Raw genomic sequence first — 72,089 nt, forward strand, 5'->3', positions numbered from 1 at the left:
CTAGAGCCACATTCACCCAATTGCACTCAATAACGCTCACACATTCATACACCAATACACAGATCAGTAGGCAACTTGAGGTTAAGTGCCTTGCCCAGGGGCACATCAACCTATGGCAGGAGGAAGCTGAAATCGAACCCACAACCTTCTGATTGCAAGATGACTACTCTTCCTACTGAGCCACAGTCACCTTGTATATTTAGTTGAAAACCATGACATTCTTCTACGTCACAATTTTGTGCTACTTTGTGTTTTGCTATCCCACGTAAAATTAAGACTTAATTTTTCAAGGTTTGTGGTTGTAACATGACAAAATGTCAAATACAAGTATGATTACTTTTGCAGGACTTTGTATTTTCCTCTCATTTTGCTTCTTTTTGTGCCTTATTACTTTGTCTAAGAAATTTTACCCCATACTTCATGTGACATGATTTTATACTTTGAGTGGGTAAGAATGAGCCAAATTCTAGCAGCTCAGTATTTGTACCCACAATACTCTGGAGTGCATATGGGGTTAAAGGCCAGTTGCAGTTTACCCCGCTTGAGATGGAACGAAGTGCATATCAAGAAATGAAAAACAGCCACCTTCCTGACAGAAGCCATTACTCACCAGCAGTATTTTTGAACGTTAACCTGCTGAGAGCCACATCCTAAGAAAAGAGCCAGTGTCCAATAAATCCTGGGTGACCAAGTAAAATAGGAATTTCCGACTTATGCTGTTGGGAAGTGAGAAAAAAGGAGGGAAAGGTGGGAGAAAGGAAGAGGGGAAGTGAAAACCTTTACCAGCCTGACATAATGTGAGCAAAGGAAAATGATTACTCTTCTTGCAGGCTAAAAATGCTGTCAGCATTTAAGTTAAAGCTCAAATCCACTAGTACAAAAAAAACAAAAAACAAAGTAATTTAATACCTAGAATAGACTCTGTTTTAGTTTGCATGTCATAAAAACATAAATGCAAATATTAGAACTGTAGCACAAAGTTTGTACTGTTTTCATGGCTTATGCTCTGACATGCTGGTTTAAGGTCTTTCTTCTTCAAAAACGCACCCAGTCAGAACATATGCAATAAAGTGATTGTATAACAACAACTGTAATTTTAAATGTAAATATACAGATGGAATAAAACCAGCTGCATATGCGACTACTCTTATCCAAAGCTCAACATGGCACCTCACTCCATTTACCCCAGGGCAAGTCAGATTTACTCGCTCCTCACTCCACAGGCTAACAGGGTTGGTGGTTGTAGCAATGAGATGGGATCTGAGACATAGCTGAGGGGAAAAATAGAGGAAACTGGTCAGAAATGGAGTTGGATCAGTGGGGACGGTGTAATGGACAACTAAAATGCCTCAGCCCCTACTGTTCGATCAAGTGCAAGTATTCAATATCATGGAACTGCAGCAGAGAAAAATCTTCAATCTTTCTGAGTTATTATTGACTCTGTGTGTATGCTCAAGAAAAGCTGAGCTAGATTTGTATTTGTTGGAAGGGGATATTTATAAGTGATACATTCAGTGTGAGAAAGAAAATCATTGTATTCAGCCTTGTTAGAAAGTGTTTTTGTTTTTTTTGCAAGGGTTGTTTTAGAGGCAAACATTGATCTCTAAGGTCAAACGAATTGGAGGAGGTAATGGTTCATAATTGGTTAATTCTAGAGCATTTAGACATCACATAAAGGGCTTTGCTACTATGTGTCCTAAAGGGTCTATTCAGCTCTAAAGGCAGTGTGTGAACTCCAGTGAGTCACTATATGGATACACCAAATTACAGATGTGCCACTCTGAATGTAATCTAATAATCATAAATTCAATTCAATTCAGTTTTATTTATATAGCGCCAATTCACAACACATGTCATCTCAAGACACTTCACAAAGGGTTTGGAATGATGCGGGGTAGTTGGCGAGGTTAGAATAAACTACTGAGTGTTAGAGTTTGGCCATTTTAGAATGGGCTATGTGTAGGGGTACAAAGTAAAATAATACAAATGGAGGGTGTGTTTGCACCTCAACCATAACTGAGCGGGTTTAGGCTAAACTGGACTCCCCCTTACTCCACCCAACTGGGAGGGAGGAAGGCAGAGGTAAAAATAATTGGTGAGTGTTGTTTCCTGTTGCATTGTGTGAAAGGTGGATGTAGATCATGGTTCTGTATCATTATTTTAGTGTACTTTGCTACAGGAAGATCTTATTAATAATTATTTCATACAGTACCTTGCAAAAGTATTCACCCCTTGTGGGTTTTTACCTTTGTTCTTACATTCCAACCTGTTATTAAAATGTTTTTGGTGAAGTGAAATGACAAAAATACATAAAAAAATAAATAAAAAAAAGGTTTCTGTTGCAACCAATTACCTTCACACAACACTCAAATTGTTTCAGGGGAAACTTTTAAATGGGTTCGAATGGCTTTGTCAAAGTCCAGACCTCAATCCAATTGTGAATCTTTGGCCAGATTTGAAGATCATTGTTCACAAGTGAAACATGAAAGGAGCTGGAACAGTTATGTCCAGGAGTGAAAGTAGTTTTAAATTATTGCCGGCACTTAGGGGCGGAGCTAGAGGGGGGCTGGGGAAGCATATATGCATGTATGCATATATATATTTATATATATATATATATATATATATTGTTAAAGAACTGCCATGTATGAAACAAAACTAAACCATTTTCTGATGCATAACTTTTAATTTTTAGTTCCGTCTTTTCTTTTGAATAAAGAAGTTATTGTTCTATGCATTGTGGTCAAGTTTTGATTTCATTCAAATTAAAAATTTGACAGTGGCTGTTTTTGCAGTTTTTATTTAAAAGTCTGTAGATGGTAGGTGATTTATTGTTCGTCCTGTCTTAATGCAAGCGGAGGTTTTTTATGTCTGTGCATCACCTGTGTAAAATCTCCCAGTCCATTAAATCGAATGCACCGATCTCCTTGGCAACCGCTCTGTGTTGGAAGTAAGCGTGCATGCGCTCTCGTGTAGTGTGTGTGAAATCTCTGGTCATAAGCGGTGTTTTCGAGCTGTACTGTGTTGTAATTCAGCAAAATAACATGAAACACAACTAGTTACTCTCCATGTGCTTTTAACTGGGGTATTTAGCAGCTAGCAGACAGACATTAAACGTAGTGGTGCTCGTTTTAAAGGCTGGCCGTTCACAACAGCCTTGAACTCCGAGGGGAGAGAAGCAAAGCAAGAGCCTGGAGGATCCAGCATAGCAGAACAGTCCAGAAACAATTTGGAATGAGGAGAAAAAAGCTATATTTATATATTAAGTCATGTTTTAGACTGCCTATTGGTGGCGGATCTGATCTTCTTTTTGTGCTCGTGATTTTTTGCAGCCGTAAATGGTTCTGGATGACGGCTTCATAGCAGACAGCCGGGTTCTTCCCTCTTCCCGGTACTGTGTACCGGCGCAGAATCTTTTAGTGGTACGCAGTACCAGACCAGCTCACTTTCACCCCAGGTTATGTCTTAAGAAATGGGCAAAAATCCCAGTGGCAAAATGGGGCAAACTCATGGAGACTAATCCAAAGCGTCTTGCAGCAGTTATTGCTGCAAGAGGTGGCTGTACAATGTACTTTATAGAGTTCAACAGTTATGCATGCTGGAGTTTTCTGTTATGTCTATTTATTGTTTGCTTCAAAGTTGTAGACATGTTCTATAAATGAAATGGTGCAAACTCTCAATCCATTTTAATTCCAGATTGTGAGGTAACAAACATGGAAATTATCCATACCTCTGGTAGATTTAGGTTCAAACTAATCTTTAATTCCTCTAAATTTTGAAAGGCCCCAGCCAAAGTTCCAACTTGAATCTGATATAGAATCTGTTAATGGAGCTAAAGATTAGGATGATGGCAATAAGGCTCTCCAACGTCAAAGACGTAGAGCTACTAACCATAAATAAATAATCAAATACCAGTGGGAACATGCAAGAAGCTGGTCAGGAGTTATAAAATGGGTTTGTTTGCTGTAATGCCATAAAGTGTTTTCTACTGGTTATTTAGAACGGTATCCATAATTTTGAGGCTATTTTTCATTAAAATGTACATAAAAAGAGATACATTTTCAAAACTGATACTTATTTTGCATTGTTTTATTATCTTTTGAGAGATGCATGCCTTGTTTCCCATTGGAGAAAAACTTAGTAGTTGACTGAAAATAATTTTTTATCTAAATTTGCCAGCGGGAAGAATCATTTTGGGCTTAACTGCTTATGACCTTTGAATCTGACCTTTCCAAAATAAAGGGCTTTTGGTTCTGTTTTCTGGGAAGACATCTCCTTAGTTTTAGAGTTGTGTGATTTGTGATTAGCAAGTGGATCTTAGAGGGATGGGGCCTCAGGGCCCTTACTCCTATAATTACACTCCATCCCTGGAGAGGGACCCAAGAGTGACAGGAGTGTAGTTCCCATTTTTACCAGGTCAGATGCTGCGATTGAGCACACCATGTACTCATGGCCGTATTCTTTTTAAAGAGCAATTCCCAAGGACCTAAGGACACGGGGGAAAGCTCCACATTGCCAGTGGACACCTGTTCTCCTATCTGTTTTAATACTATGGGCCCTGTGCTATAGATTTGCTTGTCTTTGCCATTAAATAAAGATTAAAGGAGTGAACATTTGGAGACATTTCAAATAAAAAAAAAACTCAAGAAAAAAAATAAAGAAGCTTTAAAAGAGGTTAGAATATCAAACACATGAATTAAATAAGTGCCTTTTGTTGCAGTTGAAGTTTGTTCTATCTTAAATGCCCTACCATTATAAAAATTACACATTGGAGTTCGTACACTTTGTAATAACCATTTTCATAATATGTAAATCTTTAGCATCTTTAGCTACACAGAAAAATTACTGCATGGGGCCCCTATGAGAAGGTGAGAAATAAATGCTAGGTTTTTCTAAAGGCCTCTCCCTTTTAGTATGTGGCATTTTTTTCATGTAATTTTCTTTAATCATCAGGACCAAGTTCCTTAATTTCTTTCGCGTAACTACAGAAAGAAATTGCATGACTTTATTAGACTGATGAAGTCAATATTTTTACCTATTTCAAATTTGAAAAAGGCACTGCAGTGCAGTCAACATAGACTGATCTGATCAAGGTGATTGTTAAGACATCTAACGCTACATCCTTGAGTTGCACACATACTGTATCTGTGCAGAGTGAGTTACATTACAAATTAAAAACCATGATCCTTTTTGTCCTGCTTGCTAGATTGTTGCTTAGATTGCATGTGATAGTATAGATTCAGTTTAGTTCAATACAGTTCAATAAAACCTTATTCAATGTTATTCAGGTAATCTTTATTTCTATTTAAAACCAAAAACCTGCATAGTAGTGCAGAGCTAACAATAAAGTTATTTTTCCTACAGGCACTGAGAAAATGTTTTACACAGTCACTTGTCAAAAATCTCCATGTATATAAGTATACAGTACTCTTGAAAGTTTAAGGCAGGTGTGAAAAATGCTGTTAACAAAGAATGCTTTCAGAAAGTCATTAAGAACTATCTTCAGCGTAAAGACGAACAATAATTACTGACAGTGATGGTATAGCCCCCACAGAGCCCAGATCTCAACATCATCAAGTGTGTCTGGGGTTCCATGAAGAGACAGAATGATGTGAGAAAGTCTACATCCACGGAAGATCTGTGGTTATTTCACCAAGATGCTTGGAACAACCTACCAGCCGAGTCCCCTCAAAAACTGTGCAAGTCTACCTAGAAGAATTGATGCTGTTTTCAAGGGCAAAGGGTGGTCACACCAAATATTGATTTGATTTAGATTTCTCTTTTGTTCTTTCACTGCATTTTGTTGATTGATGGAAATAAATGATTAACACTTCCATTTTTGAAAGCATTATTTGTTTACAGCATTCACACCTGTCCAAAACCTTTGCACAGTGCTGTACATAAAAAACATAACAGAGGGCTGCACTGGTCTCTTTGCAAGAAATTTTTCTTCCTTTAACTGAATTTTATTATGAAATCAAACATATATGTATATATATATCTTAATTGTTAAAGAACCAGAGACTTTACGCTCACTGTATTCTGTTAGTCTCAGATTGGACATTTTCTAAATTTAACCGTGTCTGGAATACTAGCAAACAATGTGGGGCTCCCCAGTCACCAAGTCTTTTGTCTCCAGAATGCCCCAGCATGTTGAAAACATAGACTTAACCTCGGGAGCTGATGTCAAGCTGAAGATATTAATTTATCTCCAGGAGCATACGACTTTGTCACTGATAGCAGCAGCTGTCTGACTACTGTTAACATTCAGAGACAAGGGCTGATTTCGTTCAAGCGGTTCTGATCTAATCTAATTTCATAAAATGTCTGTCAAGCTGTTTCTTCAGTATAACCATTAGAAATCTATTAAATACAAACATATATAAAAATAAGTTTCCTAGTATCTGTGCTTTAAATTTCTATTTCTTAAATAAATAATTACCCAAAAACATGTGCAAAGCTTGCTACAACTAAATCAGAATCTTTCTGAATTTACAATGTATAAAAACTGACACTAATATATTTAAAAATATGTTTTTACAGCTTCAGCTCTGTTGTGTTTTCTTGGGTTCTTAGGTTTTGCATTGACCATTCTGCCAACTTTTATTCAACAAGATATGCTTCACTGAGATAAAGATGGAACTGAAGGATTCAAAAGTTCATCTCATGCACTTATTGTGTTAATATATAAGATGCTTAACATATTCAGTGGCAGATGGTTGCATTTTAGCCCTCAAGAAACAGATTGACTCACAAATCTCCCTCCTCCCTTGGCAAATATTTTGAGCGTCTGATGTTTCATGGCTTCACTGTAAAGCAGCTGACTACCACACAAAGCCACGTTTTATCCCTGCTACTCCCTGTCTGTTTTCTACAGTAACGAAGTGATACAGAAAATCCAAAAAGCAACGAGGCCTATTTTTTAAAATATGTTTAGTAAATTGAGTCTATTCCTACGACATACATTTACAATAAACTTTTATTTTGAGACAATTTACATGACACACAGGTCCAATTCATGTCAAATTTAATTAAATACAATTTGATCCAAATTCTATTTCTTCATCATTACATTGTGCTCTAGTCACGAGTGAATGAAAGATTGAAAAACTGTCAAACCTTTTGTACAAGGTTGTGTGAATGAGAATGAGAATATCTTGTAGAGAGTTCAAACATATTAAAATGGATGTGCGACTCAAGAGAACTGATGAGAAACAAGCAGATGTAAATAAAGTGGAAAAGGTTGCAAATGCTTAATATGCTAACTGGCACATGAAGAATTATAAATTATTAAAACTTTATTTCATAAAAATAAATGAGAACTAGTTTACTTTAGGACTGTGCACTTGAGAATGCTTACTTAGTGAAACATGAACATAAATGAATTTGGTTTGAACACTGTGAGCTGGACTCATAGATGGTTCTTAATAAGGATGAAATGGCATAAAACTGATTTTGATACAACAGGCAAATTCGTTGTAATTTATTGTTACAGGAATCTGTCTTTATTCATTCTGAAGACAATATTCCAGCTGCTCCAAAGTCTGTGATACTCCTCATGATGCAACTTTACCTTTTACATAAAAGACAGATTCACTGTGACATGCTGAACAGTCTAATGTTCACACATCTATGTTGTTCTGTTGGTGACAGCACTTTCAAGGTAGATCTGAAGAGCCTTAATGTGCATCACTAGCTTATAGCTTTCCAAAATTTCATCATACGTCTCTGTATCAATGGCAGCTTCACACAAATGCAAGTGTTCCAGGCATTGTAATCCCCAGAACATCAAATATTAGATTTTGCTGAAAAGACCTTGGATAGATTTTCTCATTTTAGAAAACAGAACCTAATGTCTCTTTCCAAAAGTAAGCTGAATTATGGACCACAGAACATGAGCCCGTTGTGCTTCTGTCGAGTTGACATAAACCTTTGATGAACTTAAAGATTAAAACGGTTTCAAGACTAATCGGTCTGCAAAGACACAAATTAGCTATATGTTTTATTTTTCATCGTGCTTGTTCTTCTTTGTATTTATTCCTTAAATAAATGTTCAAACAAATTAACTTATTGCAGCTTTCAATTTTTAGTAATTACAAACTTAGATTCATTTAAAAAATAAGTATCTTGGTGAAAGAAATTGCAGGACGAGACTGCAAGCAGCTGTGCAAGTTTTCCACCAAATCTTTCCGCATAAAACTGCATCAGTCAAATTTAGCTGCTGCTTCATTAGATTGGCAACCTCAGTCACATTTAATTTTTTATTCTTTGCTATGGAATCTGTTTTTTAAGCAGTTACACAATTAACCATTTTGCCACATAATGACTTTAGTTATAGCATGACAGGCTTTTTCAATTAAAATTCTTTTTTATAGAAAGCTTCCTGTGCTGTCTTTGCATTATTTTCAATAAAAAATCAATAAGATCCTTGTTACAGACTACCTTTTGAAACAAAATAGCTGTAAACCGAGATCCATTAGTCAAAGGCGTGCTTCTTTGACCTAGTACTGATACTGATGTGCGTCCCAGGGTGGAACGTACAGTTTCCGCTTTGCAAATGCCATGTTATGCCCCAGATAGTCTACTCTCACTAGAGGATTTAAATATACATAATAAAGCCTTACATTTTTCCTTCACTTAACTTCTTTATACCTTGGTGTTTCATGTGTTCCCGTTGGGAACCAGAAACATCTGTTTCCTCTCCATACCACAATTTCCCAGCAGACTTTCACTGGAGAAGGGTACCAACCACGGAGAACACATCAAAAACTTTTCCAAACATGAAGTCAGTTATATATCTTTTTCCTCATATATACGTTAATAAACTAGAGAAAACTTTGAACATTCAGCAACCACAGCAAAAGCACTCAGACTAAATTCCAGCTTATTCTCCTTCTCTATCTTTACTGTCTCAGCACATCAGCATATCTACCTAAGCAAAGGGAAAAAAGAAGTGAACCTGGGAGTGAAACAGAGCAAAAACACACAGTAGTGGGTCAGAGTTCATTTAAAAGTGATGAATGAGCAAATAAATACGTGTCCAGGATCTGGGCCTCATAGAGCAGCATTCCGTTCCACATTCCACTGCAGAAGATCCTGCTCACCGCAGGGTTCCCTATAGAAGTACTTCACAAACTTGGCAAAGTTATAGCCTCAATCTGGAGCAGTTAAGTAGTATAGGTAGAAACATATGACATGTAATATCATGCTGTGTGTTTCAAACCGACCAAATAGAGGCAACACTGTTTCTGTCCATGAGTGAATGCACTTGTTTCTTATGCAAATCAGAACTCTCTCAGTGCCCCTATATGCTCCTTAGCTCTTATGCATCTCACATGATTCAGATTTGACATCACAGTCTGCATGTCAAGGTACACATACAGTAGCTGCTTCATATTTGTGGCCTGTTTAAGCACAGACGCAGTTTTACAGCAGCTCATCTGTCATTTATCTTTCTGTTCTGCAGAACTTCTCAAATACCACCTGTTGACAGATCAGACCTGCAGTCAACAAAACTTTGTGAGACAGTGCCCTCTGTAGAAAACAGCAACTGACCACACTTTATGTATTCACAGAAATTAAACATTTCCAGAGTATTTGAAATGTTGTGACAACTGTGGAAAAAAAAAAATACTGATTTTAATGCTAATTAAAGCATAGATTTAATTTGAATTTCTAACATGAAACTCTGAAAGTAAGCTTTAACTGTCTTTTCCGATGACAACTGCTTTTGTCCCAGAAGACTTTGACAAAACTTGCAATTTATCAGTATGGAGACCCTGACTCATGAATATTACAAGATGTCACAAGTGGTTCTCATATCCCTTAAATGTAGGTTTAAGAACATGTGAAGGAATTCTGGAGTTTAAGATAAAAATAAGATAACAATCATTGTAATGAACACAAAGGACACCTTGTTATGGAGGAGAAGCTGTATGACCAACTCCCTTGCTAACTAACCAGCCAACTATAGGCCGGTCTTGAAAATGAGACATTATGTTTAAAGGAGGTGAAATACATGCAAAAACAACAACAACAACAACAAAAAAAGAAAACTATTCGTAATTCAAATGTGAGGAGGCACAGAATGTGGTGTACTTGGAAATGGAGACTGGGAAGCAAAGCCAGCCATGGCTTTCTGAAGGAAACTACATCATCACCGGTTTTACTACTAATGTCTGCCCTCTGAATAACAAGATGCAGTTTAAGCTGGCAAGTATACACTTATCATGGTAACTTGCAAGTGAGACACTGCTGTGTTTTGGTTTTGACCAGCTCCATAGCAACATCTTTGAATTCAGCTGGATATGGTTTCTGGCTGACTGTTAGACTACAACACAGTGAATCTGCTGAGAAACCTAAACACACCTGCCATTTTATGATGTGCACTCTGCCAATACCTTATGGACCCTCTTTTGTCTTTAGAACAGCCTCAATTATCATCAACTGACAGTAGTTCAACAAGGTGTCATAAACATTTCTCAGAGATTTTTGTCCATATTGACAAGATAGCATCGCGCAGTTACTGTAGATTTGGTGGTTCTCCGTCCATTCATGATATTAATCTCCAGTTCTACTTGATCACAACATGTTTTTAATGGTTTGAGATTTGGCCACTGTGGAGGCCACTGGAGTACAGTAAACCAATTGTAATGTTCAAGAAATCAGTTTGAAATGGTTTGAGCATTATCCTGCTGGAAGTAGCCATCAGAGGTTTTATACAATGTAGCCATAAATGGATGAACGTTTAAGCAATGCTCAGTTGGTACTAAGGGGAAAAGGTGTGCCAGGTAAATGTCTCCACAACAACACAGGATGCATCCATGCATTATGCTGGTCTATTAAGACATTATAGTGTGTAGAATGATGGAGCTCAAATCAAGACTCCTTCAACCAATGATCCAAAATGTTCCATACTTTTATAGTTTAATCTTTGTAAGCCTGTGTAATTGTGTTCCTAGTTGTGCTTTCATGTTCTGCCTTTATAGTGTTATGATTTGGGGTTGTTTGGTTTCTGGTTTTTTCTTATATGTTCACACAGTTTTTGAACCATGCTTCTGTTTATTATTTTTCTGGTCATGGTTTAGTTTTTGTCTTCTAGTTCATGTTTTGTAAAGTTTACTTTTTGGATCTGGTTATGCTTTAGTTTCATGTTTTTCTAGTTTCTGTTAGTTTGTATTCAAGAGTCTCTGTTTTGCTCCAGCCACGTTTTGTTCTGTCTGTCAATTATTCTTTATGTGGTTAAAGTTTTATGCTCGTCAAATCAAGAGCTTCAGGACGACCAGTCTCCTGTATTCCTCTTCAAAGCTTAGGGAGAGAATCAGACGGATGGAGGAGGATTATGAGACGGCAGTAAGACAGTTTTACTGCCGCCCACCTCCTTCCTCGCCAGGTCTCCAGAGCTCTGCTACTGCAGAGCAGCCAAGCCAGGACTCCAGGGAGCTGCTACAGAGCAGCCCACGTCAGGACTCCAGGGAGCTGCTGCTGCAGAGCAACCCACGCCTGGTCTCCAGAGTGCTCCTGCTGCAGCTGCTGTTGAGCAGTCGACGCCAGGTCTACAGCCTGCTGCAGACTTTCCAGGGGGGTTTGAGGACGCACCGCCTCTAGTATCTGTTCCAGAGGGGTCAGAGGACGGGCCGCCTCTATTTCCTGTTCCAGAGGGGTCCGAGGATGGACCGCCTCTATTTCCTGTTCCAGAGGGGTCCGAGGACGGACTGCCTCTATTTCCTGTTCCAGAGGAGTCCGAGGACAGACCTCTGATTTTGGCTCCTTGCCTGTCTGTGTTCCAGGCCGAACTGACACACCACAGCCTGATGCACCACAGCCTGACGCACCACAGCCTGATGCACCACAGCCGGACACACCACAGCCTGACACAAATGCTGCCTCAACCTCCTCCACACGCCGCAGAGGACGTTGTAAGAGGGGCGCCAAGTCATCGGGGGTCCCGGCTCACGCCACTGAGGGTCTCGGCGACGCCTCAGCCTCTGCCCACACCACTGAGGGTGAGGAAATGGCAGAAAACAGAGTCGAAATCCGGAAATCCAATCCGTCAGACCAGGGGCAGGCAAGAAGGCAAAATCCGTGAGGCAAGGCAAGGTCAGAGAACAAGATCAGTCAGGAAGGACAGCTGGGTAACTACTCACAAATGTTTTCAAAAATCTGGCACCATCTGCCGGTCAGATGGCTGTATATAACTGCAGCTCCACAGGTGTGTGGCATGACGGTGATTGCACAGCAGCAGACAGGTGAAGCAGATGAGTTGATTGCATGAGTGAGAGCAGAGCAGGCAGACGGGCCAGAATCATAACACACATTTTGTTCTGTCTGTCATTTATTCTTTATTTGTTCCACCTGCTCCAATCTAATCTGTCTTCTTGCTTCACCTGGTTCACACTAAATATATACACACCGGTTCTGTTTATTGCTCGCGGAAATCTTTTCAGATCATGCTCATGTCTTGTTGTTCGGATCATGCCATGCCTATCTTGCCTGCCCGTTTATTGGTATGTTCCTGCCTCTTCTTGTGAGAGAGTTTTTGTTAATTAAAGCTTTTTCACCTACTGTTGTGCTGCCTGCTTGTCTGCATTCTGGGGTCCTCCATTTTGTTAGTCCTGATTTTGTTAGCCCATCTGCTTCAAGGTTTGTACATTCAGAGATGTTGATCCACATACCTTGGATGTCATGCAAGGTTTTTAAGCAATTGTTGCCTTCCAATGATCTCAAGCCAGTCTGTCCACTCTTTTTTAATGTCTAAAGGCCTTCACACCCACGATCTGCCAGTGACTTAATTTGTTTTTCAGACCATTCCCTGTAAACCTGAAAGATGGGTGTGCATGAAAATCTGACAATATCAGCAAGTTCTGAGATACTTAGAAAAGTTAATCTGGCACCAACAACCATGTCACAATCAAAATCACTCTGTTGGATCTTTAGTAAGTAATTCTCACCAGAATTAGATCCCTAAAAGTATTCCGTAGCTTCCATGTTCTTGGCTAATTTGGCACTTGTGTTAACAAGCAATTGGACAAGTGTACCTAATAAAGCATCTGATGAGTGTAAATCTTGATACTATGGTGAATATCTGAGTTAAAACTCAAAGCAGTTATGGAAGTACTGGAGACTACCACTATTAAGTGGTTGGGGTAGCAGCTGGTTACCTTGAAAACTGAATACAGGCTAGTGGACTGATATTGCTAACACATCACAGTCACACCAATTTCTTAGATGGTCCCCCTGCTGCTTGGGTGTGAAGAGATATGGCATGAACTGTTGCCTTCCTAGTTGTTGTTTGGTCTTCTGAAGGAAGACCCTATTTGACCAATATCCTATTTACGTCAGCACAACTAGCTTATGTGCCATTTAGTTATCATGAAATCCCTTATTTTTGAACTGAGAGCAATGTGAAAATTTCCTCTTGACATGTAAGCCTCTCTAACCTCACAAATGGCAGCAACAGAAACATACCAAAATCCTCATGAGTGCTAAAATAGGAGAGGAAGGCCCTCAGTAGAACTGGGCAGAAGAATTTACCAAGAAATTTGAGCTTTGCAAATTCATAAAGCAGTGAAGAAATAGGGTGGCATCTGTTAATGTGGAGATAAATGGTAAAAACACATCCTGCGCACCAGGTCTTGCTGTAATTTTCCTTTCTTTAAGCAAAAACTTAAATACCAATATAAAAATATTTCATATTTTTAAAGGAAATCATTTATTCACTTTTGCCAGACGTTATGTGGTATTTACACATAAGAAGAAGTTAGTGGGAGGTCTGGTTAATCCAATGTTAGTAGTTACCACAAGAAGCTACAAAAACACAGTTCTATACTTTGGATAAAAACAGAAATTTAAGCAAACAAGATTTAAAGAAACAGAAAGTCAAATATGTACCTTTTTAAATCTGTATTTGATTTGATTTATTATGTCCACTCTATATATAAAGTTTCTAGTATTTCTGTTACCTTTTTCCAAACATCTAATGTGCCCAGTTGTAAAGTTTTGACTTTGAATGACAGTACACATTAGTTATTTTTGAGGGGCAAATTAACGATGATTGTAAACTATACTGAGAATCATTATTCTGTGTAGACAATTTTTTCTACTCAGTCCATATCTCTTGATCAAAACTCTTTTCAGCAACATTTCGTAGCACCCTGCAAACTTCTGCAATCTCAAATTCAGCTCAAACTGAACATGCAGAATGAGATCCTGTCTAAGATTATTGATGGATATCATTATTTATACATGGGGCATAACAAAAGTGCAGATTCAGACTTCTTCATGTCTGCAGATCACTCTAAAATTGTCAGAGAGGTAAAAAGAAAGTTTTACCATGTTAAAATTGTTTAAGAATCTGGAGTAGGAAAACTGGAAGGACAAGGTGGAACCTTTTGACTTTAAAATGAAGGGGTAATATTGGAAAGTTCGTCATGTGTTATTTAAGTAATTGACAGCCTTATTCTAAATAGCCTCCATACCATCAAGTAACTCTCTGACCTGAAATGAGATTGACTCAAAGCACCCATTTTTCTCCTTACAAATATAATCCTGAATACCTAAATCTGCTATCAATTTGTTGTGGGTTTTTCTGCAGTCTGTTTCTGGCATAGTTGTGTGAGTGGCAGACAGGCAAGTTAGTAAAAAAAAAAAGAGAGAAAACTAAGTATTTTGGTCTTGGAAGGCCTATTTTAGTTAGGAAGCAGCTACATGAAACCGTTTCTCCCTGAAGAAATGAACTGGGCCTTTTTTTTTCTTTTCCTTGGGAGCTTTTGTTGCCAATTTGGTGGTCCCTGTGGGATCAAATCCTTTTTCTTTCTTTTTTTTGTCTTTCCATCTCCAAGAAAAATCACCTGGGATGTAATTAATTAATTAGAATCAGTGTGCCAATCTAGCGGGTTCAGGGCGGTAGGCACATGTGACTCAGTGGTGCACTGTGGTCTATGTTTTACGGGTGATTGGGATTAATAACAGGGGGACCAATTTGGACTGGGAATCAGCATGCTTAATACACATATGAGTAAGTGGAGGAGTTAGGGAGGGTTGGTCTTAGAAGAGCACAGACCCCCCAGTCTCAGAAACAAAAGGATCTTTGTAAGGAAGCTACATTACAGCAAGCTCTTCACTTGAAGACACTGGATGCCAACTGTGGCTGCAGTACTCCCCTAATATAATCTTAGACAGTGGAGTTCACTTGAGTAAATATGCGATTATTGGTTTTCAAATGGTTATCTGAAGAGGCAACTCTATTTGCATTGTGAAACTATGGAATGTTTCCATCAATCTAACTAAATAGGTTTCATTTATATTTTTTACACACATGATCAACTGTCTTGATAACTTCCAAGTGAGATGAAGTGGATCTAACCATCCTTTAATAGGAGAAAACATCTCACAAGAAGTGAGGGAACCCGCACTAATAATTTGATTTAGAAAAAGTCAATCAATTGCTCCAAAATCCTAAAATTGCTTCTTTTGTCTACGCAATCAGTCCTGTGGTCAGGCAGTCGATGGTACGGCGATGTAATAAGCTCTAGCAAGACCTTGTTTTTAACAGTGTTATTTCTTAAAGAAAAAAAAAAGGTACATAGTATGGGATAATAAAGTCCAAGGACAAAAAAAGAAGAAATATCTGGGTTCCTCTGACCGAAGAGTTATTTTATCCTAATAGAGCTCTATTTATATAGTGCAAACATCCTTTGGAAGTTCTTAATTCCTCTTGCTCCACAATATTCTTTGCATGTACTATAAATGCATTAAGCTGCCACTATTGTATTTTACAACATTTGGATAGGCTTCATTAAATTTGTTGCACACTTAGTGAGATCATAATTTGACTGGATTCATTTTGTCATTGGGACATATTTTTATATGTTTTTTTTCTAATAACATCATGGTATCTTAAAACTAGAAAAGCACTCATAGAGCACAGTCCTCTGCCAAGGCAATATGGCCACTGATGCATGCCAGTTTTTTCTATACTGATGAGCTATACTATGGATGACTTCTGGCCAGTGTGTATGTCAGGTGCTGACAGGATGAGAATTCCAAATTGTCCCCTCATGGTCTGGCAATGACAAAGAATCCTTCAAAAACATTCTGGATCCAGATGGTGCTCTACATCACAAAAATCCACATCACCACCAAAATATAATCATCTGTTCCTTGTCTAAACATTTCATCCAAATCCATTCTTAACTGCCTGAGATATTTTGCAAACAGATAGAGGAAAAGAAAATAAATAGACAAACGGACAGACATACCAACACCAACAAAGATATAAACTCCTTGGCAGAGGTAAAAAGAAACTTTATTTTCTTGGGATCACAAAAAACTATTGGTATGAAAATCCAGTTTAGGGGCGTCATACACAGAGACTTGACAGTAGCAAATTATCTATAAAAGCAAATAAAGTCATGCATGCATAGCTGTGTTTGCATCTTTAACTAGCTGTTAGTCTGACTGCCCTTATCTCTGATAGAAAGGTGCTTTTTTGTTTTTTGTAATTTTAAGATTATTTATTGTAATCTAGTCCTCACATGAACAAAAAGTCCAGTCGTGAAATTTCCATCACAACTACTCAATGGTCAGCTGCGGTATTATAACAAAGTGGAAGTGATTGGGAATAACAGTAACTCAGCCACAAAGGGATAGGCCACATAAACTCACATAGCAGGGTCAGCTGACACCATCAGACCCTCCAAACGTCATGTAGCCTTCAGATTAGCTCAACAAGAGTTTATAGAGAACTTAATGGATTGGATTTCCTTGCCTGTGTAGCATCATCCAAGCTTCTGTCAATAAGTGTAATACAAAGCATCAAATATAGAGCTATAAAGAAGGCCACCACTGGACTCCAGAGAAGTGGACACATGCTCTTTGGTGTCACAAATTTCGCCTCTCTGTCTGGGAACCATTGGACAAGTTTGGGTTTGGCAATTACCAGGAGAATGACACTTGCCTGACAGCACTGTGTAAATGTAAAGTTTGTTACGGAGCAGATTATGGTGTGGAGCTGCTTTGCAGGAGTATGGTTTGGCCCTTTAGTTCCAGTGAGAGAAACTCTTAATGCTTCAGAATGGGAAGACATTTTGGACAAATTCGTCCTACCAATTGTGTGGGAACAGTCAGTGGATGGCCCTTTTTTTTTTTTTAAATCACTGTGCACCAGCGCACAAAGCAAGGTCAAAATAAACATTGATGACCGAGTTTGGTTTGCTAGAACTTGACAGGCCTGCACAGAGTCCTGACCTTAACCAAGTGGAACACCATTTGGGATTAATTAGACTGTGAGCCAGCTCTTCCCATTCAACATCATCATCTGCCCTCACAAGTGAGCTTCTGGAAGAGTGATCCAAAATTCCTATCAACACACTCCCAAACCATGTGGAATCACTTCTAGAAGAGTTGAATCCGTTATACCTGCAAATGAAGTACCAAAATCCTGTTAAACACTATAGATTAAGAATGTCACTAAAACACGTGTATGAAAGCAGACAAGCAAATACCTTTGGCAATAACTTGGATTATCATTACAAAGCAAGCTCTGTTACCTCAATTCAGAGGAAATCTTTCTTTTAGTTTTGCAAAATAAGGATTACTGAACTTTTTTACATAAAACACTTTATGACATACTCAAATACATATAAAAGGCACAAATGAATTGCTATAAAGCTATTAAATACTGTAACAGTAAAATCTTAATTTTAATTTTTGTTACAAAACTAGCCATGCTGTTTTTTTTATGCCACAGAAAAAAAACAATGTTTAGCTCAAAAAGACAGGATAGTACATTATTACATGTAATCCATACAATATTAGAGGCTTCTGGCCTGCTTGATGATCATAGCTTTCTTTTGTCACCATGTTAGTTCAGAGCAAAATTAATTCCCATAACAGTTGATTTAACATGTAATGAATCCACTGAATGTGCATGGCTGCCTTTCTGTCCTTCCTCTCACATCCACAGTGCTCCCACACATCAAGCTTGCAGTCATAATATCAGAGTGAATTTGGAGGGCTCTTCATCTTCACTGTGTTGATATATGCATGTATGAGACTCCTGCATGATTCACTTTTGATGGCACTTCCTCCCCCAGCTGACAATACTAAGATTTTAATGTGGTCTGTGTGAGATTGCTCTAAGGTTGTAAAAGGGATCAAAGCCCAGAAGAGGCTATGAACCCAGACTGTTGTGCATTGTTAACAGTTTAGTGTTGAAAGCATATTGACCAGAATATCAGATGCCCTACAGACAATTTTATGATGGATGCATCATAAAAAAAAATTCTGAAACAAACTGCGTTGGTCCTTGACCTTGATAATTAGAAAGACGGCAATATATTTTAGGTAATCATTTAGTTATCAGTTGCTTTCTTCTTAAGTACCACAGAACTCGTTACAATTAAAGACAGCTATCCAAAAAAATCTTTTTCTGTTTTAGTGATAACACAGTGGTAAAATATTTTCTATAAGTGTTTATTAAGTACCATTTTTACATTACTATAATGAAAAGAAGAAATTAATTCAAGCACCTAACAAAACAAAACAAAATCATCTTCTATAGAGAATGGAGAGAAAATTGGAAATTTGAAGTAAATATGTAAGTGCTAGTAGTCGTTTATTTTGCATATACTATATGTTGTAAATATACTGTATGTGCCCCTTTGAATGTATTGAAACACAGTGTGTTTCTAATTTCATGTCTATAATTTCTTTTCCATTTTTCAAAACTACCTTTGCCATTGCTTTGGTGACAAAAGTCTAAGAATCAGTGTGTTGCAATGTCCAAATAAATATAGCAATCTACAATATGTATTGAATTGTGCTATAAAAATAGCATTGATTTTATGTAAAAGAAGGCCTGCTGACTGCTGAAACACAGTTATGAGTTCAGTAAAGTAGACCAGAAAGAGTGTAAAATAATTGTCAAAAAGCATTTTGTAAAAGTTGTAATGCAATATTTAAATTGATGAATAGGGTTGATGGACAACTTTCAACACATTTTTGTAAAATACTATGTCATGAAAATGTTTAAATTTAGGAAAACTAGTTCTTGTAGGTTCTTTGAGTCCAGTACCAATTTGTTTTAACTTGGTCCATATAAGTATGAGAACCAGGACATTTAAATTATTTGATCAAATCTAATATGATTGACATCAAAAATGAAAAAGCTATTGAACACATTCAAATAATCTAATTGCTGCCTATACATTCTAACGTAACTTGCAAAAACACCTTAAAATTACTGCTCAGATTGAAATCATAAAATCTGTTGAAAAGGAGCCCCAGCCCACGTATTATTATTACACTTATTATTATTATTACAATAATGTGATATGCTCCAATGGCAGAAGAAGTAACACAGGAAAAGTTCAAGATGTATAGAAAAGGGTGTAGACAATTGGGTTTTGGAAAGATGTATCCAGATAACTCAAAGGTAAAACCATTAATAAAAGATATTCACAGAACTGGCTTTCATATGGTTAACTTGTAAGGTATTATTTTGGTCTAAAACCAAAATAAATTCTTAAACCAGAATATCTTACTGGTGTGTTATTTGTTACTGCCATTCTGGAAGAAAACACTATTGTAAAGTAAAAAAAAAAAAAAAAGTTGTCTGTTTTTGACTTCAGTGGCCCAACTTTATTTTTGTTCCTTGATTTCCAAAATACTCTCATTGTGGGGTGTTTTTTTGAGACTGTTGTACCATAAAAAAATTGCCTATGTCTGTCTTATGCTGCGCCTCTTCTCTTCGGATTCTTGGGTCTCACGCTGTCATACCTCACCACAAATGAGCAGTCTGCAAGTGTACACAGTCAACAAATCAAGAACCCACATGGGAACCCCTTCACACTGTACCACAGGACAGTTCTAATTAGTCCCAAAACTACTAGCTTCAGCTCAGAAACTGCACGTCTTGCGCTCCCAATCCCCTGTCCAGTGCTGTTTATCTGGATGAGTATAGGTTAATTACATCCAGTTCACTCATTACTGTTCCTCTTGTATCAACCCCTCTGCCAGCCACTCAGCCAGAAGTTTGTTCAGTATTTATTTTTGTTTCTCCTTTTCTATCACCTATAACGTTTACTTGTTAAATATGTCATTTTATTATTTATTGTTATCATTTAAATTTTTACCGGCTACTATTGTATTTACCTAAAACATAACCAAAACTTCAGAAAACCTAATGAGGAATGGTTAATGGTTGGTAAGTATTGATTTTCAATAAGGTCCATGTTAATTTCACAAGTAACTACTCTCTATGTAGACAAAATGTAATTTGTTATTGAACAAAATTTGCTCTGTGGTTTTTTATTAGGTAAAAGTTAACTAACCTTTAGCTAATGATAACTAACACTGGCTACTTAAAAAGATAATTTTAAGGGTTTAATTTTAAGCCATCATAAATAAAAGTTAGTTCATGATTAGCACCTCATAAATTCCTTCACAACTTCACACATTTCAAGGGTCATGCATTCATAAGCTGCATATCGATTATATATTCGGCTAGTTGGATTGGATAGATCTTAATTGTTGTGGAACTGTGAGGAAAGGAAAGAGTCAGGAAAATGTGAGTCAATCATAATTAATACTGTCTTTAAGATTTTCTGATATTGTGCAACACTTTCATTTTCATTTTCAACTCTTTTACTAGAACTGCAAACAGTTATGATCGGGTTCCAAGCCCCTCCCAGCAACTCCGCCCCCTGCCCCGCCCCTTCCAGACTACCACGTCACATGCCCACATTTTCCAAAGGGTCATGTCAGATCTTGGTTGCAGAAGCACTCAGACCTCACAGGCTTAGTGGCACGCAGCGCAAATGCACTAAACCCAGCGGCAAGCACAGCGCAAACCGCGTCTTGTCTGGAAGGCCCTTAAGGGATATTAGCAGCTATGGAGGAAGAAGGCGAGGGGAAAGACACGCCACCAAGAAAGATACTGAACATGAAGCAGTCAAACATTCTAATTAAAATGTTTACAAACACTGGACCAACATAATAATAATATAGTCTTAAGTTCTTTGTAGCCAAATTTCTAAACTCAAACCTATTTACTAACCCTATTGCTAAAATTACAAAGATCACATTTAGTTTTGCAATCTGTAAAAACAATATACAAGATTAAGATTCGTTTGTAATGCTAAAATGTTTGTATTTAATGCAATCTCAAACATCACATATATCCATAAAAAAATCAAGTAATTGAAGGTGAAAATGGATTAATCACTTAATAAAGGTGACTATCATCTCCCAGAACTTGGTGAGCAAACTGGTCCCCCTTGGACTCAACACCCCTCTGCTGCTGGATTTCCTCACAGAAAAGATCCCAGTCTTTAAGAGTTGGCAAAAACAGCTCCAACATCATCTTTCTCAGCACCGACTCCCCTCCAGGTCTATCTGCTAAGTCCACTGCTTTTCACCCTGATGACGCAGGACTGCCATGCCAGTTCAGAACCAACCATTTCATTAAGTATGCGGACGACACGACAGTGGTGGGTCTCATCGGGGACAACAATGAACTGGTCTACAGAGAGGAGGTGAAACACACCTGGCGGACTGGTGTGAAACAAACAATCTAATCCTAAATGTCAACAAAACAAAAGAGATTGTTGTTGATTTCAGGAAAAATCAACCAAGACAAACCCCCACCTCATCAATGATGCTGAAGTGGAGTGGGTCAGCAGCATGAAATTTCTTGACACTTTTACCTGGTTCATCCACACCTCTGCTCTTGTTAAGAGAGCACAGCAGCATCTACACTTCTTGAGACGGATCATCTACACTTCTTGAGACGGATGAGAAGAGCAAACCTCTCCCCTCCCACCTTCAAAGCCTTCTACAGAGGGACAATAGAGAGCATACTGACCGGCTGCATCTCTGTCTGGTGTGGGACCTGCAACGCCTCAGACTGGAAATGTGTAGAAACAGTGGTGAGGATAGCCAAAAAAATAATAATTGGGACAGAGCTTCCTTCCATCTGTGACACTGCTCACAAACGCGGCCGGACCAGGGCTCAGACAATTACAAAAGACTCCTCCGAACCCCACCATGGACTGTTTTCCTTGCTGCCCTATGGCAAAAAAGGTACAGAAGCTTCAAATGTAGAACAACCGGATTCTGCAATTGTTTCATCCCCCACATCATAAGACTGATAAATTCCCAATAATCCCCCTCCCATACATACACTAGTCACTTTATTTGGTCACTGTGAACTCTGTTACAATTCATTCAACTGCTACAGATACTTGCACTATTCATATTGCCCTACATATACTTTTCTCTCTGTACATAATTTTCTAACCTATTCATTATTTGCCACATTCCTTCCCGTTGTTGCATATGTTTATATTTATACTGTCGTGCTTTTACTTGTTTCCTGTGTTTTAATTGGGAGCCTAGCAACGAAATCTTGTTCAAATGTATATTATGAATTTGCAGTTGAATGACAATAAAAGTCTAAATAAGCCTAAAGTCTAATTCCCATTTTGAGAGTGAACAGAGCATTTTATGCGAATTTCATAAAATCACTATGCCTCATAATTTTCAATATATCCTCAATTTACCATGTCTACAACTGCTATGATATGCATTGTGTAACTCACTACTAGGCTGGAGACCTGATTGCGGCCAAGTGTGTAAGGCAACCAGAAGTAGGTTCGGCTATGGAGCTTGTGTGTGCGAATGAGACCAAAAGACAGAAATTGAGTTCAAAATGTTTGTATTAAAGTTATTATCAGGAGTCAAATGATTAAAGCATATATACTAAGCAGATATTGAATAATATTACAGTAATAATGAATTGATTACTGCAAAGGTGTCTTCGCAGGTCTGTCTAAAAAGTCGATCAGACAGCTATAGCTGGTCGACAACGCTGCTGCCCGCGTCCTCACTAAAACTAAGAAAGTGGAGCACATCACCCCAGTTCTAAAGTCCTTACATGGCTACCCGTATCTCAGAGAATAAACTTTAAAATACTAGTCTATAAATCACTTAGTACCGAAATACAATACAGACTTGTTGTCAGTGTATGAACCACCCAGACCTCTCAGGTCTTCTGGCTGGACCAAAGGACTTTCCTGGTGAGAATACACCCACTGTCTACTTTTAAGGGTAGGCTTGGAACTTTCCTTTTATATAAAGCTTGTAGTTAGAGTGGCTTAGGTTATCCTGAGCTATCTCTGTAGTTATTCTGCCATAGGCTTAGGCTGTGGGAGGACATAATGACCACTTTCACTGTCTCTGCTACATTCTCTTATTACTCTTCAATTTTGCATTATTTGCTGTTATTTCAACTTTTAACTTTATGTTCTCTCTCTTTTCACTTCCTAGAAGCTACACCTGGCCTGACTCTGTGTCTACCTGTGACATCTTCTTGTAGGGGGGCATCGGCCAAGCTTCTGCTGCTAACAAATGCTCACCCCCTACTGGTGACCTACTTGGCCTTCTCTTCAGTGTTTGACCCTGTTTTTCTCCTATACATGTCTACTGACTGAGCTTTGGCTGTGACTAACTGTATGTGCTCTTTTTTTGTACTCAACTTAGGAACTGGCTCAGAGTTCATCTGTTTTTCTTTCCTAGATGAAGCTACTGGAGGAGCTGCATCCATTAACATTTTACATTTCCTTCCCAAAGAGAGTACTACCGGATCAGTGCTCCTCTGCATCCAGTCAGTGACTTCCAGCATTCACTCTTCCTCGATGAGCATGTAGAGACAGTGGACAGTCACTGGCGTTGACTTTGCAGCATTCCCTCATACTGAGCATGCATGTAGCGACAGTGGAGAGGAAAAACACCCGTTTAACAGGAAGAAACCTCCAGCAGAACCAGGCTCAGTGTGAGCGGCCATCTGCCACGACCGACTGGGGGTTTGAGAGAACTGAGCAGAGACACAAAAAACAACAGGAGCACCAATCCAGGAGTACTTTCTATGGAAAAGTAAAATGTTAGTGGATGTAGCTCCTTTAGTGGCTTTAACTTGGAAAGAAAGACAGATGAACTCTGAGCCAGTTTTTAAGTTTAGAGAATGAGAGAGAGCACATCCAGTTAGTCACAGTAGAGCTCAGTCATTAGCTATATCTTGGAGAAAGATAGGGTTAAACACTGAAAGACAGGGCCAAGTGGATCATCGGTAGAAGGTGAGTATTTGTTGGCAGCAGAAGATTGCCCTCCCCTTTCAGGAAGGTGTCACAGGTAGACAAAGATTCGGGCCAGGTGTAGCTTCTAAGAGGAGAAAAGAGAGAGAGCATAAAGTTAAAAGCTGAAATGACAGCAAATAATGCAAAATTAGAGAGTAGTATGAGAATGTAGCAGAGAGTGAAAGTGGTCATTATTTCCTCCAGCAGCCTAAGCCTATGGCAGAATAACTACCGAAATAGCTCAAGATAACCTAAGCCACTCTAACTACAAGGTTTATCAAAAAGGAAAGTTTTAAGCCTAGCCTTAAAAGTAGACAGAGTGTCTGCCTCATGGACTAAAGCTGGGAGCTGGTTCCACAGGAGAGGAGCCTAATAACTAAAGGATCAGCCTACCATTCTACTTTTAGAGACTCTAGGAACCACCAATAAACCTGAAGTCTGAGAACAAAGTGCTCTGTTAGGAACATATGGAACAATCAGATCTCTGATGTATGATGAAGCTTGATCATTAAGAGCTTTACATTGAGGAAAATAAGTATTTGAATACCCTGCAACTTTGCAAGTTCTCCCACTTAGAAATCATGGAGGGGTCTGAAATGTTTATCTTTGGTGTATGTCCACTGTAAGAGACATAATCTAAAAAACAAAATCCGAAAATCACAATGTATGATTTTTTAAAATAATTATATTGTGTGTAACTGCTGTAAATAAGTATTTGAACACCTGTAAATCAGCAAAAATTCTGGCCTTCAAAGACCTGTTAGTCCGCCTCTAAAAAGTCCACCTCCACTTCACTTATCATTCTAAATTAGAAGCACCTGTTAGAGGTCGTTAGCTGCACAAAGACATGTCCACCCTACACAATCAGTGAGACTAACTACTAACATGGCTAAAACCAAAGAGCTGTCCAAAGACACCAGAGACAAAATTCTAGAGCTCCACAAGGCTGGAAAGGGCTACGGAGCAATTGCCAAGCAGCTTGGTGAAAAAAGATCAACTGTTGGAACAATTATTAGAAAATAAAAGTCTCACCACGTGGCATATCAATGATCCTAAGAAAGGTGAGGAATCAGCCCAGAATTACACAGGAGGAGCTGGTCAATGAACTGAAGAGAGCTGGAACCACTGTTTCCAAGGTTACTGTGGGTAATACACTAAGACGTCATAGATTAAAGTCATGCATGGCACGGAAGGTTCCCCTGCTTAAATCAGCACATGTCGAGGCCCTAGGTCTTAAGTTTGCCCGTGACCATTTGGATGATCCAGAGGAGTCACGGGAGAAAGTTCTGTGGTCAGAGGGGACCAAAATAGAACTTTTTGATCTTAATTTCACTCACCGTGTTTGAAGGAGGGAGAATGATGAGTACCATCCCAAAAACACCATCCCTACTGTGAAGCATGGGGGTAGGAGCATCATGCTTTGGGGGTGTTTTTCTGCACATGGGACAGGATGACTGCACTGTATTAAGGAGAGGATGACTGGGGCCATGTATTGCCATATTTTGGGGAACAACCTCCTTCCTTCAGTTAGAGCATTGAAGATGGCTCGTGGCTGGGTCTTCCAACATGATAATGACCCGAAGCAAACAGCCAGGATAACCAAGGATTGGCTCAGTAAGAAGCATATCAAGGTTCTGGAAAGGCCTAGCCAGTCTCCAGACCTAAACCCTATAGAAAATCTTTGGAGGGAGCTCAAACTCCGTTTTTCTCAACGACAGCCCAGAAACTTGGCTGATCTTGAGAAGATCTGTGTGAAGGAATGGGCCAACGTCTATAGTTTGTACAAATCTGGTGAAAAACTACAGGAAACGTTGACCTCTGTAATTGCAAACAAAGCCTACTGTACCAAATATTAACATTGATTTTCACAGATGTTCAAATACTTATTTGCAGCAGTAACACACAAATAAATTATTTTAAAAATCATACATTGTGATTTCCGCATTTGTTTTTAGATTATGTCACAGTGAACATGCACCTGAGATGATAATTTCAGACCCCTCCACGATTTCTAAGTGGGAGAACTTGCAAAGTCGCAGGGTGTTCAAATACTTGTTTTCCTCACTGTAACTGCTGGTTTAAAACGTTTGGATGTAACAATGCTTCAGCTATTGTGTAGTTGGTACAAAAAGCAGAGAATGTGAGTCATAATAGCAAACCACGCAGCAGGGGACATCATTTTAAGACACCGTGACTTTAAAACATTTGACTCAAACGTGTTTAAATAAAAGGTAACAAAATAGTCATTTTTTTAAATGAACCTGATAAGTAACATGTTAATATTACGAATATTTTTAGAAGTGTTCTCGTCTGCCATATTTTTGTTCATTTTCTCAACGATATGCAGGTGTTAAGAGCAACAGGGAATTCAATTATTGGCAGGCAAGCAATTTTTGGCATCACACCAGCTAAGCTAACCCATGCAAACCAATGCGAAAAATGCTAACAACCATGATAGAGCAATTGAACTCACCAATTCAGTCGTTTTAACACTAGAACACCCAGGGCCATCAATTTGACGGTTTTGAAAGTTTGACATGCCATAACTGGTTTATTAAAACTCTTATCTTCCTGGCATCCTGACTTTTTCTAAACCTGTGTCTTGTGTGTTCCTATGTCTCTATTTAAAAAAAATAACAAAGTAAATACAAGATCTAAGTATTTCTACCTCTAACTACCACAACCGCTATTTTGATGGCCCTATTAATTATGTTCATGTTTTTTTCCCGCGGCTGAGTATACGCATGAGCGTTGCCTAGCAACCACCACTCTAGAACGCAGTCTGAGAAGGAGATTGTTGGCATCCAACAAATGGCTTCTAGAAGGATATTTTCTGCCCAAGAGGTATTGGAAAGGCTTCGAAAATTAGATGATCGTGATTCTGGGGTCAAGACGGAATCTGACAGCTCTTGGTCAGCATTCAGTTCCAGTGACAGCGGGTCAGAGAGTGAGCCTCCCCCAGCTAAAAAACATGAGTCGTCCCATTAGCAGGAGGTTGTGGCGCATTATTTCAAGGTAGTAAAAGACTAGCCTATGTAAGGATTTTATCATTTTAGGCTATAGTTTACAGATTAGCAAACTAATAATATATAAACTATAACAACAGTGTCACAATCAGCGCAGGTTCAGAGACATGGAGATGAGCCTGGTGCCCAGTGCCCAGCTATAAACCCAGCAATCCAGCTCCTTGGCAGGAGAGAAACTACAAATCAAGGTACTGATAATGGACAAAGAAATAAACAATAAGTTAGGTCATAGATATAGTAACAACAATGTATTCTGCGCATTACAGCGTTTTCATCGCAAGACGAGTGCACACCTGGGAAGGAGGAGGAGATAGGAAAGGATGGCACTGTGTGGACAGTGGTAGGGGAGGAAGAAAGTAGAGGGAGGAGCGTTGATAGAGCGCCAGATCCAAGATTCCCAGACCGCATTCCTCTGCTTGGTGGATGCCGAAATGCTCATCCATGCTCAGGGCATCGCTGTGGCTGAGGCCCATAGAGTTTTAGGAGATGATTCTTCCTGGGACATGAGTGTGGATGAGCTGAAGGCATTTTTAGAACTAGTTTATGTCCGCAGAGTGAAGGGAAGCTTTACATGGAGCTGTCCAGCTATTGGTCAGATTAGTGAAGCTTTTTTTTTTTAATGTTCCCGCTACTCTGTATTATTTTTCAGTACTATTTATAAATAATAATAAAACATAATGGGTTTTGATCAAATATTATTATTAACTCTTGTCAAAACCATAATTTAATAGCGTGCAAGAAAACCTTTAGCATTCTGACCGCTTGTAATGCTATGACGTCATCATCGCCCTCGCATCCAGAGCTCGCCGTCAAATTGACAGGCTTGGGAGTTCTAGTAGTGTTAGAATTCTGGGAGTCCTAGTGTTAAGATAACCTCCCGCTCTGTATGATGTTCATTAGCTGCGGTAGTTGGCTCCTAAAGCGGAATTGATACTTTTAGTTTTATGAATTAACTAAACGAAAGAAAAAAACTTTTTACCGACCTGCATCAAACTCCTTCTATGTGTTTTCTCGCATCTGCTGTTGTTGTTGTTCTTCTTCTTCTGGTGTTTTATTTATTTATTTTTTGTCGGTTGACAATTAACTTTGAGGTGTGCATTACCATTATCCAATTCTAAGACGTGGTATAATTGTCTCTTCTCTCCTGTTAATGTCAACCATTAACCGATTGGCGCTCTTCTTGGCCATATCATCTGCCATTTCATTCCCACTTAATATAACTTTCTACCCATATAAAATTAACTGTAAGCCCCATCATAATGATTCTATAAAGTGTTTGTTGTATTTAAATTAATATATCTGGTCTACTATCTGATTGGCTATGTTGCAAACTGGCCAATGATGAACTAGAGTCTGAGCAAATGATCGATTTGATTAACCTAACCTCTTCCACCCACTGAACCGCTAGAAGTAAAGCAAGCATTTCTCCTGTATAAACCGATTCTCCGTCAGTTACCCTTTTTCCTACTTTAATATTAAATTGTGGTACAATGAAAGCTATTGCTATCCTATTTGCAAATGTATCTATTAAATTAAAATTGTCTTTATTACCTACAAATTCTCTCTTTATAAATTTCCTTTCTTGTTCATTTTTCTGACAGTTTACTTCTTCTTTTTATTTTGGTTTTATGGCAGATTGCAACCATGAGTTTGAGGTGCATACCACCACCTACTATTTCTGAGTATCTAGCATGAACTATGTTTGATGGGATTACTTAATATCATATAATTAAAAAATAAATAAATAACAAATAAATAAATAAACCCTATAATATATTCTTACCTTTTACAGATATTGTATTACAGCTTTCTGTGTATCCTTTACCTCCTCTACTGTTGATACTTGTGTCAGAAAAAAACACAAATAAAACAGAGAGGTTACTACTGTTATTGAACCCCGAACGATTCGCGAACTCTATGAATGCAATACACCTTTTGGCCACTAGCTTAATTTTGGGGGCGCTGTTTCTTCCGCGAGCGCCAGACATCGAGGTTTCTGCAGAATCCATATTTCATCAAAAACTTACCAGGGCTGCTTCATTAAAAATGTCCAAAATATTCTCAGTTAACTCTGTCTATATCTCCAATAATAAGCATTGTTAATAATGTCCCTAGATGTAATGGGTTTTATAAAAAAATGTGTTTGATTAACAGGCAGCATTGCGTCTGATACTTGCGTGAGAAGAAAAACACCAAAAACGAGGGTGGATACACCAAGGGTCAAACTCTGAATCTGAAGGTTGGGAGGCAGACAGCTAACCCACTACACTAAACACAGCTTGCTACTATGGGGGGAAATGTTGACAGATGTACTGAGTTCATAATTCCCTTTGACAGTACTTTGACAGTACAGAATTTCCTTAAAAATATAGTTTGTCATAAAAATTACCAAAATATTCTCATTTAAACCTGTGTATATCTACAATAATATATATATTGTTCATAACATCCCTAAATGTTATAGTTCTTGAACAAAAAAATGAAAAGGCTTTGTTTATATATTAACAACCTATTATGAACCGAATTTAAATATTCATTAAAAATCCATATTTCAAATATTCTTAGATCTCCGTGACTATAGAAGAAACAATATAACTGTTTATTCAAGTGCCTAAATCAATTACCTTTTCAACCAAAAATCGTTAATTATCATATCCATAGTACTTAGCCAAATTAAAAGTTTATATAAAATATATGGTATTTCATAAATATTCTCAGAAAACCGTATCTATAGGTGGAATGATATACATTGTTTGTCATGTCTCAAAATTTTAATGATTGTTTTAAAAGAAATTGTTAACTATCATTTCAATGATATTAGTAATAATGACCAAAATTGAAAAATTCATGTAAAATCCATACTTTTTCAGAAAAATCACAAAATATTCTCCAAGAACCTCATTCATATGTAGAATAGGCCTGATTTTCTTTTCATGTACTTAGGCAGCACAATTCTGCATATGATCTGTAATTTCCCCAACAAAATCTTTCAAATTCACTGAGTTCAAAGGTCAAATGTGAGATAGCATATAAGCCACGCCCACTTTTTAATCATTATGTAGATATAAACGTCTGGTGCCTATACCATCCCCTTTTATTGAATGTGTATTAAACTCAATGTATAGGCACAATAGCTCATTCTCTATCAGGTTCTTCAATCTTGTTTGGAAATCATGAAATATGGCAGAGATATAGTCAATTAACTTTTGTGCTAGTTCGTGGATAAAGTTTGTCCGCATGTAGCTTTGACAACTTTCAAACATTTGACAAAGATTTCATACCATTGTGTCCCCCTAACTGGAAAATAAATGTTGCCTTTGTTGCGACATAGCAAAAAATCTAGTTAGGCGGAAGTGGGCAATGACAAAGTGATGCAGAATCATCCAAGGAACAAGGTGATATAAACCTTTGGAGTGTGGGACTTACGGTTTGGAAGTTATAAGCCCAAACTCATTGTCATACGTAATAGCGCCCCATAGTTGTTAGGGGGGCTGAATTTTAGTATCTGAGTAGCGGTTACGATTCCTTACTAGGTTGCTATGTCAGTTTCTTTCCAGCATTTTCTGGTTCTTGCGCCCAGCGACTTTTATCAGAGAATTATAATAATAATAATAATAATAAAAAAACGAAGCAAAACCTGCTCAGCTGGCTGCGGGCCTGGAACCCTAATGAAAAAACAAAGTAAAAACAATAGGGTTCCCTGCTCGGTTGGGAGCAGGCGAACGGCCATGCCTTGCATGGCTTTCGCCCGCACCCGCCTGCTTGGAACCCTAAAAATGAGAGAAATTACAAAATAATTTTTTTTTGCATAAAACATCTAGTTTTTCACCACTGCTCCATGTTTCAAACTGTGCATATCCTTAAAATCTCTTCATTTGACATTATAGGTAACAATAGACAGTTTAAATTTTTTTTTGGGGGGGGGGTTAACAAAAGAAGGGGAGAGTCCAATACAAAAAATAAACAGTACAGCATTTATCTATCTGGTAAACCGCACTTAATATTATTCTGATCCTTGTTGACTTTGTTCAGAATCTTGCTTATTAAAAATCTTGAATTGGTGATTTAAAAAAAAAAACATGTTCAGTCATATGGGGGAAACAGCTGGTAACATCTTTTGAGTTGAGTCTCCAGGAATGCTATGAGTTTCTCAACTGTTCTGGAGGTGTAGTACAGTATTTTAAAAGAAACACCTCACTGAAGACTGAATGAAAGAAACTGAGAAACTGTGAGAAACTGTGAGAGATCTTCAATAAACCAGTTTGCAATCAGTGTCCTAATGTTCAGACAATTTTAGGTGCAAACAGCATGAAAAGGTGGTTTCTGAAAATTTGAGAATCTACAGCTTTAACAGAATCCACTGCCCGCAGTCTGCAGGCACCAAAACACAAATGCCCTTTATCTTTCTGAAAATGAAATGCAAAACTTCAATTACAAGCCACATTATAGCAAAGCCACCAGTTGGAAGTCAAAATACACCTCATTCTTCAAGATGCCTTAGTGTAAACATTGCAGAGTTCTCCAAGTGAATTATCTATAAAAAAAAAAAAGAAAAAAACTCTAGGCTGACTATTAAATGACCATTGTGTTCTTTATGAACTCACCTTTTCAAAACTCTGCCTTTAGTCCCTATTTGCTCTACCAGGATTTAAAAGAATTTCAGTCTTCAGAAAGTTAGGTGAAACAGATTTTAACAGTGCAATGAGACCAAAGAAGAGCAGAATGTACTCAGAAAATGCACAAAATCACACTTTTAGTGAGGTAGAGCTCATGCCAGCACACATTTTGTGAGAAATAAGCAAGGTCAGCAACCTCAGGGTTCTTTTTTCATTCATCAATTTGTGGGTCTCCACACATTGGAATCAGCAATTGTATTGCCAAACTGAATATTTCACAAGAGATTATCTGAATTACAGACAATGAAATAAAATGAATGGAATTCTTGACTTGCACAGCTATATGAGGTATCCCTTTAATGTTTAGTTTAGATAAGCAGCTGCTCTTTGATGGAGATATAAATGCATAATTGTAAGAATGATCAGTGAGTGGGCAAACACAGGCAGTGTTGACTGTGAGAAAAACCAGATGACCCTGCCTGTTGATGTGTGCATGTTTATTTGTATACTTGTTTAAAGACAAGCATGACAGAGCTGTGGGAAATGTGAAATATTTCTTTCATTTTATCATGGCATCACTTGCCCTGTCTCTCTGTGTGTTTACAGAACACATCAGTTATAAATATCATTAAGCTGTGAAAGGCCAGCTAAATGAATTTATGGAATTTATGGACCACCAGCACAGCTGTTTAATTTTAGAAAGTAGCAGACACACTAAAGCCCCCAACGCTTTATAAAAAAATCTAGTAGGCTTGTTTTATGCATATGTGTATCTACAGTCCTTTGCATAAGCAGTCACAGTTTTCACAGTTATATTACAACTATGAACTTCAATTTGGTGTATTGATTGTATGTGCTAGACCAAGCTAAAGTAGCATATGTGAACTGTGGTAAGTATTTGTATTTAGCCCACTTTACTCTGACACCAGCAATACTACTGCAGCCAATGACCAGATGAGATCAGAAACTGAACTTTTGAACATACAGTACAGACCAAAAGTTTGGACACACCTTCTCATTCAAAGAGTTTTCTTTATTTTCATGACTATGAATATTCTGGCTTCACACTGAAGGCATCAAAACTATGAATTAACACATGTGGAATTATATATTGAACAAAAAAGTGTGAAACAACTGAAAATATGTCTTATATTCTAGGTTCTTCAAAGTAGCCACCTTTTGCTTTGATTACTGCTCCGCACACTCTTGGTATTCTGTTGATGAGCTTCAAGAGGTAGTTACCTGAAATGGTTTTCCAACAGTCTTGAAGGAGTTCCCAGAGATGCTTAGCACTTGTTGGTCCTTTTGCCTTCACTCTGCGGTCCAGCTAAGCCCAAACCATCTCGATTGGGTTCAGGTCCAGTGACTGTGGAGGCCAGCTCATCTGGCGCAGCATCCCATCACTCTCTTTCTTGGTCAAATAGCCCTTACACAGCCTGGAGGTGTGTTTGGGGTCATTGTCCTGTTGAAAAATAAATGATGGTCCAACTAAATGCAAACCGGATGGAATAGCATGCCGCTGTAAGATGCTGTGGTAGCCATGCTGGTTCAGTATGCCTTCAATTTTGAATAAATCCCCAACAGTGTCACCAGCAAAGCACCCCCACACCATCACACCTCCTCCTCCATGCTTCACGGTGGGAACCAGGCATGTAGAGTCCATCCATTCACCTCTTCTGCGCTGCACAACGACACGGTGGTTGGAACCAAAGATCTCAAACTTGGACTCATCAGACCAAAGCACAGATTTCCACTGGTTTACTGTCCATTCCTTGTGTTCTTTAGCCCAAACAAGTCTCTTCTGCTTGTTGCCTGTCCTCAGCAGTGGTTTCCTAGCAGCTATTTTATCATGAAGGCCTGATTCACACAGTCTCCTCTTAACAGTTGTTCTAGAGATGTGTCTGCTGCTAGAACTCTGTGTGGCATTGACCTGTTCTCTAATCTGAGCTGCTGTTAACCTGCAATTTCTGAGACTGGTGACTCGGATGAACTTATCGTCTGCAGCAGAGGTGACTCTTGGTCTTCCTTTCCTGGGGTGGTCCTCATGTGAGCCAGTTTCTTTGTAGCGCTTGATGGTTTTTGCGACTACACTTGCGCACACTTTCAAAGTTTTCCCAATTGTTCGGACTGACTGACCTTCATTTCTTAAAGTAATGATGGCCACTCGTTTTTCTTTACTTAGCTGCTTTTTTCTTGCCATAATACAAATTCTAACAGTCTATTCAGTAGGACTATCAGCTGTGTACTGTATCCACCTCCTGCACAACACAACTGATGGTCCCAACCCTATTTATAAGGCTTGAAATCCCACTTATTAAATCTGACAGGCACACCTGTGAAGTGAAAACCATTTCAGGTGACTACCTCTTGAAGCTCATCAACAGAAAGCCAAGAGTGTGCGTAGCAGTAATCAAAACAAAAGGTGGCTACTTTGAAGAACCTAGAATATAAGACATATTTTCAGTTGTTTCACACTTTTTTGTTCAGTATATAATTCCACATGTGTTAATTCATAGTTTTGATGCCTTCAGTGTGAAGCTACAATATTCATAGTCATGAAAATAGACAACTCTTTGAATGAGAAGGTGTGTCCAAACGTTTGGACTGTACTGTACATGCAAAACTGTATGTGAAAACTACCTATGTTTTCAAAAATGTCAGCATGTTAGAAGTTGCACAATACTTTTTTCAGAGTTTTACCTTCCAGTAGGACAACAACCCTAAATGTAGAGCCAGATCTATAATGGAATTAAAGCATATACATGTATTAGAATGGCCAATTTGAAGTTCAGACCTAAATCTCATTAGAAATACAAACAACATTTCAGATTTGTACTTATAAAAGATTTTAAAAGCCATGTATGCTTTTCCATCCACTTCACAATCATGCAATACTTTGTAGTGGTTTATCATTTGAATCCCAATAAAATAAATTTAGGTTTTTAGTTGTAACCTGACAACATATCAAAAACGTCAAGGGGTGTGGAAACTTTTGCTAGCCCCTATACGTAAGGTAAATTGATAGTTTACCTAAATGCATATGTAAAAAGTCCCAGCACTTCAAGTTGGGTAACGAAGTCAGCAGTGTTGGTGGTAGGGTTGACAAGGGTTAAACCAAGCTTGTTTGAAACAGGATTAACCCGCCGGCTCTCATGTGGACTCCCTGTGTGAGGGCGGCTCATGTTTTGGCCTTTCTCTCACGTTCACTCCACAGGGCTGCCCATGGACTGAAACTTGATGCAATTTTCTTGCTCCTCCAAATGTGCATGTCCAAATCAGGTTTTTCCTTACATTTAGACAAAAGCTGATTTAAGTTGCCAGGGCATGAAGCGTTTTCAGCTCCATATGCCACTGATGCATGAATCTACATAGACAATTGCATAGAAAACTTCTCTGGAAGGTGATGATCTTCTATCAGGGTTGAGCTTATTGCCTTAGGTTTTTCGGTGGCATCAAGCTAACAAAAAGAAGAAAACGTTTTTAGACTGTTTTGGAGGATTTAGGTGCCAAACAAGCTGAGCAGTCTTCTCTCATGCCAGAAAGGTTTCTAAGGCTACAGTGTCCATATTGTGTTCTTTTGGGTTACAGCATCAATGTAAGATATTTCCGTTAATTGCCAGAGATTGCGTTTCATCTAGCAGGTGTTGTTCGGGAGGGTCTGGGAATAATGCATTCTTTGACAGGTTTTGATTTATAGAGAGTGGCAGCAGCCTGTCCTGTAGGAAATGGGATACAGTGCTCTTAAATACAAAGATTAAGCATAGCTGCACTCTGACCTGCTGTCAGCTGGTCAAAGTGCCTGCAAGGGGCAAAGTTTTAGGAAAGGTTTAAACATTGAAATTCAGAATGTAAGAGAACTTTAGGGATACAGTTATAATTGGTAATAAATAAATTACCAAAATAATTCATGAGTTTATTTTAAAAATGGACAAAACATTGGAATAGTGTAATATGCAGAGAAATGTCTAAAGGCTATAAGTTATTCATTTAAAATCTTTCCTTTTAATTATGTGGTCACTTTTGTCATTTGAAGTTGCTGCGGATACAAATTGCAACTGGACCGAGGCGTGACGCATGATGAGATATTGTAATGAAGAACTGAAAAAACTCGAAGATACACAAGATCCAGGGAGACAGCAACAGTAGAATTCAGTGGAGAGAAAACAGAAACCAGGAACTTAAATACAGTGGAGAAGTGATGAGCTACATGAAAACCAGGTGAGTACAGTCAATAGAATGCAGAGCAGCTGAGGGATAACCAAGCAGGGAACTGAGGGAAAGTAGACTATTGGGCACAGAATGAGTCTAAATACATTGAATAAGTCTAAATAAGTGAGAGCAAAAACACAGATAGCTGTGGATCATAACATCTTTGGCTCCTCCTTTGGTCCAAAAATTATTCCTTCAGTTTTGTTTTTATTCAGCTGAAGAAAATTATGGTGCATCCATGCATTGATTTGTTCTATGCATCTACCCAAAGCTTAAATGGGTTTATAGTTACCTGGTGACAGTGTAATATAGAGTCATCTGCATAGTTATGGTAACTTCTCCAATTGTTATAATCTGAGCAAGAGGGAGCATTGAATAGGAGGGGTCCCAAGATGGAACCTTGTGGAACCCTGCATGTGACTTTTGTCAACTTTGATGTAAAGTTACCTATTGACACAAACAAGTTCCTGTCCTTCAAGTAAGACTATAACCAGTCAAGTATTTTACTGCTGCGCAAAGGTTAAGTAATACCAGCACTGTGGTTGTTCCACAGTCTGCATTTATGCAGATGTCATTGAACATCATGGCATGGGCAGTCTCATTGCTGTGGTGAGCACAGAAAGCTGACTGGAAGACATCAAAGCGGCTGGTCATTGTTAAGAAGGTATTGAACTGATAAATGGGAGAATTTAGATGGGACTGTAAAATTGCAGTAGCAACTTGGCCAGATTGTTTTTTTTTTGTTTTTTTTTTTTTAACAGTGGTTTGATAATTGCAGTTTTTAAGGCCTGGGGGAAAACACTTGACAGAAGGGATGGGTTTATTATTTGAATCAAAATAAATATGCTAATCTTTGTTTGGTTGCTTGTCGTTTCTCATTTCCTCTTGGGTTTGAATAAAACTATCATTTTCCATCTGGTTGTGAACAGGGAAACCTCCTTTGCCACATCCAAACAATAGTATATTATTATCTAAAGGGAGCTGCTAACAAATGTTCATGCTTTTAGTGTGTTTTGCTTGTGTCCTTGTTTTTCCGCTATTTTATTTCTGATTGCAGTCTATTTCCCCTCTCTTTTAACCACTCTGTTTTTGTCCTCCAGTTATTTAGCTTGATGTGGTTGAAAAGGATTTTGGAGGGTGAATATATGAGTTTGATGAAGTAGGAAATGCATAAATGAAGCAAAAAAAGGGAAAAATAAGAGGAAAGTGACCACAAAATGAAACTGTGTTTACTCTGTTTTGTGCGTGTGGAGGCCTACGCATGTTTATGTGCGTACCTGGATTGTGTACATGTGCCCAGAATGAAAAATGAAGATAGAAATTTCCTGAAAAGAGTGTTTGTCAGCAAAAATGGGAGACAGACTTCAGTGAGATGGGAACTAAACATTCCTGACATGGCTGCTGTAAATAGACTCAGGGAAACTGGAAAAGAAGCAGGAGAAAATTATCTGCATGCAAAGCACGTGGTCACTTCTGCCTCTGCTTTCTTCTTTTGGTATAAATAAACATTTATTCTCATGCAGTTTGGTAGTAAATTGTGAAAAACACACAAAATTAAAAACATATTACACATGCAGATGCTGTAAGCACATGTATCAGAAAAATCTATTTAAGTAGAAGGGTTGCTTTCACATCTTTACCAAGATATAAGCTGTATTCAGATGGGATAATCACTCCATTAAGTTAGAAAATATATATTTAAAACGTTTGCTGGATAAGATATTTTTTTAATCTAATTTAAAATTGGCAAATATTATTTTCCTATGACTGTCCATAAAACCAACCAAACACTATTTAAAGTGAAGAAAAAAAATAACCAGCAAAATTTAAACAATTTGTGGCAGGACATGTATCAGATTACTGTTGTGACTATGAATCTGAGAATATTATTTAATATTTAATACTAATATTTTATCAAATAATATTTCGGTCTGTTAAGGGTTGTCCTGTGAATACTAGCCCAGTAAGGCGGTGGTATTAGGACAAAATCGAAAAGGTGCAAGACGAGCTCTGATATTATTGAACAGCAAAACTCTGCACACACATGGAATGAATTCACACAATTTCTTAAAATACAAGAATTTATTAACAAAAATAAGTCAACTCAAAGTCAAACATATTTCAATCAACAAACTCTTTACTATGCTAAAACAATCCAACTAAACTACCAAGCAGAATTAAAGAATAACGCAGACTAATGGGCTATGTACAATATAAACAAGTTGATTAAAGATGGTTGAAAACCATGACCGAAAGAGTGATGCAACATTACCATAAAATGTTTATGTTTGAGAACCAAGGATTCTCTTGAAGAATCTGGAAGTGAAGTTAAGTTAGTCTTGGAACTAACTTAGGCAATAATCAGTACATCTTTAGACAACCATTCACAATGCAAGATCAGATAAAATATCATTTTAATAAAATAATGTTTTAAAGAATGATCTGCTGAATAAAAACAACCTTCTGGATGACTAATTCTCAACGGTGTCTCATTAGCTGCCTTTATTTATTAAAATAATATTTAAAGAAATATCATTAAGGAAATGGTCAAATATTTGAGGAAATATTTTGGAAAAGAGCCAAATCTTTCTGGAGAAATGGAGCTTAATTGTGTTACTTAGATATCAAATTTAGTAAAATAATGTTAGGGAAATATTATTTACTGGATTGAAAACTAACCACCTTTCTGGGTAAATATTCTTTAGCAACAAGCACGTGTCCTTACCTGTTAGCAGTTAAAGCTAACAAATAGCTTTTAGCTTAGCATCAGAATCAAACACACACCTTTAAAAATACCGTCGATAAAAGGGTTAAAATGCATAAATGCAGACGGCGCGTTATGATCAATCTTCTGTGTTTAAAATCACCCTTCAAGTAAAGTTTGTCTTAACTTTAAAAACACACAACCACAGAACACAAAACTGATCAGGTGTGCTGCAGATAGCCTGCTAGCACCAAGATAGCTGAGTTTCACACAAACAAAACCAAACTTCATAAAATGAAAAACGTTCAGATCACTTCACCCTAAATCTTTCTCTGCCCAAACCCTAACCTCATGAACCGTGGTGAGGAAACGTTGTCCAGGGGGACGATGTTTGAAGAACATCCACTGTGAACAAACGGTTAGCTTCGGCTAACCTCCGTAGCTGTGGATGAAAGACGGCATGTTCTGTCCGCCAACCAACTGCACAGTTGCTGTAACCACGGTGATGTGGTCTCGGTTGTCCTCCTTTCAGACTGGGAAAACCGCTCCACTCGGCTTCGTAGAGACCGCGTCTCTTTAGGGAATTCTCTGGAACACAGTTTGCTTCTGCAGGCCTCAGAGAAAAAGTAAAGCAATGCTTATACCTTAATTTCCCCTTTTTATGAATGAATACCAGGTACACAAACAGTAATTCATCCATACTTGATGATCGTATGAAACCCTTGGATCCAGTTTGAAGTTTATGTCTGTTTGCCAGCAAAGAGACAATAGTGCGCTGCCTCTCCGGCCAGCCTCACACGAAGTCCGGGTGGAAGAGATCGGACCATTGGAAAGGTGGGGGTTTTATATGGGCAGTGGCATTATGGGAAGTCCGCTGTTACCCCCCTTCCCCTTCTGAAGTTGTGCTGGAAGTCGGTTAAATGCAATTTATTTTGAAAGTTTCAGAAACGTCTGTACCGGAGTTTTCATGTTGCAATCCATGGCTGTGGTCCCAACATTATTGTAGGACTCTATATCTCTTCCTCAGTCAAAGTTTAACAATAATTAGGACTGCAATGATTAGTCGACATAATCGAAAAACTCAACTGTAAAACTTATAATAATAAAATAAAAAGTTTTCATGCGAAAGTTTAACACCAACACGTCAAACACACCCACGTATTGTTTTTTATATAAATCCTGTGACCGCTGGAAACAGAAAAATACAGTTGGAAGAATTGCTGGGGATGTTTAATGGAGTGATGGTCAACCACCAGATTCCAAACATGTTCACAAGTTAATCTTGAATAATTAATTCTCTATGATCTTCGCCCATTGTAAATTTTCCTAAAACACACATGGGAAAGAAGCAGCAAACATATGTAGATCAAGCTCTCTGCAAAAAGCATACATTCCAGTTCCAAACCATAAAACCTCTCAGCATCTGAGTGATCTCTGCCATGTCGTTGTAGCTCCACTTGTCATCATATTGGAGCAACTCTGATTGATATTCCTGTGGAAAATCTGGCAGACAGCTCGGGTGCATTCTACAGAAGCTTACTGCAGTGATGTGCCTAATTCACCGTGCTCATTGTAACCCATCAACTGCAATTCATGATGATTCACCATGAAAACATAGCACAGGCACTCAGTGTACCACAATCTGCATCCTGCAGATTGTCATGTTTTTTTTTTTTTTTTTTTCATGGATTGTATTAAGGTTCTTCACTCCAGGGGAGATGAGACAGAACTGAAAATGTAAAAGACAATCTGTGTGTAAAATGTCTTGAAACGTGATTGGAATACCCTGAGAAATAGTTAAAATCATAGCCATGCAATGCAGTCAAGATGGGAAAACAATTAAATGAAGCCAGATGTGACCAATCCTAGAGGGTTACACTGATCAATGAGCTCCAAGGCCAAAATAAGTCAAATAAAACTTTTACATTCGTTTCACTAAAATGCATTGAAATTGTTTAAATTACACAGAAGAATAAAGAGACAGCAGAAAGGACATTTATTTCACAATTTCTGCTTTATGCTGTCATACAGCTCACAGAAAGACAGATTTTGGTTTATGAGTGATTAAGACCTCACAGTGGGAAATCTGAAGAAGAGAGTTGATGAGCCTAAGGGAGAGAAATACAAGAACATGCTCAACATTATCTGTCAACACGTCACTTCACTGCAGTGTTTCACAGCACGAATGCCAACAACAGACATTTATTCTGCCAGACAGCCTTTATTAGCTAGAAATAAATTAACTGGATTCAATATTTCAAGGTTATAATGTCAACCTAGTTATTAGGCACCATAGTATTTCACCATAAAATTTAGGTATAAACTGCTGGATTTGTTACTTACCAGACAATGGGACCTCCTGACTGAGGTCAAATATAGATGCTGGGAAATGGCAGACCTGTAAAAAGTCCAGAGAAAATGCTTTTTTTAAAATTATTTGTTGTATGTTGAATATAGGAGTTTTAACAAATTCAGGGGGCTTTACCTACTTTAGATGGTTATAGGTGGGCTACACAATTAATCTACGTTATGTTTTTGGGCTGTGGTGGGAATCTGGAGTACCCAGAGAGAACCCACATATGCACAGGAAAAACCTATGCAGGGATTTAATCCCTGGATCTTTGTGTTCTTTGTGGTCAGTGCTTTTCACCTTGGAACTTCTCAATGAATGCCATTTTTGTATAGTCTCTTTCTTATTGTTAAATCATACACAGTGATCCTATTTGAAAAAAAGTGAGCCCTGCAGTGCTTGAAATGTTGTTCTGGGTTCTTTTGTGACCTTCTGAATGAATTGTTGATGCTCTTTGTCTACTTTCGATAAGCCCACCATTCCTTGGAAGTCTTCCTTCATCTTTTCTCCATTTTTGCATAAGGGCTCTTTCTGTGGTTCAGTGGAGTCCCATAGCCTTAGCTATGTTAAGACTGATAGAGGTTATTGACTCTGTTTCTCATAATTCCTTGAATTTTCTCAGTACAGGGATCTTGGAGCCTGCTTCATGTTGTCAGACAGGTACTTACTTAAGGTATTTAAAGGGTTTCTTGATTTTTACCCGTCAGGCATTAATCAAACCTGGGACTGGATTGTGAAATTGAAATCAGCTTTCCAAAAGCTAATTACAGTTTATGCTTGTTTAACAGGTGGGGTAATTACTTTTCATATACTTCCAGGTGAGTCTGCATAGTTATTTCCTTTAATAAATGAAATTATCATTTGAAAACTATATGCTGTGTTTAATCAGGTTATATTTGTATGATATTAAAATTTGTTGGATGATCTGAAACATTCATGTTTGACAAAAACGCAAAATCAGAAGAAATCAGATTTTGTGAAGGAGAAAATACCTTTTTTAGAACACTTTTAGGGACACTGCACCGGCTGTTGTGCCTGTAGTATTTCTAGTGTCTAAACTGCTGGGGCCCAGGAAGCGTTTTTCTAATAAATTATGAAGTCTGTTAGTTTCAGAATGACTGTCATAAGTGTCTGTAAGATGTGGTAAAATGTACAGATATACCGGCAAAAAATATCCAGTCCTCCGTTTCAGCTTGACATGAATTGATTAGACACATATTGTAATGATTAAATTATAGTAATTATCACTTTAATAATTTCAAAAGATAACACATGAACTCGCTCTGAGGCACATGGTCATCACATTACTGTCAAAAATTTACTTAATAAAATGTTTCAAGTGCTATCAGTGTTATAAAGTGTCATTTGTGTATAGGTTTTTACAGTAAAAATGCTGATTAAGGGTGTCTGTGAATAAAACATTAACTAAGACAATGAACAAAAACGGGCTGATTGAAAGCTACGTAACATGAACATCAAATGTTACATTTTATATCCCATTCTTTACCCTCTTTATTTTCTCTAACTTCTGTTCAATACTGGCAAAAATAAAAGCTGCTAGGTTGACGTTTTAAGGGGCTTTTAAAAGTCCAACAGCCCCTTGATTGTGCTACCAGTGATCCAGCTAACATGTGCTGTGCAGTCACTGTGGGAACGTGCCTTCGTGGCAGAAGTCCCTGGATGTGTGTGCATGTGTGTGTGTGTGTGTGTGTGTGTATGTGTGTGTGTGTGTGAGAGAGAGAGAGTCCATGCAGGACTGTGTCCATGGCCCACACACGCTGCTGAATTTGTAAACGCCTGTTTCGGGATCAAACGCCTGCCTATCCACAGACATACTTGATTAGTGAAGGGCAGCTCACAATAGCTGCTAAACCAAAGACTGCTGGACAGATGGACCTCTTTCTTTGTGCTATAAATACTGTGGGGTCTCATTTTGTTTTACTTGGCATCCTGTGTACAGAAATGTAAAACAAGCTGAGGAAAGGGAATTTTCTTTATTATCAATAAAGTAGTACATTTATTAAAGTTCCATTTTTAGAATTTTAGCTCAAAGTTTGTATAAATCACTTTGCACTCAAAGGCACTTATTAATAACAAGTTCTTATTTTTGTTTCATAACGCCTTATTTCAAACCCAATTAGGTTTCCTCTAGATTCAATTACCAAAGTGAAAGGCAAGCGCTATCTTGTCAGTGCAATATTGAGATCATAAATGTATTCACACACAGCCCCACTCTCACCCTTAGCTCACCATTTGCAATATATGCTGTTTAAAATTGCATTTTATGCCCCGATTTGCCTCTGCTATGTGAACAGTTTTAAACTTAGGGTGAACATATCAGTCACTGATAAAGAAAACACAACTGCTGGGCTAGACTCTGTTTTCAATATCAATCAGGCTGTTCAGTTTGGAAATGGATTTCTCCATGAGGACATGGTGGGTGCCTTTAAAATGTGCTGCGTATTTCCACCACCGCCAGCCCCCTTTGTCACGGGAGTCTGGGGTGAGCATTACTGCGTGGGCTGAAGAATGTGTATAAAAATTAGTGTACATGTGCGACAGAAAAAGGGTCCGAGTTTGTGGTTGTGTAATTATGTGCGAGTCTGCGTATGTGTGTCAGGAGTCAGTCAGAATCTGGAAAGTATCATCACTCGCTGCTGGCATTGACTGTTCATGCAACACTGGCTCTACCCTGAAATGCAATAAAACAGGACAGAATATACTTGTGAGGTGAAATAAGATAAATTATATATTCAGATATTCCAACTGCTTGCTGGGATTGAAAAAGTTATACATTTAGTTTCAACAACAATTTGTACCATGTTATTTATCTCATAAAAATAATTGCTTGTTGTTTACGGGAATAAAATGTTACTCTATCCTCATTTATACAAAAAAAAAAAACACATCCAAAACATATTTAAGTTGTTGTTTTAGGAAGGTGGAACCCTCTGTAGTGGGTGTGCTGATTTGATTTTGTGTTTGTCTTTTAGAAATGTCCACACACACTCTGGAGCAGCTGTTTACGTGAATTTAAGAGTTTAGTCGTTGCCTTGTGGTGTGCTGACCTCAAAAACACTATCCACTTCCTGCCTGGGGTGAGGTTCTCCTGACTGGTGAAAATCACCCTTCCCAATGCTTTGATTACACACACCGCTTCTGTTACAAGTCTCCCGCAAACAACTTAAAACCTTTTTATTTTTGACATATACACACCATTAACATATTGATATGTGGTTTGCAGACTTAAATTATAAACAAGCATAGTGCTTGAGTCGGCACTTGAGATGATGTGTTTAACCAGTGGGACTGAAGCGGAAATAGCCTAAATGCTGTGAAAATGTTCTAAGATTACAGAGTTAGACTATTATATTGTTGTTTTCCTAATAATTATCTATTTTATTAACATTTAGGGATAGTTAAGAATGTCAGAAATAAGGTTTTGTCAAAAGGTTATAAGAAATTATGTCACCTGCACTAGACAGTTCTTTTGACATCCTTATTTAGTCAAAATCCAGATAAACTGGATCTAGAGTCTAAAGCTAATAGCTGGTCCAAGCCAACATGTATATGGGGCCCCATTTGGATTTGCTAGGGCTTGATGGGATTTACAGTGGGATGGTTTCCTGAATGTTTTTTTTTTTTTTTCTAAAATGTTTGCCATAACCTTTATCTCTACCTAGGTCGTCAGGGGATGTGTTTCCACTGGGATGTAAAGCCGTGCTGTTAAACATAGATAACATCCCGTGATGCTGAGGAGCTTCTCCTTCCAAAGGAGAGCTGCTGCTATCTGGACACAGATCTTCAACCACTACAACAGCAAATTCCAGAATGTGCTTAAAACTGTGAAATCACACCAAACAAGCATTTCATTTGTTTAATAGTTTCTACAGTTTAAATGGACTGCCACTCCAAGGTATAGGGAAAATGTATAGGTAGAACAAATTTTAATTTAACTGCACCATTCCTGACTGCAAAAACAAGGTAAAAGGAGAGCTGTTTACTGCAAGTAACATCTGTTTATCATTGAACACACAGTCACTGTATTTTAAATTGAAATTTCAACTTTCACCTAAGAAAATTAGTTACCACATTCACTATTTAAAATTACTGATTACATTTTATATTCAAAATGAATGAGAATTGCAAATTTATTCCGTGGTGAATAATGCATCTGTTGTGTTAAGTCTGATCTCTTTAGACTACACCAGTGTTGAAAATACAGAGTCTACAGCAGATGCTTTTCTTCAGCCACAAATGGAGTCTGTTTCAGATGTCCCCCAGTTCTCACCAGTGTTGTGAACGCATATCTGTCAAAGTATTAACAGCACAAACTTTAAAGCCTGGGTGAAGATTAATTTAAGTAAACAGTTTGGAGTGGGTCTGTTAGTTCAGTTTGCTGCGTTACAAGTGTTAGTCTCAAAGATGTGCTGAAATATGTGCCTTATGTATTCCCGAGAGACGGACAAAAATCAACAAGAAAAAATCATCAGTGCTAACGGACATGGAGGCATGCATCTATCTTTATTAAACTCCCTGGTTATGCTGGAGGATCCTACAACTCCTTTGGTTGTAATCTGGTTGTAAAAAATGCATTGCTGCTGGAAAAAGTTTGTTTTAAAGTTAAGGTTGTTCTAAATCTAATTATAAAGGGTAAATATGAAGCATATCACAAACATAAACCTATTGTTAAAGCAATTTATATTTTGCTATTCATTTCATGATTTCTTTATTTGTAATGGAGGAAGACATTTGAAGACTATGACAGACAACAAAGCTTTGGTCAGACCGGCATATTAATGTGAATATTATAGTATAAATCTTAACTACAGTACCTTGCAAAATAATTCATACTGCCTGAACCTTTTCAGATTTTAGCAAGTTTGTCAAACCACCTACCTCTGTGATTAAAACTGCAAGTCTTTTCGAGAATGTCTCTACCAGACTGATTTGTTTTGCAAATAGCTCAAGCTCAGTCAAATTGGATGGAGAGGATCTGTGAAAAGCAGTTTTTTATGGACACGGATTTTTTTTTTTTTTTTACTTTGATTGGGCCATTCTAACACATGTACATGCTTTAATCTACAGGGGTTGGACAGTGAAACTGAAACACCAGGTTTTAGACCACAATAATTTATTAGTATGGTGTAGGGCCTCCTTTTGCGGCCAATACAGTCAATTCGTCTTGGGAATGACATATACAAGTCCTGCACAGTGGTCAGAGGGATTTTAAGCCATTCTTCTTGCAGGATAGTGGCCAGGTCACTACGTGATACTGGTGGAGGAAAACGTTTCCTGACTCGCTCCTCCAAAACATCCCAGAGTGGCTCAATAATATTTATATCTGGTGACTGTGCAGGCCATGGGAGATGTTCAACTTCACTTTCATGTTCATCAAACCAATCTTTCACCAGTCTTGCTGTGTGTATTGGTGCATTGTCATCCTGATACACGGCACCGCCTTCAGGATACAATGTTTGAACCATTGGATGCACATGGTCCTCAAGAATGGTTCGGTAGTCCTTGGCAGTGACGCGCCTATCTAGCACAAGTATTGGGCCAAGGGAATGCCATGATATGGCAGCCCACACAATCACTGATCCACCCCCATGCTTCACTCTGGGCATGCAACAGTCTGGGTGGTACGCTTCTTTGGGGCTTCTCCACACCATAACTCTCCCGGATGTGGGGAAAACAGTAAAGGTGGACTCATCAGAGAACAATACATGTTTCACATTGTCCACAGCCCAAGATTTGCGCTCCTTGCACCATTGAAACCGACATTTGGCATTGACATGAGTGACCAAAGGTTTGGCTATAGCAGCCCGGCCGTGTATATTGACCCTGTGGAGCTCCCGACGGACAGTTCTGGTGGAAACAGGAGAGTTGAGGTGCACATTTAATTCTGCCATGATTTGGGCAGTCGTGGTTTTATGTTTTTTGGATACAATCCGGGTTAGCACCCGGACATCCCTTTCAGACAGCTTCCTCTTGCATCCACAGTTAATCCTGTTGGATGTGGTTGGTCCTTCTTGGTGATATGCTGACATTACCCAGGATACCGTGGCTCTTGATACATCACAAAGACTTGCTGTCTTGGTCACAGATGCGCCAGCAAGATGTGCACCAACAATTTGTCCTCTTTTGAACTCTGGTATGTCACCCATAATGTGTGCATTTCAATATTTTGAGCAAAACTGTGCTCTTACCCTGCTAATTGAACCTTCACACTCTGCTCTTACTGGTGCAATGTGCAATCAATGAAGACTGGCTACCAGGCTGGTCCAATTTAGCCATGAAACCTCCCACACTAAAATGACAGGTGTTTCAGTTTCATTGTCCAACCCCTGTTGTTAATCGTGGCAGCAAATTTCATATTGTCATCCCTGACCTGTCTGGCGTTTCCTTGGTCTTCATGAAGCTGTTTTTTTTTCTACGGAGATTGTACTGAGATTAAATTACACACAGGTGGACTCCGTGTACTAATTAGGGGATCTCTGAAGGCAGACATTTTATTAAAGGGTAGCAGTAAAGGGGAATAAATACATAAGCAAGCCCCACTTGGAGTTTTATTTGCAAAATAAATGAAACCATGTGTCATTTATCTTTCACTGCATAATTATCTGGTATTTTCTTGGTCTGTCACCTATCCAGACATGTTACATTAAGTATGTGGTTGTAAAATGAATATTTCTACATGGCCTTGTGTAAAACTGTTTAGGCAATACAAAATGTCTATTTACTTGCAGAATTTTGCATTATGCAAGAGTTGCAACTTGGTGTACCTACCACATTGAGAACAACAGAATAATTATTTCCTATTTGCAAGCTACACATTTTGAGCACTCAGTATTCACTTCATTGAATGTCTGATTGTGTGATAAAGGAGGTGGGTAAGATCCCAAACCCAATCATCATTAAATCACTGCGAGTTTATTTGTTTAAGAGACCACGGCTCATAAGGAGAGCTCACTAAAACTGGGGTGGTCCACAATCTCCTTTTGTTCATCAAGATGATAAGCTCTTGAACGGACTTTATGTAAAAAATGATGGGAAGGTTAAAGCGTAGAAGGGGAATAAAAATAATCATCATTATTTGGAGTTTATGCATGGACAACTAGTTGAGTGTTTTTGAGTGCATGAAATAAATAGTATGTTCTACAGTTTTAGGGATGTAAAACATAAATGTATCTATAAGCAAACTAATATCTACAATAAAATGGGTTGGGGCTATGGTGGATTTATATTCAGGAAATCTCTTTTCTCTAGACTTTTTTTATCTCTGCTGTACTAAAAGTGGCATTTTCTTGTGCTTTTTTATTCTGATTCCCTTTTTTCCTCCTTCTCCCTTACTAGCCCCTTCTCAAATCTCTTTCACCTTCCGTCTCCATGCACAACACAAAACAGGGGCGAGGGGTATTGCTCGTGGGTTCTCAAGGTCACTTTAGCCATCTAAACTGAAGCCATCATCAGCTGCATTCTCTGAACTCCAAATACCAATCTCTCCACTCCCTTTCCTGCATGATGTGACTCTAGACAGGATTTCATCTTGCTCAACTGATCCAGCTCCTTTTAAAGTGTCAGGCAAGGTTATTTTGTAAGCCTCTGGGTCTATTGCTAACCATCCGCCATGCTTAACACTCAATTATCTTTATGTCCCTTTTTATTTATTCCTAAAGCTCTTTTTTAAAATAGTGTGGTAGGTCCGTGTTGGTTTCACATTTACAGTGTTTTTATGTTTCAAAACAAACAAGTGTGATTTTATACAAATATTCTATTTTGTTGTATAAAGGAGAACTGGAGCTGTAAAAGTCATCTATGTTCTGTGTGGCTTAGAGTGTTTCACAATAATTAACAACCCCTTTGGTGGCTATTATTGTAGTTACGTTTTAGTGGTTAGTAAGAAAGGAATAGTGAAGAAAGAAATTCCCTTTGGACATTGAGGCTTGGAAATGAACTCTTAAAATCACAGGAAACATCCAAAGGAAAATGTCTATTCTTTCCCTCTCTGGCCTTCCTTTCCTCTGTTCCTCACCGGCAGTGGATTTGGGACCAGAAAGCTTGAGAAAGGTCAGAGGTTATAGAGAGAAAAGCACAGATGACTTTCAGATGGATTAACACTGAGTTATCATAACACCTAAGAGGTCATATTCTTGAGATACCACATTAGTATTTTTTAAGTCAAAATACTGTAATGCCAAATGAGATGGAATGTTTATGTTTTGTTACATGCATCAAACTTATTCTGTATTTCTTGAGTCTTATGTAAATAGTTTTCAGCACTAGCAAGAAAGAATCCTCTCCTTGTACCTGTAGCTATTTAATAAATCTGCCCTGAATAACATTATCAGAAAATTAGTAGAGCATGAATTCCTTGACAAATTTTGAATTCTAAGTTGGAGGTGGGTAAGCTATCATTAATCTTACATGCATGTGAAAATGAAGAAGGGTGGCTTAACACTCTTAAACATAAATTAGCTACAATCCATCAACTTCAGTATATCTCGTTCTTGCAGGAAAAGACCAAGATAAGACAGAGAGACTGCTTATCAAAAACCAAACACTGCACTCATTTGTATCCTTCACCAGTGACCAAAATCTTAACTTCCTGGAGCACTGTTGGAGTTTAATAATGCTTGATGAATTCTTCCTATATTGTAGCCTTCTATGGCAAACATCTGTAAGTATCTATGTATATACAGTACTTACTAAAACTATTTTTCAATACTCATACTGAATGCCTGTGACCTTTGATCCTTCAGGTGGCACTACATTAAAAATCAACATCATTCTGTTATGGATATTTTAATGTAGGCTCAGGAACACTTCAGAAAACCATTGTCAGTTACCACAGTTTGTCGCTATATCTATAAGTACAAGTTTAACTCTTACGCAAAGTGAAAGCCATATGTCAACAACACCCAGAAACTGGGTCGACTTCTCTGGTCCCGTGCTCATCTAAGATGAACTGACACAAAGTGGAAAACTGTGTTGTGGTCTGAAGAGCCCACATTTCAAATTGTTTTTGGAAATCTTGGAAGTTGTGTTCTCTGGGCCAAAGAGAAAAGCGACTATCCGACTATTGTTGTCAGCGCAAAGCGAGCATAAGTGATAAAATGGGGGTGTGTTAGTGCCCTTGGCATGGGTAACTTGTACATTTGAGAAGGCATCGTTAATTTACAGGTACTGTAAAGGTACATACGGGTTTTTGTAGCAGCATATGCCATCATCCAAGCATTGTCTTTTTTTGAGGGACGTCCTTGCTTTTTTTAACAAGACAATGCCAAGGCACATTCTGCATGTGTTACAACATCGTGGCTTCATAGTAAAAGTGTGTGGGTACTAAACTGGCCTACCTGGACTCTTGATCTGTCTCCCATTGAAAACGTGTGTCGCAAGTATGCAGATTAAAAAAAAATGCTTGCTGAGCTTGGTATCTTCAGTGTTATATAGTGCTATATAATGCTTTTCATATTATAAAAACCTTATCTCACAGAGAAATGTTGGATAGTTCATGCAAGAAAACATAAAATGTACCCAGAAGGTACTTAGTGACCCAGACTTTTCTAATTAATATTTTATGTGCCCAATAGCAAAAGACAGAGGTATACAAATAAAACCGCTAAAGCAAACTGTTAGAAATAACACAATTTACACAATAATTTGTATCTTAAAAGACACATGACCTTTTTTTCTCACTGACATTAAATAAGACTAAATCCTATTTTCTTTTTTTCTGATTACAAGAATTATTTCCATTTGCTAATTGTAGGAATAATTAGAGATTATTTAGATAATTTTTTTATTAATTTCTTGAAATTTATAGGCTTGCAAATACTAAAGTTACTATTCCTCTAAGTAATAGGAGAAAACCCAGATAATGATGCTATGCCTTTGAAGGCTTCTGTCGGTGTAGTTAACGGAAACACCACAAACACAGTGCTTTCTTGTGTGACATCATGGAAAAAAATCAAAATAAATCAGGTGAGATGTTTGGATAATAATTGTATACCTCAACAAATCTGGTTCAGTTATGATCTTTGGGTGTTTGGGTTTTGGTTTTTATTTGTGTTTTGATCACTTTTGAGGTCTTTATTATTGTTTTGAAAGGTCTTGACATATTCAGTTCATTTCTCTGTGTTCATTATTAGAAATGTGTCGCCATAGGTTATTTCCAATAGGTTCAGTTTTTTACTTATGTCTTATGTATTCTGGTTTCTGTGTACTCCAGTTTATTCTCTTAGGTAAGTATTAGTCTTTTTTCACCTTGGTTTGTAGTTTTCTCAAAGTGTAGTTTAGTTCTCTCTGTGTTAATCTGTCTCCTTCCCTCAGTTCCCCTGTTCAGTGCTCTCCTCTCACAGCTGTTCCGCATTCCCCTGATTAGCTCACCTGGATCCAATGTCATTCTTTGCTCCTCCCTCAGTATATAAGCTCACTGGTTTTCATTGTTCTTGACTGGTTCCTCCCATTAATCTGCCTGTGCCCCAGCTGTTTTCCTTGTGCAAGAGCTGTAAGTTTTCTCTTTCTATTATTAAACCTCCACCAGACTCATGCCAGGTTCCCGTCAGCATTTTGGTCCCACTCACTACATACAAAACATGACAAGTTACTCCTTGGGTACAATTTCCAGATTACTGATTATACACAAGTATAAGCACCGTGGTAATCTCCAGCAATCATACCATTCAGAAAGAAGACAGGTCATTTGACCTAGAAATCAAAGTGTTTTGCTGCCACAGTTCAACCCCACAACAAAAGCAAAATGCTGACTGAAACTGGTAATGAGAGTGTCATTATCCACAGTGATACTAGTCTTGTAATAGCATAGACTGAGAAACCACTCAGTGAGGAAGATCCCATTACTACAAAAGCAATCCAAGGGGATTAATTACAGATTGCAAATGCAAGCAGGGAGAAAAAATATAATTTTTGACATTTCCTGTGGTACCATAAAAGTAAAATTTAAGTGTTTGGTCACCATGTACAACTTCACATTTAAAGGGAAACAGATGCTTTTAAGCCTCAGAATACCATCCAAACTTTGAATAATACTGTGTGGGTGTTTTGCTGCAGGATGTTCCCGCACAGAGTGACACTGAAGAAAGAACATCATGTGGATGTACTGAAACATCAATGTACATCAATACATCAGTAAGGAAGTTGAAGCTTGGGAACAAATAAGTCCTCTAAATGAACAATGACCCTAATCCTACTGCCAAATTAGTTAAAAAGTCTTGTTTGGAGAGTATGTCACAAACCTATGATCCCTTTGGAAATCTGTGGACGGAGCTGATTAGGTGTGTGGTAGCAAGGTGGCCTACAAACATGGCTCTCAACAGTTTGATCCTATGCCCAAATTCCCACATATTGCTGTGAGATGTCAGTGGAAGGATATCCAACCTAGCTTAAACAATTTTAATCAGTTCTACAAAATTCTATGTAAATCTACAGGTGAATCTCAAAAAATTAGAATATTGTAAAATGGTTCAACATTTTTTTCACTCATTTCAGAAAGTGAAATTCACAAATCATCCAAATTCATTACGCATAATGACATATCCCAACTTTTTATTTCTTGTAATTTTGTGAATATCGTGAAAAAGTTAAATATGAGAAACTCTGGTGTAGACAGTGAGAAGAATTTTTGTATACATGGTAACTAGATACATAGTTCCAACTGTATTTAAGCTTTGTATTTGGTGGAATATAGCATGATGAAATTTAATCAGGTACTTATTTTCCTAGCCCACATTTCAGTCGGCCGTAAACTCTCATGTTCAGATTCTCTGTTGCTATCTGAAAGAATACTACTGGCTTGAAACACATCGCAGCTCCTGCATAGCAACAACTTTCCAAAGCAAATAAGAGTTATTTTTACATCTCTAAACATGAACAGATGTCTTTTAGCATTAGCGGTTTATATTTCACAACTAATATAAAACCTTCGCATTATTCTTCGAGGCACAAAAAAGAAATAAAAAGTAGGGCAGTTTGAGCTTCAGTGCGAACATGGTCTCAGTCACAGTACTCCAGCTCCCCCTCTCTCCTGTTAAGGACTTTTCCTCTTTTTTCGCCCTTTCCTTCCATTCAGACCTCCCTTTTCACATGCCCATCTTTATCCCTCTCTCCCTTGTACATTCTTCCTCCTCCCCCAAATCTTTATCCCATTTTCCACTCCACCCTCTTTTCTAATGAAACACATTCATACATCAGATTCTCTCGAAAATCCAATATCCCTCTATCTCTTTATCAGGCACTCTTCCCTCATTGTCCCCACCCTTTGGTTTTTCCCCTCTCTTTCTACATCCTTTTTTCTAAGATCACACATGTAGATTGTACTGCTAAAAAACCAACACAGCAGAAACATAAAGGCTAGAAGCCTAAGTGGTGGATGTGATAAAATTGTCCCAACTCACAGTACCAGTTTATTTTTAGTAAAGATTCGGTTAACAAAGAAACTTCAGTTGACTTTCTGAGAAAGTAAATACGTTTTTAAATTCCTACAATGGAATTTAAAGGTCATTGTAGATCAAAGAAGAAAAAAAATGTGGCCATGGAGAAGTACTTTTCCAGCACAAAAAAACCTCAACAAATTTCAAGATTAATTTCACACAGTTAAATAAAAAACTTGTATGTTCTGTGATGTGAATATGCAGGAAAAAAATAGATTTAAGGCATAGATTTATAGTATTAAAACTAGGATATTCTCTGACATTGAAAAGTCAGAAAATTTTAATATTTCTCAATAAATAACATTTTCAAAAAATTAATAAAAACTTTATTATGAACAACAATAATGATAACAAATAAATAATTTTTACATTTTATATATTTATCTTCCATGTCATAATTATCCAATTTACACTATCTATAACTGTACCTCTGTCATTATTTCTTTGTTCAGGTCTACACCATCTATGTATATATTCTCAGACTTCAAATAAAATAACTAAATTGTATCCAATCTTTTGTCATTCTATATAATTTGTTATAAATTATATATCCTATGAATTGAATCATTTTTAATTTACAGCACAGCTATTATGTCACCCAACAGCATGCTACCCAGATCCCCACGTTATACTTTAAACAATGTTCCATCCACATACTTTACCGATGGTGACTTTTTTATTACATGTTTTAAATTGAATTAATTTCATACATCCTTATTCATACTGTTTAAAAAATTCACTCCATTGACCGCTATGCACATTCTCCTTATTGTTGTTCTTACTTTATGTTAAAATTTTACTCTCCCCTTGACTAGTTAATTCAATTCAATTCAATTCAGTTTTATTTAAATAGCGCCAATTCACAATACATGTTGTCTCAAGGCACTTCACAACAGTCAGGTACCAATTAGTCCTAACCATTGAACAGTGCAGTCGGAGTTAGCTTTTTATTCAAATTGGATAAAAAGTTTTTCTATCTAAGGAAACCCAGCAGATTGCATCCAGTCAGTGACTTGCAGAATACCAGAAGGAAATCTTAACTGGCATATATGAATGATAGACAGCTAACAGAGCATGGTACATAGAAACAAATTGCCTGTTTCAAGTCAGCTATTTTCCCATTTTGCATTTGTTCTTTGGTAGAAATTTAAAGGCACAAAGACTGATCATTCTGCTTGAGATATAATTGTTTGCATATTTCCAGACCACAAAACATTGCAAGATGTTTCACTTTGTCATTATCTAAACATGGTACATTGAAACCCCAATGACCAAGCTTTGCTCCCATGTGATATTAATTAGTGCTTGTACTTTGCTAATCTCTCTTCAAGTAAATGGAATGACTTGTCTGCTTGATGAAATTCCCCGGAAGTCATGCCAGGAAACACTGAATCACATCTTAGTTATGTGAAACTGTTCCTATACTGTAAGCCGTGTCTTTCTAACACCCCCGCCCATCCTATGCATGAATTGTCTACCTAAAAGGTGTTTCTCTTTTCCTGTCCTTCATTCTGCCAACATATCAATGAAACTTGCAAAACATAAACATTTTACTTTAGCTTTGAGACATTATTTTATGTACCAAAGCTTGTTTAGGGTCTAAGATTGATAGGTAGCCTCTGGGTGGTCTAAATGGGATGTGGTTTGTTGTTAGTTGGCTCAGGTAAGCCATATATTCCCATTAGTGCCAATAGCGGATGAGTGCTTTTTTCGTCTTTTAGCTGTCATTGCTGCCAGATCTAAGTCTTTCGCCTTTTGCAACTACAACAATTGACAACAAAGTCAAACACATCACCCAGAGTTGGGCAAACTAGTGCTAATTGGTTACGCTAACTAACATGTATTTGCATAGCCCTTTCATGTTTTTCTGAATGTAGATTCAACTCATCCAACAGCTTTTGGAAAAACATGACAGATGGAGCCTTTATGGACTCCAATACCTTACAGAGTAAATGTTGTGATGAGGACATCATTTCTGGAAGATTTTCCTTTAACTCAGATCCTTCCATCCTTTTCTACATCAATTTATGAAGAAGCTGAAAGACTTAATCTTCTTTGTAACTTCTGATGAATTTTGTGTTTAGTATTTCTGCTATCTTAAATTGTGTGGGTTAAGTTTATGTAGGAGCTTGACATTTGCCAAATACGACTGGCTTTAAATTTCTATCAACGTGTGCCTCACATATTTTTTATAACAAACTAAACTGAGCAATCAGTAATAAGATCATCTACCTACAAGGGGAAATATCAACAAGAAGGATTTTAATTAGCATACACTGGTTATATGCAAAGTACTGAAATAGGTAATGTCTACACCAATTAGGCATAACATTATGACCAAGGACAGATGATGGTAGCAGGCAGGAGGCATATTATTCAGCAAGTAAACACTTTGTCATCACAGTTGATGTTTTAGAAGCAGGAAAAATGAGAACTGTAAGGATTTGAGTGAGTTTGACAAGAGCAAAATTGCAATGGATAGATACTGGGTCAGAGAATCACCAGAGCTGCAGATCTTTAGGGGTGTTTCCTGTCCACTGTGGTCAGTATCTATCAAAAGTGGTCCAACAAAGGAACAGGGCTGAACTGACAAGAGGGTCACTGACAGCCAAGACTCAATGATGGATGTGGAGAGCAAAGACTGGCCCATGCAGGTCAGTCCGACAGACAAACTACTCCCTGACCATGAAGTAATGGTCCAGGCGATATTTGATGAAATATGTTTTCCTTTGCAACACACGGATGGTTAGATGTGAATGTATGTGTTATGGATGCAATGTGATGGGTAGGGTAGTATTCTGCTGGAAAACCATGGGTCCTAACATCCATATGGATGTTATCAGAATTAGAATCAGAATCAGCTTCATTGGCCAAGATTGTGTGGGCAAACAAGGAATTTGACTGTGGTTTCAAGTGTTCACAGCGTACAAACATTAGGTATAAATATATAGTGTCCAGGATGTGTTAGATCTGCAGAGATGTTAGCTGCCCCTTTTATGGCCGTAGACCTGTACAATATCTGGATGGATAGAGGGAAGCCCCGATGATTCTCTCTGTAGTTGTTTGTTGTAGTGTGGACCTGCCCTGTTCTGTGGATGAGCCAAACCACACAGCAATGAATATACACAGGATAAACTGAATAACGAGCTTGTAGAAGATGACCGGCTCCTCTGGAAGGTTTTCTTTCTTGAGTTGCCGCAGGAATTGCAGCCTCTGCCAAGCCTTCTTCCAGACAGTATCTATGTGTGAGGATCAGCACAGGTCCAGAGAAAGAGTGGTTCCCACGAACTGAAAGTGATCCCCAGTAGACACAGTGTTGCTGATAAAAAACTTTTAAGTTTTTTATTTGTTAAAAAAGTTTGACACATCCAATAAATTTCATTCCACTTCACTATTGTGTCCCACTTGTTGTTGATTCTTCACAAAAAATTTTAATTTTATATCTTTATGTTTGAAGCCTGAAATGTGGCAAGAGTTTGACTAGTTCAAGGAGGCCGAGTACTTTCGCAAGGCACTGTATATAGTGTAAAACAAGGCTTACGTAGGTGGTATGTGTCAAAATGCACCAGGCCCTGTAGGGGTTTGTTCATTTCCCGCTCCTCTTCCCTCTTTACAAAAATGACTGCATCTCAGCGGTCTGTCAAACATCTGAAGTTTGCAGAGGACACCACTGCCATTGATCTGATCAGTCTGTATGCAGACTCATCACTATGAGTCTGCATACAGACTGAAGGTGGATCAGGTGGCACACTGATGTGGTCAGAACCACCGGGGAGCTTAACCCACTTAAGACTTTGGAGATGACAGTGGACTTCCTGAGATAGGAATATGGTATTTTCTATAGCCTCTTTCAGCAGGATAACATGCTCTGCCATAAAGCAAAAAAAGGTCAGGAAAGTCTGTAATGCACAGGTTTGAGGTGTTGAGTTTGCCAAAAATTCTCCAGACCTCGATCCAACTGAGCATTTTGGAGATGTGCTGGACAAACAAGTCGGATCCATGGGGTTCCCACCTCACAATTTACAGGACCTATATAATCTGGTGCTAACATCTTAGGACTAGATACCACTGCACACCTCCAGGGGTCTAGTGGAGTTCAAGCCTTGAAGACTCAAGGATTGTTTGACAGCAAAAGGAAGACCAACACACTAAAAGGCAGGTGGTCATATTGTTATGTGTGATCCATGTATAGGACAAAAAACATATTACAGGGCAGTTAACCTTTCAAATAGTCCTCGATGACAGCAGTGGAAAAACTACCAGGAAAGAAATTGTAAGGAATGAATGCACACATCTTTTGTTTGTGTTTTTACCTGGAAGTCATTGTTAAACTGGCATAGTAGGTCTGATCATCAAGTGAGGGGATAAAAGACTAGATGAATGGGATTGATTACACCAGAACATGAGGTATAACAAACCACTAATCTGTTGGTCCATCGGTAGTCGTACATCTTCATCTATCATGCACCATTCTGTCCGTCACCACCGTGGCTTAGGGGAAACCCAGGAGCCAGATATGCTAAATTCCCTTCCTGCACATGCATTTCATGACTCATTCATCAACCTGTCTTTTTCTGTTCATTGCTCATACAAATGTGACTTAAAGATCGGTGCTTAGTTGATTAGCCCTGGATAGCTGGATGACAGTTTTGTTTGCCCTCCAAAAAAAGAAAGGAAATGAGTGTTTTGGCTTTTAACATGAATCAAAATCAGTTTCTTGCAAACATCTGTTTCCTGCTTTGTGGATATTTGTTTGCCAGCATTTGCTTTACATCAGACTTTTTGTTTAATCCAATTCATAAGCCTCTATTTTTCCCTATTATCTACTTTGCTAATAACCTCAATCTTGTCACTTAAATGTAGTTATGAAAACCGTGATTCGGTTTTCAATGGAGACGCATTTGGGCAGAGGACTTGGAGGGATTCTCCAGCTTGGCAAATGCTCCAAAAAAAAAAAAAAAAAGCTTTTAAAATGGAATGCAAACTTTGATGTTTTTCATCACAGAAATGGTTATGAGAATCTTGACATCTGTACTTAGCAGACTCCACTTTATAGAGCCACATTCTGGATCAGTGCATGGATCCAGAATGCTGCTAAAAAGTGCAGTATGAAAAGCTAGAATTTTTCCTCCCAGTGGAAATAAAAAACAGAGCTTTGTGTAACTGAGTAACAGAGACATTATTTCCTTTACAGATGGCTAAAGTACTTCCTTTGCCACCGACATTAATATGTTCATCAAAAGCAGTTTGCAGTAGTCAGGGAGTTAGAGACCTTTTAGCTGTTATCACATGCTGCTGAAAGACATCGTCTGATTCAGAAACGGTGGCCCATCCAGCTATGAGGCAATTACCATGAAAGCAGAGAGGTTGGCAAGAAGGGGAGGTAGGAATAGGCCTGCTAGATCTGCTTATTGGATGGCCGGGAACAAAGGAAGAGCTGAGAAAAGTTTTGCAGCAGTTTCCTCAAGAGTTGGGTGCACAAGGGAAGAGCAAAGGCCATGATTTAAAGTTTAATTTTACAGATTTTTGTCAGCAATACTTTAAATATTTCAAGGACAGTCATTTTAAGATGCAAAATATACTGGAAATGTGCTGATTCAATACAAGAGGAACCCACCTTGTTCCACTTCTTTTTTTAGCAAATTGATCAATCTGATAAAAACATACTGCTTCTTTATGATCACTTAATGAAAAGATTTACATCAGTGGTTAAATATGTACAGAAAAATTGAGAGATAGTAATAGAAACAACTATCAGTCATAGCATTATGACAACCTAATACCACCCAATTCTTAATGAGCACCCAATAGTGCGTTGGACCCCTTTAGCTGCCAAAACAGCCTTGAGCCATGAAGTCATGGACCCCACTGAACCCCATAAGTTGTGCTGTTTTATCTCATACCAAGTTGTTTGCAACGTACTTAGACCTCAAGGATATGCTGCTAAGTGGGCCTCTATGGATGCGTTGATTTGTCAAGCACATCCCACAGATTATTAGTTGGGATCAGATATGGGGAATTCGGAAGCCAAATAACACCTCAAACTCATCTTTGTGCTCCTTAAGCCATTCCCGAACCATTTTTGCTTTGTGTAAGAGGGCATTGCCTCGCATCCTGGTGCTATGTGTTCTCTAGGTATGTTATGCACACACACCAGACCATCCATCTTATACGAAAGACAACATGATTTATCAGACCTGGCCACCTTCTTTCCTTGATTTTTGGTCCAATTCTTATTCTCAAATGCCTAAGGGTGGCACTTTGAGGGATGGACAGGGATCATAGTAGGCACGCTGGCTGGTCTGCAACAGTGCAACCCCATGTGCAATAAACTGTGATGCAATGTGTGCTTTAATACCTTTCTATCACAACCAGTTATTCTATGTCCCATCCCTAACAAGTGCAATTGAAAAGATGTGTTAAGTGTTATTCAATTTACCTGTCAGTGGTCATTTGGTCAGCTGATTTGTGAAGTTTTAGTTTTGTCTCACATGGATATAATTCATGAGATATTCATGAGAAAATCCTGCTGTCTAAAAGATAGTGCTTTAAATAAATAATTTTTTTTATATATCAGAGCTGAACTCTGCTTTTGTAGTTAATGAAATGCACAAAAAAAAAACATGTACTGAATAGAAGATATTGAAAAAAAAAAAGATCATTGTTCCTGACCGTTAGAAGCTTTGATCCATTTTCCTCTGGGTTTTTAAGATTACCACATGTTCTTTTGCACTACACAAAATTGTCTCAGCAAATTTTTCTTCATTGTCATCTGCATACTGTTGGAGTTTAGGTTCAGGAGTTTAACAATATGGGTTGACAAAATGCTCTGTTCAATAAGGCAGCTGCTGGCTGAGTCAGAATGGCTTCCACAGACTGAGACCAAATGGCCTCCGGTTTTATGGGGACACGGTACAGAACAGTGGAAAGGCAGCTAATGAAACGCTCAGGGCCACCACTCCCAACTAAGCAGTACAAGAAATGTTTCTCTAAACCATGCTTCATAACTGTTCTATTCATCTTTTTCGTATTTTTATAGCAGTAAATTCTTCCGCTCTACCTACTTACAATGTGATTTAAAACACACTATTCTCGTAAAAGTGTTTTTGTTTCATACCAAACCTTGTTTCTGTCCCTTTGAAGATACAATCCTCTCCATCTGTGACCAGCTCATTCTCAAAAGTATGTCTTCCCCTTTGTCTGCAGCTGATAATGCCAGAAAAAAGCTCAAGGCTTAGACTAAAAACAGGCTTGCTTTATATTATCTTGCCAGTGTGTAATGCACATGATCTCCATCTAGAAAATGTGCGTATTTATTCTGTTGAAATAGTCAAAAATGTTAAAAACCTGTTTCCATTAACTGTAATCTGTGCAATGCAAAAAGGAAGGGGACTGTGTTTATTTTGACTCAAGCAAAACAATCTCCATCTCTGCTCCATTCATCTGGCAGATTAATTGGCGCATTTGACTTTTGTTTGCAACACAAGGCTGAGGGCAGACTCCTTGACACCGACTGCATGGCAGCCAGGAGCAATTGGAGCACCACGTAGCAGTTACTATGACGAGACAATGGGGTGAGCACTCTGGGTAATTAGGCGCAGTTTGAAAGGTCCATATGTCTAATCAAAACAGCTCAAGCAATGCAGAATTTTTACCTTTAAAACTGATTTGAGGAGACCCCAAAACAAAAAATATATATATCATTCTGTTTGTCTTTGCTGTTAAGGTGTGGACATATTTGTTGAGAAGATTTGTCAGTTATGTGCCAGGCTCTCCATCAACAACTCAGCACTTCCTTTTAAACATTTTCTCTGCTGGAGAAGGGGATCCATCAGCAAAGTGTTGGGTTTACAGGACCCCTGCTGACATATGTGGGACACCCAAGAGATCTCCCAGCCTTTTTCTGACTTATGACCTCATTCTTCTGAGTTTTCTGTTGCCTCAGACAAGCACTGACCCCATACACAAAAAGGAAGTGGAAATTACCTCTTAATAGTTTCACTGCTTTAATGCTTTTGCAAAGCATGGTGATGAAAACAAACACTCTTCCAGCTCAATGCATATTAAAGAACCAGGGACCTTTGGGTTGCATTTGAGATAGTTTTATCTTCCCACTAGGGTGCTTCAGAACCAGAAATGATGCTCAACATTAAAATATTAACTACAGGCATGACGATACATATAGTTCATCAGACAAAACACAATGTGGTGATAATGAGAACGAGATGAAACAAGAATTTGGGATTAATTTGGGAAAAACTAAAAATCACAAACTGTGTTTTAAAGAATCTAACAAGTGTAGAATGTTCTGGTACAGGTTTAATTAGTTCAAATATTGGGGTATTTATGCTTGTCTACTTCTCAGGAGACCTATATGCTAAAGAATTGAAAGTGTTCCTTTTTGTGTTTCACTAACTGAATAAAGGTTTCATAAATCTCAAACTGTTTCGAATAATCTGTTCAGCGTAAAGTTATCTAGTTAACCACCAATAAAATTTATGAAATTGCCTTTTAGTGTATCACTAATGGGGGACAATTTGTAAGTGGTGGAGACTTATGTAACTGAGTTTTTACCAGCCAACCTGGAAAAAAAAAAGCTGATTCCATCAATACAACAAAACAATTTAAAAAGCCTTTCATTGTTCTCTAAAATAAGAGTCTCAAAAATATATATAACAGGTTTTCAAGCTAAGGCTTATTGACCAAACTCTTCTTTAAAATAAATCAAACTCATGTTACTTGTAGGTCACCCTCTATAAAAACAAAATGCAGTGGAGCAGTGGTGGGAATTGAGCAACATGTCTTAGCTATGACTACGCAGGGACCAGTATGAAATTCACGTGATTTGACAACATTAAATAAAAATGCAATGGTTTCTTGGTATTTACACCAAACTGAAACAGATCAGTATATAACATGATGTAAGTGGTTTAAAAAAAAAAAAAAAAAAGCATGGGAAAAGTGACAATTGGAGTTTAAACAAAAATTCAATATGGAAGACTCACCATCCCGTCTCATCTAATCACTCCTCACTGGCTGCTCCCATCAACGGCAGGTCCGCACTCCTCCTCGGCCAATCATCTCCCAGGGCATCACTTTTAAAGACCTTCTGCATGGAAGACACCGCTCTTCTACTGAGTTTCGACCCTCCTCCACCCCTTCTTCATCATAGGCTCCCAACTCCTTCCATACCAAGGCCTACGCCACCACCAGGATCGGATCCCAGGGGTGGAAGACGTACCTAATCATAATCATAAGATGTTTATTCAAACTCCTTTTCATCCTCAGCATTCACGTCTCCCTCAGGGGTCCGAGCGCCAAATAAATAATCGTTCGATAATAAACTCTTTAACCGTCTTCTTGTTGTTTCTCCATTATGTGAGTCTTTCCAGGTTGAAATATTCATGCTTGTTTATGTTTCTTTTACATTTTTTTTTTCTTATTTTGCATAGACTAAATAAAAACAACTAAACAACCTTGTAAATGTTACAGTAGTTCTAAAAAAAATGTGGTCATTGCAAGAAGATTAAAATTTTTTGGCGTTTTGCTTCTTATTTAGTACTGCAAAAATAACAAGCTGCAGTCAGCTGCATAAAAGACATGCAACTTGTATTACACTTGTGCCATATTCTGTTGTTTTTTTATTGAATCAATTTAATCAATAGCAGTGCTGATACCTCTCTTTATTGCATTTATAATACACAATACATTGTTAAATTCTTTAAAGGAATAAAGATTTCAGCTTATTACCAAGATCACAGTTTCAGAGTGTACACTTAGAAGTGATCAGGTTCCCTGACAGTACGTTTTTCACTAAGTCATCTGGTAGCTATTGAACAATGTTTTGGATTGTTTAAAAAAGAGCCCATAGCTTACTCATTATCCGGCACAGACACGTACTGGGCGCCCCGCTCATTCTGACTGCCTCCTATTCTCTCCCTCGCTTTCGTCTTTCTTTGCTCTGCCTGTCTCCAGCTCAGCAGACCAGTTCACTTAGGCAGACACATTACTTAATGAGGTAATTGGACTGATGTCCCTTGGGTACAATGAAAAATGCCACAGTACGGCATGCTCTGGTTATGTTTTTAACCTAAAATCACATGCTATTCGGCAATATTGGATGTCATGGATTCTGGATATGTCATACACTGTGCTACTTTTATTACTTTAATAGTATTAAATAATGACTTAAATGGCAGCGTAAATATCGAGGGCACATTTACAAGTGGAGCATTTTTAACTGGCCACTTTCACAGTTATGACAATACCGACAGGTTTAAAATGTGCTGCCGCTGAAACAAAACGCTCGTCCCACTGTGGGGGATCCTGATTCCTGGTATGTGACCTTGCGGTTGACATGGAACCACAAAAGTAGTGATCCCTTTCCATCCCTCTGCAATTTTCCATCCAGCTCCATTTGTTTTTCATTTGGAGAAACAAAACTGTTCACCCTTTTCCTTCTGTGAAAACATGGCATCCCAGAAGGCTTTGCGGGAAGTATCAATCATTTAAACGGCTGTATTGTGATTACTTCAACACGCCATATCAGGCCTACACTCTAAAAGGAAAAACACCAGACATTGCGAAAATGACAGCAGAGATAACATGCCTTGTGAAGCAAAAGTAAAAAGAAGAATCTTACCTTTAACAGGATATAAAGTCTCCATCACTGTGCAAGTTCAGTATCAGACACACCAAGAGCATATAGAGCATGAATAGATAGGTAAAGGGAACATGTCAGAAGATACAGTACTGTGTAAAACATCAACCAATACTGCGAGGAAGCAGCAGAAACAATGTAAGTGTAAAAGTTTGATAAACCAGTGATTGACCAATGAATGTGTGGGAGAACTGTTCCGTTTTTCTACACTTTTTTCTACAAACTTTTTTCATTCATAAGCAAAACAAACTGAATTGTTATGAGAATATTTGCAAATACTTTTATTACCTACACAGTCATTCAGAGAAAAAAGGCATTTTTAAAATCATGCTAGCAACTTAATGCTCTAGTTTAAGTCTGCTGAAACAACAACAAGACTATTTCAAAGCCAGAGGTTGAATAATGGAATTTCTTCTTGATTATGCTGACTGTTAAGTCCATGGGACTGCTTTCATTAAAAAGACGACAAAAAGGAAGTCTGGTACTATAGACCTCTCTGTCTATAGTATGTATTCGTAATGAATAAAATAATATGCAATCAATTTAGCAACCTATTAATAGTGATTTGAGTTGATAACCTATTGCTTCTGTCTAATTTGGCAGTTGATTCAAGAGCAGCCCAGAAGTTTCTTCTCAGGTCAAGTGGATTAAATTTCAAGAGAAGCAGAAAACTCTTTGAAATTAACAGTTTAAAAAAGAACTTATTATGTCTATTAGCCCAAGCATAACCTCTGACCCTCAGTTCAAAAGCCAAGAACCACATGAAGATCAGATAAGGTTATCAGTGTTTGTATATTTTTATGGAGCTTTACACAAATGCTCATGGGATAACTGTGACAGTCAGAAAAAAGGCACCAGATAGGGAAGCAGACAAATGATGTGGCTCTCAAGAAGTGTTTTCCACTTGTGTGGTACCAGGATGAAGATGGATTTAGCAGATGTCAAAGAGAAGACGTCAAAAACTATTGTAAACTTTCAGTATTGAATGACTTGACATGCTGCTTTCAATGTTTGTGGAATTCTCCTAACCTGTTTTCCATATATAAACATTATCCCTACAGCCAAACACAAAGCTATCACATAGGACCCTGCAATTCAAGCTGCAGCTTGTACCAGCTGGATGGAGTTTGCAGAACAACTTGATAAATAATCTGGAACACTTTTTTGCAGGAGTGAATATAAATGAACAACTAAAGTAGGTAAATGATTAATTGTAATCAAGTTGCAATGTTTTAATTAATATGTAATATTAAAAGAATTGTCATATTTATTTAAAGAAGACGTATAATGCAAAATCCACTTTTTTAGCCTTAACAAACATTTTGTTGTGTACTTGGAGTCTGTAGGAGCGCAGAAAAGTTTAATTTAGTATTTCCAGGTGTTGCATAGATATCTTAATACTCTGTTTGGGTCATATTTTTCAATGCATTCAGTTTTCTCTGTTCTCCATTACTTTTTTTTAACTATTACGTCACAGTATTTGCGGTGGAACAGCTAAGCAAGGTCATGGACTCCCATCTAACTCATTTTTATTTCTCTTTGCAGTTTTGTAGTCCAAGCTCAAATATGCAGCAGCTGCAAGGGGATAAGTCTAAATGTTCAGTTGCTGGGTGTATTAACCCACACAATTCATTACACAATCCCCCAGCAGCAGAACGACGAACGCCTTCAGCCACCTCTGCCAGTATCAAGAATGATTTACCAATAGATTTTATCTGATTAAGGGGTCAGTTCCTTCTGTCAATGAAAACGACCGACACACAAAGCGGTAAGCTTCAAATAATGCTAAAATGACAACTTTTTTTTTTTAGACATACATTTTTTGTGTATTGATATGATGTCCTGGCCATTGTTTTGAAAGCAGTAGTGTCATGCCTTCTGCTTATTTTAGTGCTGTGTGCTGCTTTTAGCTTCTTGAGGATAAAACCGTACTGCATGTTTTGAATAGCATTATTACATGAACAGTTTTGCATTGTTTTTGCTGTTTTTGTCATGTCTCTGCTCTGCGCCGCTAGATAATTATATTCAATTCAATTCAGTTTTATTTATATAGCGCCAATTCACAACACATGTTGTCTCAAGGCACTTCACAACAGTCAGGTACATACATTCCAATTAATCCTAATCATTGAAGAGTGCAGTCAGAGTTAGTTATTTATTCAAATTGGATAAAAAGTTTTTCTATCTAAGGAAACCCAGCAGATTGCATCCAGTCAGTGACTTGCAGCATTCCCTCCTCCCGGATGAGCATGTAGAGACAGTGGACAGTCACTGGCGTTGACTTTGCAGCAATCCCTCATACTGAGCATGCAGGTAGCGACAGCGGAGAGGAAAAACTCCCTTTTAACAAGAAGAAACCTTCAGCAGAACCAGGCTCAGTGTGAGCGGCCATCTGCCACGACCGACTGGGGGTTTAGAGAGAACAGAGCAGAGACACAAAAAGAACACAGAAGCACTGATCCAGAAGTACTTTCTATGGGAAGGAAAAGTAAATGTTAATGGATGTAGCTCCTTTAGTCGTTTCACCTAGAAAGAAAGAACAGATAAACTCTGAGCCAGTTTTCAAGGTTAGAGTCTGAAAGAGAGCACATATAAATAGTTACAATAAAAGCTCAGTCAATTTCCATGTCTAGGAGAGAGAAAGGGTTAAACACTAAAAGACAGGGCCATGTGGATCATTGGTAGAGGGTGAGCATTAAGTTGTTGCCAGCAGAAGCTCGGACGATTCCCCTCTCCAGAAAGGTGTCACAGGCAGACACAGAGCCAGGCCAGGTGTAGCTTCTAGGAAGAGAATAGAGAGAACAAGGTTAAAAGCTGAAATAACAGCAAACAATGCAAAATTGGAGAGTAGTGTGAGAATGTAGCGAAGAGGGTGAAAGTGGTCGTTATGTCCTCCAGCAGCCTAAGCCTATAGCAGCATAACTACACAGATAGTTTCAGTTCAGATTATTTAGTTAAACGGCGCTTATTTACAACAATGTCGTCTCAAGGCACCCCACAAAGGGCCCCTCTGATGGTCATTGTTATACTAAAAACCACAAGGATTGGGATACCTCTCTCTGTCAGACTGATTATAACCATCGGAAAAGAGAAGGGGTCATACAGGTAGCAGAAATGGAGGGTGTGTTTTCATCTCAACCATAACTTAGCCAGTTTACGCTAAACCTTACTCCCCCTTATTCCAACCAACAGGGAGGGAGGATGGCTCCCTGGTAAACTAAGCCACTCTAACTATAAGCTTTATCAAAAAGGAAAGTTTTAAGCCTAGCCTTAAAAGTAGACAGGGTGTCTGCCTCACGGACTAAAGCTGGGAGCTGGTTCCACAGGAGAGGAGCCTGATAACTAAAGGATCTGCCTCCCATTCTATCTCTGTTATCAAACTATAAAAATGGCCGAACGGGGTGGAGTGGAACACTTTATGACCTGGAGGAGGGCAGTGTGTGAAGTGCACTTCATACATTGGCATTTAAAGAGAAAGTATGGATTTAAAAGCATATGTTCCCTTTAAATTCCACTGGATTGGATTAAAAGTATTAATTTGTGACCATATAGAAAAGCCTAAAGCGGTAAAGAACTCGGCCCAAACCAAAGCAGATTCCCACCATCTTTTAACTCCAATCTCTAAAATGTCATACTATACCCTTCACAATTATTGGAATTCCTGTTTTTAAAGGTGTGTACAAAAGCCTCAAAAAAGGCTTTTATGGCACCTTTGTGATCCCATGAACTCAGTCTTCACACCTGCCACGTTTGGTCCAATTTAAACACACCAGAATTCCTTTCACTTGCAAAAGGTACAAAGTGAAAGCGAACCACACCAAAAGAAAACAAAAAAAGAAAAACGCTTTTAGTTCTGACCAAACAAGAGGAAAACACCCTTTTTTGAAGTTGTCTCGCATTGAGTTTTGGAGATTTATTTACCTTCTTTACCATCCTCCTTAAGGTTAATGTTTCAGTTATTTTCAAAATTGTAAATAGTGGTCTTAATGTAGTAATTTTTAGTGGAGTAGCTTTTTTCTTGTAGGTATTTCTTGACCTAAATTTAAAAATATACTTTAGTTACATTTCTTAAGTGGAGTAGTAGTGATTTAAAAAAATACATTAGATTTATTTTATCCAATGAAAAGATTTACACAAATTACAAAATTTGAATTAATTTTATTTTTGTTAGATTATGACCCATTATGTAATGCATTATGTAATACAGAATAAAGTAATGTGGTGTTAAACAAACAAACAAAAACAAAAACACTGGTCTAGGTAACTTACACATTATTTATTTTTGCACTTTCTTAATTTGTTTGTCAATGTTCCGCATTCCAAACCAGATTTTTTTATTCCAGTTTTGAGTGGATTCAGGGAGCTATCTGCTGCAGATATACACTCACCGGCCACTTTATTAGGTACACCTTGCTAGTACCGGGTTGGACCCCCTTTTGACTTCAGATCTGCCTTAGTCCTTCGTGGCATAAATTCAACAAGGTACTTGTTCCTTTGTACTCTCTAACATTCCTTAGAGAGTTTGGTCCATATTGACATGATAGCATCACACAGATTTGTCTGCTGTATATCCATGATGCGAATCTCCTGTTCCACCACATCCCAAAGGTGCTCTATTGGATTGAACTCTGGTGACTGTGGAGGCCATTTGAGTCCAGTGAACTCATTGTCACATTCAAGAAACCAGTCTCAGATGATTCGTGCTTCATGACATGGCGCATTATCCTGCTGGAAGTAACCATCAGAAGATGGGTACACTGTAGTCATAACTATGTGGACGTGGTCAGCTACAATACTCAGATAGGCTGTGGCGTTGACACAATGCTCAATTGGTACTAAGAGGCCCAAAGTGTGCCAAGAAAATATCCCCCACACCATTACACCACCGCCACCAGCCTGAACCATTGATACAAGGCTTGATGGATCCATGCTTTCATGTTCAAATTCTGACACTATCATCCGAATGTCGCAGCAGAAATTGAGACACATCAGATCAGGCAACGTTTTTCCAATCCTCTATTGTCTAAACTTTGGTGAGCCTGTGCAAATTGTAACCTCAGTTTCCTGTTGTTAGCCAACAGGACTGGCACCCGGTGTGGTCTTCTGCTGCTGTAGCCCATCCGCCTCAAGGTTCAATGTGTTGTGCATTCAGAGATGCTCTTCTGCATACCTTGGTTGTAGTGAGCAGTTATTTGAGTTACTGTTGCCTATCTATCAGCTCGAACTAGTCTGGCCATTCTCCTCTGACCTCTGGCATCAACAAGGCATTTGGGCCCACAGAACTGCCGCTCACTGGATATTTTCTCTTTTTCGGACCGTTCTATGTAAACCCTAGAGATGGTAGTGCGTGAAAATCCCAGTAGATCAGCAGTTTCTGAAATACTCAGACCAACCCGTCTGGCATCAATAACCATGCCACGTTCAAAGTCACTTAAATCACCTTTTTTCCCCATTCTGATGCTCGGTTTAAACTGCAGCAGATCGTCTTGACCATGTCTACATGCCTAAATTCATTGAGTTGCTGCCATGTGATTGGCTGATTAGAAATTTACGTTAACGAGCAGATGGACAGCTGTACCTAATATAGTGGCCGGTGTGTGTAGACAGCTCAGAAGCTCTGCATAGGACCCCACTTCAAAAAAACCTGAGCTCTGTCTTTAACAGAAATACTATATATTGAGCCCGTACGTTTACATAAGATGCATGCCATAAAAAATTCTTTTGATAAATTGGTATTTTTTTATTTAGAATACTGACTGTCATTATCCTAGTCAGGACAAATACGTTTTGAATTAATTTTGAAGTTAAAGTTCTGAGGTGTAAAAACAACACAAGCACCGCACAAACAAAAACTGGTTTCACAGTGAAGTTTAAGTGATAAAGGGTCATAGCGCTCCATCCCCTCGCCCACCCAACTCACACTTATAACTGACCGAGCAGAGCAACACATTCCTTCTACTAAATCTTTCAACACAAGAACTAAGAACTAGTGTTCTTGAGGAAGTGGAGAATATGAACCGCAATGGTGAGAATTTCCGTTTTATGTCTCCAATAACTCTGTTGTTTTTTTCTTATACGACTTCTATCCTATCATTATCATGATAGTAGCAGACTTCCACAATGACGTAACGACAGGACAAAAGGTTAGGTTTATTTAAACTCAACGAATACCTTGTTGTTTTCCCGACTGTGGGCAGTTCACATTAATGTCACATCATGCAGCAAGGGCTAACTACTGAGTGAGGACATTTCCTCTCTGTGGTGAAAAACATTATTATGGTCTTCCATTTATACAGCTGTGATTTACAAGCAATGTGGAGGCTACATTAAGTTCCTAATAGCGTAATGTGGCACATAGGAATTCATCACAGTCCTCTCGGCCTCAGTAAATGCCATCCCTCTAACTAGTAAAACTTGTCTGGATTGTTCTGGATGTTCTTTGTATTCTGTTCGGAAAAATGTATGCGGTCTTGCAGATTAACACAACTATTTCATGCTCTATGTTCTATTAAGGCTTAAATTATAGTATTGATTTACTTTTGCAGTTATTATTTTACTAATGAACACACACATTTGCAATAGTGAATGGTAAAACAACACAAACAATGCTCAAAACCTTTTAAACAAGCAAATACAATGTCCTAATGGATTGTCACAGAAATTCTAGAAACTCTCTCCAGATAGGAACTGTGCTAAAAATAAATAAATAACCAGTATCACATATAAATGCAGATCTTAAAATCATTTGTAAGACCTTGTTGACAAGGTTTGTAAAGATAACCCCTCATACATACCTACCAGACTGGATTTATTAAAAATCGGGAATCTATAAATGATACAAGAAGATTCATCAGTTTAATAGACAATTGCATTATCCAGACTAAATCCGGTTAAATGGTTTCATTAGATGCAGAGAAGGTTTTTGACAAGGTTAACTAGAAATGTATTTTTGTTACCTAACGTAAATTCTAATTTGGACATATGTTGTTGTTTTTTTTTTTTCATGAATCAGATTACTATATACCTCACTGATGCTTGTGTGAAAACAAATTTTCAGAACTTCAATCTTGAAAGAGGGACCAAACAAGGCAGTTCAGTCTCCCTCTTACGGCTGGCTACATTCATTCAAACAAAAATAGAATCCACAAAATGTGTTTATATGCTGATAATGTGTTGCTCTTTCTGGAAATTGAAAAACCCTTTCTTAGAAAGACTGTAACCCTAATAAATAGTTTTTTTTAAGAATTCTAGACTACTCTGTGAATTAGAACAAATCAAAGGCCATTCTTATCTCCTCTAATATTCAACTATCTTTAACCATTCCTGAATATCACCAGATACATTTAAGATTTAAGATCAAACCAATAAACTAGTAACAACTAACTTCCTTAACCTTCATCCCCCAAAGTTACTCTTAAAACGTACCTAAAACTTTCAGAAGTAGATTTAACAAACTCAATTACTATCAGTAAATGGGATGGTGATCTATGCATCGTTACAGATCTTCACTATTGGAGCAAAATTTGCACAAATGCTTTTAGAATAGCCCAAAATTAAAATACAAAACAACAATAATAGGAAGCATTACAGTGGGCAAAGGATGTTCCAAATGGATTTCTCACTTAGTAACACATGTCCAAACTGCATGGGAGATTTACCTGATGACTAGTCTGGCACTGTCCTCCTGTCTATGGCTTTTGGCAAAATTATGTGAAGACCTATAAACATGCCTAGAGTAGACAGCTCCAGTCTGCCTCTCATCACCCTGCCTTCTTGGCGACATTACAAAGGTGGATTTGGTAACAAATAGATGCCCCGCGATGGACTGCCGACCTTTCCAGGGTGTACCCCGCCTCTGGCCCGTAGACTGCTGGAGATAGGCACCAGCTTCCCCGCGACCCACTATGGAATAAGCGGTAGAAAATGACTGACTAGATG

Source organism: Girardinichthys multiradiatus, chromosome 9 (genome assembly GCF_021462225.1).
Source record: "Girardinichthys multiradiatus isolate DD_20200921_A chromosome 9, DD_fGirMul_XY1, whole genome shotgun sequence".
Taxonomy (NCBI): Eukaryota; Metazoa; Chordata; class Actinopteri; order Cyprinodontiformes; family Goodeidae; genus Girardinichthys; species Girardinichthys multiradiatus.